Source organism: Lupinus angustifolius, chromosome LG20 (assembly GCF_001865875.1).
Source record: "Lupinus angustifolius cultivar Tanjil chromosome LG20, LupAngTanjil_v1.0, whole genome shotgun sequence".
Classification (NCBI taxonomy): domain Eukaryota; kingdom Viridiplantae; phylum Streptophyta; class Magnoliopsida; order Fabales; family Fabaceae; genus Lupinus; species Lupinus angustifolius.
Genome location: NC_032028.1, coordinates 12,578,290 through 12,650,378, shown reverse-complemented (window position 1 = coordinate 12,650,378; position 72,089 = coordinate 12,578,290). Strand labels below are relative to the sequence as shown.

General features: G+C 34.5%; 1 protein-coding gene across 2 annotated transcripts; it reads right to left on the bottom strand.

Annotated features, from left to right (window-relative positions):
- LOC109335052 (F-box protein At3g58530) lies at positions 31,023-47,684 on the bottom strand. Of its 2 annotated transcripts, none has more exons than XM_019571092.1 (12): positions 47,433-47,684; positions 47,096-47,155; positions 46,850-46,933; positions 46,047-46,177; positions 45,860-45,935; positions 33,683-33,753; positions 33,322-33,408; positions 33,167-33,239; positions 33,017-33,084; positions 32,867-32,935; positions 31,375-31,480; positions 31,023-31,281 (listed from the first exon to the last, which is right to left on the bottom strand). In XM_019571092.1, exons 1-12 carry the CDS (start codon positions 47,607-47,609, stop codon positions 31,216-31,218), a joined length of 1,068 nt encoding a protein of 355 aa, XP_019426637.1. In that variant the 5' UTR covers positions 47,610-47,684; the 3' UTR covers positions 31,023-31,215. The 2 variants fall into 2 exon arrangements, with proteins under 2 accessions (XP_019426637.1, XP_019426638.1); XM_019571093.1 differs by having other exon boundaries at positions 47,096-47,124; positions 47,433-47,590.

Here is a 72,089-nt window from a genome sequence, read left to right as displayed (position 1 = left end):
TTTCATACGAAACATTTCGTATTCTTGGGAAAGAATGTTGAGTCTCGACCTTTTTACTTCCCCAGTTCCTTCATGTGTAGTCTTTATAGTATCCCACATTTCTGTGGAAGATTTGTAGTTTGATACTATAAAGAACTCGTCAATGCCAAGTGCTGAAGTGAGGATGTTCTTTGCTTTGAGATCATATTGCACCTTCTTTTTATCTTCATCATTCCATGAAGATTTGGGCTTTACTTCCCTTACACTTTTGACTACAGTGAAGGGTTCATATGACCCTTCTTCAATTGCATTCCATATGTCCAAGTCTTGAGATTCTATAAAGATTCTCATTCTGATTTTCCAAAAGTCATAGCACTCTCCAACAAAGCTTGGAGGGCGGTTGATGTTGGAACTTTCTCCTAGGAATGATCTTGAGGCCATCTTCGATATAGGATCATATTTGAGAATAACTTACTAAAAAATAGCTTTGGTGCCAATTGTAAGACTAAGATTGCAACTAAGAGAGGGGTGGGAAGTGAATTAGTTGACTTAAAAGTATGGCCACTTTTTCTGCAAAATCAAGAGTTAAGTGCATCGGAAAAATTATGCAGAAAATTAACAAGTAAAAATCAAGAGATAAAGGAGAAGAGAGTACACCGAGATTTTATACTGGTTCACCTTCTTGTCCACCGAAAGCTACGTCTAGTACTCTTGCAACACAAGAGATTTCTTCACTAAATATTATGAGTTGTAATTACAATATTTCACCCTAAGACCTCTATGTGCCTTACTCACTCACTAATACTTATGTCACTCTTGGAAAACACTCTTTCCAAGTGACTCTATCCCCTTTCTTATCATACCCTTATCACAACCTTGTGAAAGAAAGAATTCTGCAATGTCAATGAAACACTTTGTACACTAAGTAATAATGTTTGTAACACTTTGTATCACCCTTTCCGATAACTCTTTGTATACTAAGTAATAATGCTCTTATAATTTTGTAAACTTTGAAACACTTTACTTAAAGCAACTTATAAAATTGACTTTGAAAGTTTAAGAACAAGTTGCAAAAAGTGCATAAAATATTTAGAGAATTTTTAGAATTATGCTTGAAAGTTTGTGAGAACATTGTGTAAGATTTATAATTTGATTCTAAATTTCAATGCCTTTAAATAGGCTTTCCAACTAGCCATAACACCTCTTTGAAAGGGCAGGAATTGATTGGAATGAAATCATTTCGTTTGGGATGAAAACCATTCATTTTGAAATCTGAAAACTGATGCAACAACTCTCAGTAATCGATTACAACCTTGAGTAATCGATTAACCAAACTCTCTGTCCAACTGGACATTTAAAATTTAATTAGAGTAATCGATTACAGCCTTGAGTAATCGATTACTCTACTTTGCTAAAACTGAGTAATATGTTACTCACATACATTAATCTATTACCCTGCACAATTTGTGTTGGATAACTGGTTTTCTCACTTATGTAACCTGTTACTTAGATACAGTAACCTATTACACACTATTTTTGAAAATTGTTTTGTTGATACTTGAAGTGTTTCAATTTTCTTTAAAAATAGTTTGAGCATTACTACTATTGTATATTCGAGAATATAGGATAGAAGTACTTATTTAGACTTAGACTAATTTGTCTTGAACCTTTGTCTTCTTTGTCTTGATAAGTATTATTCCTTTTCTTCTTTTTGGTGATGTTGGTGTCTTCATCAAAATCGTGTCAAGGTCATGAGCAAATATCTTCTTCACAAAAGGTACCGAAATATGATGATGTTGCTAGACCTAGACGTCAGAATCTTCTTAACAAAACATTTTCTGACCCAGACACTGAAATGTTATGACATTGCTAGACTCAGACGCTAAAATTTTCTTTAAAAAAACATTGTTGGTCTTAGATGCCAATATGTTATAACGTTGTTGGACTCAGAAGCTAGAACTTTCTTTCAAAAAACATAGTTTTAAATTTTGTTGTCCTGAGTTCCGGTAGTATCACTGCGTTCTCGCTTTTAAATTTGTTGTCATGAGTTCCGAAAGTATCCATGCGTTCTTATTTTAAATTTTTTTGTCACGAGTTCTGACATTGTCCCTACGTTCTCGTCTTACATTTTTTGTCACAAATTATGATACTCTACTTGTATTATCCTTTAAATTTTGTCGTTGCAAGTTCTGGAAGTATCCTTGCGTTCTCGTTTTAAATTTTGTTGTTGCCAGTTCCATTTGTATCTATGCATTCTTATTATAAATTTTGTTGTTTTGAGTTCTGGCAGTATCTATGCTTGCTCGTCCTAAATTTTGTTGTAGCATGTTTTGGCATTATCCTTGCTTCATCGTTTTAAATTTTATTGTCGTGAGTAACGCTAATATATGTAGGTTCTCATTTTAAATATTTTTATCATAAGTTCTAGCAGTATCCCTCGGTTCTTGTTTAAAATATTATTGTCACGAGTTCCGAGAGTATCTTTGTTTTATGTTCTTCACTTTTGTTGTCACGAGTTTCAAGAGTATCCATGCATTCTCGGCTTAAATTTTTTTATGCGAGTTTCGATCGCATCCTTGCATTCTCGTTTTAAATTTTCTTGACATGAGATCTGATAATTTCCCTACATCCTTGTTTTAGATTTTCTTGTTGTGAGGTTTGGTACTATCCTTATATTCTCGTCTTAAATTTGTTGTTAAGAGTTTCTGTAGTATCCTTGCTTTCTTCTTCTAAATTTTGTTGTCACGAGTTCCAAAAATATTCATGTGTTCTCGTTTTAAATTTTGTTATCGCAAGTTTTGAGTTTACCCATGTGTTCCCGTCTTAGCTTTTGTTGTCACGAGTTCTGGTTGTATCCCTATGTTCTCATCTTAGCTTTTGTTGTCGCGAGTTTCGACAGTATCCATGTGTTCTCATTTTAAATTTTATTGTTGTGTGTTTCGGAACTATCCATGTTTTCATTTTAAATTTTATTGTCACGAGTTCGTGTAGTATCCTTGCATTCTTGTAATAAATTTTGTTGTCGATAGTCCCAACAATATCCCTATGTTCTCATTTTAAATTTTCTTGTTGTCAGTTCCAGGAGTATCCATGCATATGCATTTTAAATTTTTTTGTCGCGAATTTTGATAGTAACCATGCATTCCCATTTTAAATTATCTTGTCACGAGATCTGACTGTATCTTCGAGTTCTATTTTTACATTTTTGAATTGTGACCATTGTCATTGTTTACTTTTAAGAAAATTGACATTCATTTCTTTACTAGTTACTTACCACAATCATACTCAAACTTCGGTTTGCTTGCTATCTAGTAAACAACATGTAAAGAGGGCAAGCTGTGAATACCCAATTTTTTCCGACCTACTATCAAATTACAAAAAATAATAATATTGAAAAGAACATTTTTTAGATGTCCCAAGACCATTTTTATCACCTTTTAACTATTGTTTGCTATCCAATAAGCAACATGTAAAAAGAGACAGTTATGAACCCCCAAATTTTTCCAACCTACTATCAAATTACAAGAAATAATAAAATTGAAACGAACATTTTTAGATGTCCCAAAACAATTTTTAGCACGTTTTGACTGTTTGGTTCTTAACCAGTATATTTAAACAACCTTTCAATTATGAGCCGCTTTATTTTATAATGATTTGTTAAGTAACTCTAAATAAAAAAAATTGTCTTCTTTACTTAAGTTATAACGAGTAACAATTAAAATTGTTAGTAGAGGCAACAGTTACAAAATGACATTGAAAGCAATTTGGGAGGAGAAGAGACATTTGGTTGTTAAATAAAATAGAATGGGGTAACATGTTAAAAAAAGCAAACAGAGGGGATGAAATTACTTCAAAATTGACTAATTGATTGCAATATCGACCAAACCAATTGTAAAAATAGATTGTAAACAATTCATACATAATTCAATTGATGATGAATATAACCGTTGAAATTAAAGAGCATAGAGTTATACCGTTCATGCCTAGAGTTATGCTATGTCCAATCTTTTGATTCATTTGAGGATTTTCACTAATTGGAGTTATCATCTGATACAAAAACAAAATTTCTCGTCTTTCTTCACAAGTTTGACCCTGAATGATTCCCCATAACCTCCTAGCTTATATTGCATCCTACAATGATCACAACCTCCTAGATTTGAGGATTCATCACCTCTAATAAAACTCGTTCCTTTCCTTTGTAAATTTCAACAGGTCTTGTTATTTTGATAAATGCATTCTTTCACAAATAACAAGGAAAATCTAGATCAAAGAATACTTTATTATTTTCTTTAATCTATTGATAAAACTTAGATTAAATAGAATACGAAGACTATAGAAGATGAGATGAAGAATGAATATAATTGAGCATTTCTTTTCTCCAAGACTCAAAGTAGTTCATTATGGATTTAAGAGATGTAGCACTCGATCTGAATCTCTTTTCTGAAAACTAAACTTTCTGAATTTTGCATCTTGAGAGATCACACAAGCCTTTTATAATTCTGTTTCTCGGCACCATATAATCGAATATAGACTTAGTCATAATCCTTTATTGGTTTTTTAAAACATCTTAATCAATTATGAAAATAGGATAATCGATTAACTACATCTCAAATTAGTATCATAAAAAATGACCTTGTTGGATGGCAAGGAAGTGTGTTCTATTGAATGATATTACAAGTTTGGAGAAGCTACACTACAAGTTTGGAGAGTTGTAGGTTTGATAACATTGTTATGATTAATTGAAAATGCTTATCCTGAATGGGGAGTAGAATTTCATGGAGAGGAATTCCCTTGGTAGAGATGGTAAAGAGAGTTAGGCCTTTAGCAAGGGGGAGCGATATGTTCGCTAAGGTATAAATTGTTCAGTAGATTCCCAAAAGAGAGAGATATTCTCTGAGGTGAACATTGTTGCATAGATTCCGTGTAGAACGAGATATTTCAGTCAAGTCCCATATTACCTAAGATAGAAGTGGGTAAGAGAGACCAAAACTATATATTAAGATCAAGTTTCTTGTTATATATTGCGCTAGACTCTAGTTAGAAACACCTCATCAGCTTTGGACCTATTTTAATGGGTCAACATAGTAGGTTATATATTGTGTAAATCCTAATTTGGTGTACCATAGCTTATAATCTCAATCTCTAATAATGTATTGCTAGTCACTCAATGCTTCCTTGATATAGATACAATTGGTCAAACCAAGTTAACAAATTTTATTGTTTTCTTCTCTTCCATTAATTATTTGCCCTTTATTTTATTGTTTATAATTAACACTGTACAATGATCACATTCATTACATTAACAATTTTATTCATGGACTTTGCGAGGAAGAAATAACTGACTCTAATTAGTATAGGGTTCCGTTAAATAGGAGGAAATGTTTATTACAATAAGATTTATGATATGAAATCACACACTATTTTTATTTCAATAAGACTTGATATTTAATTTTTTTTTAAATTTGACTCCCATGGAAAATAATTAAGTAATTAAATATTTAAATTCAAAATATGAATCAAATCACAATCATTATAGTTATAATATCTTTAACTCAAATTTCAAATCTAAATCTAATTATGAAATTATAGTTATGATATCTCTTATTCAAATTCCAAATTTATTTTTGAATAACATCCAATACTCCCTTAATTATGTAAACCATTCACACACATGTAAGGACGACCAAGATTCAAATCTTAAAACTTAATTTTACACCCCAGATGTTAAGACTTCATGTTCTTCCTAACAAAATCAATAGTATTTGGTTATTGCAAATAAAGTTGACATATCTTAAGGGCTTGTTTGGGAGTTGGATTTTGGAGGGGAAAGAAGGGAAAGGGAAGGCTTGAGAGTCATCTCACAAGTGTATTTCATGGCTCCCAAGCCTTCCCATTCCCTTCCTTCCCATCCAAAATTCAACTCCCAAACAAAGCCTAAGGAAATTGTTATTGAAGTCTATAGCAAATGATGGGAAGAAATAAGGTTGAGCATGTTCTTTATATAATTGCTTTTTGCTTTTACAATGACTTTCTTCCTCCCTTAATATCGTGGCTTCTATTGTTGCATTGTTCATTTCTCTATTACGTAGTCTTCGTTAACTAATATTATATATTACAAAATGCTCTAAACTAAATTGTATGTCGTTCATTATAAATTTTAACTTCAGTTTTTATTGCTTATGTAAATTTTGAATTTATAACTTCAATTTCTAATTCAATAGAAGCTAAGTAAGAATAGAGTAGCATATTCGTTAACATTGGACGATGAGAGATCACCATAAGATCCATAACCAAATGGTCCAAGACAGGCGACATATAATGACCATAACCTATCACCATTTCAATTGGTAGAAAACATATATCATAATAGATATTACTATTATTTCTTTATTCTCCATTCTATATTTTTTTATGGTTAACACGGATAAATTTACAAATAATTAATGAATACATAATTTAACTAAAACTTCCCAGTTTATTTCCTAAGAGAAAATAAAAAATATAATTAATCACTAGAAATGAGAATATAATTATTGAGTGAAGATAGAATTGAAAAATAGTTTGACTAAACCTGTGTAAAATAATAATAGTTTTAAAGAACAAAAGCGTAAAATAACAAAAATATATTGAAGGGTTATTAGTACTTATAGGGATTTTATCCGGTTGCGTAAATTTTTTAACGTTTTGTGTTTCACATAATTTAATCCACATAAATTAAATACATTTTGGACAAGGTATTAAGACATAATTTAAGTATTTTAAGTCGTCGACTTTTATTCTTTTTAAAGCTGTTTTAGAATTTAGCTAGCATTAAATTTTATTTCAAGTTAATATGACATACACATACATGAATGCTGCAAATCAAGATTAAAATAAATTTGGAATGCATAAATAATAAGGACTTTACTATCCATTAATGTTTAAGGAATCTAAAAATTAGGGACTGCAATATGGGCTTGGCCCGACGGGCTGGCTCATTCAGATAGGTTTAGTAGGCCGGGTTGGGGATTTTAGTTCAAAAACCCATATTCAGCCTGGTTTAGAAGCCAATTTTTTAGACGGACCACGGAGGGCCCGGCAGGCCAACACTAAAAAAGAAAAAAGTTTAAATATTATTTGTTACATATCATAATACATAAATATAATATTTAATCCAATAATTTGTTACAAATACTTCTATGCCAATCATCATACACATTTTATTTCAATATATTTTACCCACATATAGTACTTATTTTACTACAATAATAAATTTCTAAACAAGTAGTCTGCAGTACATATACAAATATCATTCACCTCATATGAATAACTTAATTACATTCAGTGCCTCTTTTTGTTTAGAAAAAGTGACCAACCTCCCTTTTCTAGCTTTGCATTCATATTATAATTGTTGCATCTGAATCTACATTTACCATTGGTTCAATGTTCTTAACAAATATAGAACTCGACTTTTATCCAAATATGTGGAAGCTTTGTTTGTGCTCGGAATTGGTTGAATGGTTTTATTTGTGAAGGAAATTTATTTTTTCAATGTAATTATTATTTATTTGTTAGTTAATAATTTTTATAAGCATATATTAATTTAATCATATACATAATGAAAATGAAGATTTGAAAGACGTCGATGGTAGTAATAATAGAAAAGTGGAGGCATTTTCTTCCAACAGAACATTTAATATTTAAAACTTAGGAATTAGAAGTTTTAGTGTGAATTAAAAGTCTAAAAGTTTAAGATTATGTTGGCTTGTTGTTTAGAATTTACAAATTTTAAACTAAAACTTTATGATATTGTAGACTTTTGTTTGTGATGTTTTATTTTAAAATATATTTATGAGACCTAATGATTATTTATTTTTGTCTAAAAACTTTAATGTGTGTTTTAAACATAAAAAAAACGGGTCTGCACGTCGGCCTGCCAGCCCTGCCAAATATAGGTCGGGCTGACATTTTGAGCCCTTTTAGCAATAAGGGTCGGACCAGGCCAGCCCATATTTTGGCGAACCAAAGACAGGCTGGACCGGGCCATATTGCCACCCCTACTAAAAATACAAAGTTGACAGTCATAAAATGATACATTTACTCATTTATCTCAATATTTTGGTAAAAATCAAGAAAAATAATAGTCAATATAGTGTATCATTAACCCAAATAAATACTACACATATTTTTATATCATTGCAAGTAATACATACATTTTTCCATTAAAAAATGACATACATTCCTTTCAAACACTACACAGTTTTGATATTAATGAATCAACCATTATATCTTCCATAATTACTCATGAATTTTCAAGCATTCATGATTTTCAAGAAATTTAAATTATTATTCTTACTCTGACTTTGCACAAAACAAGTTGCATTTTTTAACAAGGATATTTTTGTTACATTAGTAGATTTTCGAATATTATATTTTTCAGCATTAATTAATAGCATTTTTAAAGTGTATTTTATTTTTTATATACAAAGTGCCATCATTTTATAAAAATTAATTGCATTAATATAATTTTCACCATTGGAATCACGGAATAAGTTGAGGAAAGTGATGAATGTAAGTTAAAGGCTCTTTATTTGTAATATGGAATTCAATGACAATGAAAACAATATCTAACCTTAGTATGTAAATTACTGCTAGCAGTGATTAGGCATTGAATAATAATTCTGCATTGGCAAACTTACTTAGCCACTCCCCTTAAACTGACCCTTAAGCTTTTGAATTTGCTCATGATCAAAGAAGGTAGTTTTTTCCACTATGGCAGAATCCAAGTTATTGCCAAACAATGCGACATCAAAAAGTTAAACACTAACTTTTATGCTTCTGAAAATAACATTAGCCAAGGCCTTTCCCTTACCAGCATTTAATGCAAAATGCAGCAACCCTTTTGGTAAAACCATAATGTTTCCCTCTAAGAGGGTCTTCATAAAAACAGTATTACTATCTTAACTCTTAAGATATAAAACCAGGAGAAAGATTACCTTGCAACATTATTATTACCTCATTGGCATCATCATGAGTGTGCATTGTGACTATGCCTCATTCCTCTATGTCTAATCGTGACATTGATAAGCCGAGCCCATTAATGGCTGGAAATTATCAACAACTACAGCGATGAATGAGAAATTGAAAATACTATTTTCTCCTGGTACGAAGTTAGAAAACACAAAGTCATCCACTGTTATTGTTGCAGGTAACTTGCAGAGATAGCATTAATATTTTTAATTGAATGACATTTAAAATTTGTAAAGATTTGAATTTGGCTAAGTGAAAAGAGAGTTCAGAAATAATTAACAAGTCTTTCCTTATAATAACCTTCCGAATATGAATAAAATCACAATCATTATTGTTATAATATTTCTTATTGAGTTTGTAAATCTGAATCAAATCACAACTATTATGTTATGAAATCTCTAATTCATATTCAAAATCAGAATCCAAATTGAGACCATTATAGTTATGATTCAAAATCAAGTTGTGAACACCAATTATGTCTGAGTCATATAAAAAAAATAAAAAAGTAAGAAAATAAATAAACTGAAAAGAGTGAAATTGGGTTATCTATTAATTTTTATTTTGTGTTGAACATAAGATAGGACAGTATGAACATTTGATACTCGTTAGGCTAGATATGTTATCATTTATTAGTTGTATCACGTTTTAAAATAAGAAATAAAAAAATTATTTTCGTTTCATTTAAATTCAAATCAAAATGATGAGGGATGTAAAATAAATATGTTACTATTCTGCAATTGCATTAGGAAATTAATGCTCAATAAAATAAATTCTGATAGGTCAAAACAAATAGTGAAATATGAAGTGTTTTTAAGGCTGTATACATTTTCATTTTAAAATAAAAGAAAACACCTTATTAACCATTACATCTATTTCTTAAAACAATTAAAACACACTCAAATAATCAAACAATTTTCTACCGAGAATTACGTATTTCTTGATTTTCCTTATTGCATAAAAGAATTCATAGGAGCAAGATAAATAATTAAGTAAACAATTGAAATAAGCTTCCGTCGTCCATAATGGGCAACTAAGCTTATAACTCTAGTTTAATGACCAATACATTCTAGTGATCAATCTACACTAGAGAATAAGAGTTGATTTGTCATCAATATATATGTCCTCGGTTCTCACACTTGTGCATGGATTTCCCATCATGGCTCTATTGACCATTATGTCAACCTCATGGTCCATTGTTTAATTCTTCTTCTTTAACTTATTTATAATTTATTATCTGACTGCACAATTTGTTTTTAGTAACTAATTATAATAAAAATGGAGAAAGAGGGAGGAAGGATCATGACTTCACTTCTTTCCACTCATCATCTTGGAATGGTTGTGACATGTCACCTCTACTCATTAAAATTTAATTTTCAATAAACTAAAAGTAAACATTAATAGAAATCTTTTAATAAATAGTTAATTGAAATGATAACAATAAAGACAACATTAAAGATTTTTCTTTAATAACAAACAGTGAATGTTAATTAAACTTGAATTTTTAATTAATTAATTTTAAATATTTAAAAATAATACTCATAGTAAGGATGGAGGCAGAGTTGTTATTATTCACAACTTTTCCTTAACTCATTATTTTAACAGTCGCGCTACAATGCTTGATTTGCTTAGAATAAATAAAAGTCATTTAACCAATCAACCAACAATTTCTATACCAAGAAGTAGGTAAGTCTTGATTCTCTATTGCATATATGGACACGTAGGAGCAATATAAACTTTCACACATAACAATAAAAAAATATTTTTGTCCTTAATAAGTGAGTAAATAATTAATTAAACAAGTTTTGGATATAAATGATCAATTCATTAAGTGTGGGTACTTTCTAGTACATATGAATAAGGTGCTAATACCTTTCACGATCTCTAATCGACTACTAATGAGCAACAAAAACTTTTTGATTTCTACAGAATGCATTGTGTTTACTATCCTGCAATGATTAGAGTATTTTACTGCAATCTTCATTTTAGGAAGAATAATATATTTTCATATGTAAAAGGCAAAGATATTGCGTAGACTACAATACCTTGAGTTCTATTTAAAGTAACTTACCCTTTACAAGGATGATAGTAGAGTCGGGATTACAAAGTGACTTAGAAGGGTATGAGAAACATGAATTCTATCAATCTATGTGTAGATTTTCCAAAATGAAATTACAATTGCATAACCAAAAGGCTATTGGTGACCCAGTCAAAAACCAAAATATTCTTGTTGTGAGTAATTTAAACCTAGAGGATCGTTTGATTCATTATTTTCTAAGTTATGTTATAATTCCAAAATTTTCAAATTATTCGCAAATTAGCAATATGGAGTTACAACTAATGTATGCTATTAAGCATAATATTCCAATTAACTGGACTCAAATAAAATGAGGCAAATGTGGACCTTTAGAGATGATTTTCGACCATTGTTTTATGCAATTATCATTACTACCATATTAGAGCAATTTGGTGTATCTTTTGTTGGAGACTCCAAATTCCCACTCGATGCTCGAGAGAATATAATTGATGTGGATGTTGACCACAAAATTGGTTTCTTTCGAGACACCTCTGACATAATTTTCTAGCATCGTGGAGAGACTCAGGGCACTCCTTCTTAAAATCCTTCTTCTGACCCCCCTACTCGAACCGAATCATCGTTAGGGTCTTTTCCTTCAAACCAAATGATCATGGACAAACTCTCTTCTCTTTAGGGCTAAATCTCTACCAGGATGGATGCTCTTGATGCTTCGAACATACAAGTCCAAGAAGAGCTTCATAGACTTTCTAAAGCGCATGGATTACAAGAATTTGGAAGTTGAGCAGCCTGCACTGGATTTGTAGACTTTCTGGTTGTTTCCTTCTGAACATGGTTTTGCATATTGATGTTGAACATGTGTTTGTATGCTGATTTTTATGATTAATGCTATGGTATTATCAATGTCTTATCCATCTTATATAGCATTATCAATTATTATGCATGATCAATCAAATTCTGACCTTGGCTTTTTTAAAAAGCCATACCTATATCTTGTTACCCTTTATATTAATATATGTATATATATTGTACTGGAAACTTCACTTTTCCTTCTTTTTGGTGAAGTCAAAAGGAGGAGAAAAGTTGGGTTGTGTATTTTTCTGTTATATCTATTTCAAGCTCATTCATAAAAACAATGGGAGAATCTATAAGATAGGGGGAACAAACTCAAGATCTTCAAAGTCATATCTTATGAAGTATGCTACATTATAAAAATCAACTTTCAAATGATATTGGTTTGTCATCATAAAAAAAATGGGGAGATTGTGAAGAAGATCTTGCTCCTGACCTTAGCACAATTTTGATGAAGACACCAAGATCATAAAAAGAAGAAAAAGGAAGAAGACTATGAAGCTTCAAGGAATATTCGTAGACTAAGTCTTCTTAGGTACTTCTATCCTTATAACTCAAAGTATAGTTAGTAATAATGCTCACAGAAAGTTAAAAGTATTTTTGAAAATAATTGAAAACACTTAGAAAATATTTTCATGGCATGTAATGGGTTACTTGATCAGAGTAACATGTTACTACTATCGTGTGCCAATTGGTATCAGGTTATTGAGATTACGTAACATGTTACCTGATAAGAAAAATAGTTTTAAAAAATAACTATAAAGTGTAACCGATTACCCAAATGTGGTAACCAATTATTTTAAAAGACAAAAGCTTTTGGTAATCGATTACATCAATGATGTGACCGATTACATTGTATTGTTAAACCAGATTTTCAAATATGAAATTAAATGCTTTCATTCAAACTCAGTGGGTTTCACTCCAAATGTGTCTCAACTTTTGGAAGGGTGTCATGGCTGATTGGAAGCATATTTAAATGCCTTGAAACACTCATTTGAAGACACATTCTAGACACACAATATATAAGAAATTACGTAACTTTTGTAAACAATTCTTTGCACATGCATTGACATTTTTGTTCTAAATTTCAGAAGTTTTCTGTAGTTGTTAAAGTGCAAGTTCGTAAAGTTTTATTAAACACTTTTCAAGAGCATTTATTTACTAATTATATTAACAATCAAAGGATTTTATATCATTGTCAAAACTTGTAAGGGCAATCTAGCCATTATTATCATTCTTCATCTCATTGTAAACTTGTCATCACAAGGGTGTGATGGTAAGGGGAAGAGTTGACTTGGAAAGGTTGATTTCCAAAGGTGAGATATTTATGAGTGTGTAAGATACAAGTGTCTCGGGGATAGAAATTGTAATTGCAACTCAAAGTATCTAGTTGAAAAATCTCTTGAGCGACTGGATGTAACATTTCGTGGACAAGAAGGTGAACAAATATAAAAATATTTGTGTACTCTTCTTCTACCCTCTTCTTGTATTTGCAATTTAAGTTTAACTTGGTTAATTTATGGAACAATTTTCTGCTTCTCTTACAATATGATACATCGTAGAAAAATTGAATATTTCTCCCATCAACTAATTGAATTATAGGTAGTGTGACTATTCTAGTCACCATTAGTAATGTGTCTATAGGCAAAGCGCTCGTTGATCTGGAAGCCAATGTTAGCCTTATGTCTTTGTCCATGATGAGGAGAATTTGAGGTTTACAACTCAAACCAACATGGATGTCTAGCTAACAGATCAATCAAATATCCATAAGGGGTTGTAGAAGATGTCTTGGTAAAAGTAGAAAGATTTCTAATTCGTGTGGATTTTGTTGTTATTGACATTTCAGAAGGTATGGAAATTCCTCTCATTATGGGATGATCATTCATAAGAATAACAAAGATGGGGATAGACATGGAAAATGGCAAGTTGATGGTACAAGTTGAAGATGATGAAGTTCAGTTTGACATTTTCGAGGCTATGCATCATCCGAAAGATAAAAGGGCAAGGTTTTCAAATCAATATCATTGATGAAATTTGTTCAAAGCAACCTCAACCTGATAATTCATTGGAGATGCAAGAATTCAAAGTGGAGGAACAATAAATAAAAGAGTTGATCAAGACTCTTGATCCAACCGAAGATTTACTTCCTCCACAAGAAAAGCCATAACATATTCAAGGTGGAGACAACTTGCAAAATCAAAAAATGGAGCTGAAGGTGTTGCCCTCACATTTGAAATATATATTTTTGGAGGGAAACGCCAACAACCCAATTAATATCAGTAATTCACTCTCAACCTTGGAGGAATAAAAACTAGTTCAGGTATTGGAACGATTTCAATAGGCAATTGGTTGGACTCTTACATATCTCAAAGGAATCATTCTTTCACAATGCATGCACCGAATTATGATGGAAGTTGATTATGGATGGGTCCAACAAGGCTATGTAACTCACCTAAATGAGGTGAATAGGTGATACAGTACACATTTATCATTGCTCAATTAACAAAGAAATATTACAAATTCCTTTACTATTTAATCGATTAACAACATATATAATTGTTTAACTCGTTCTGCAGATAATCGATTAGCTAAAGAACCTAATCGATTATTCAGTTCTTGTTCTTTGAATAACAATTTTCTTTGATCTCCAAGATTACCAAGATATAACTAAACTTATATGCACTTTTACATATGATTAAGGACAGTAAACGCACATAATAGAATATGCAAATAACTCAGAATAATATAGTTGAAACACTTTTTAGAGGTCGATGTTATTATTGAGTGATTAGTCAAGTTTCTGTTTGGTTTACTTGTCAACACTTTAAGAAGAAGCATTTTTTTATCTTTAAATCAAGTTTTAGGTGATCAAGCTAAAACGACATTAAGAACTTCATAAAGAATCAAAACTTAACCAAAAAGTAATAACTTGAATGTATTGATTTGAAAAGATAATATAAAAGAAGAGAAGAAATAACATTACACCATAATCCAAATTAATGTTTAGGAGCTTGAGCCACCTATCCAAGGATGAGATGCTTTTGGAACCAAATGGGATTACAAAATCATATTTTTGTATCACATTTTCCATCTCCTTTCTCCTCTTGAATTCTAAGTAAATTTACAAGAAATTACCTAAAACAAGCTTTAGAACCGGGGCTACAAAATCTAGAGAGGAGAAGTATGAAGAATGAAGTGATTTTCAAGTGTAAGTGCCCTTTTTAAATGGATGGAATGGGGTCTTATTTATAGGCAAACCAAGGCACCGCCTGGCTCACTTTCTTGCCCACGCCAGGCGCACTAAACCTTCAGCATGGGTTTGGTCCATGACCAAACAACTTAGTCAGCTACTTGGTGTTAACTCACCAAAGCTAGTTGTGAGCTACTTGACCAAGTTATTGTGGGCTACTCTGAAAAGTGCTCAAGGGGCCTTGTCAAGTGAGGTCATGATGTCAAGGTTGCTTGGTGGCTAAGTCAAGTTGACCCCTTGCTAGGTCTAGCCTGCTTGGCTGCTTATGTGGCCACACTGAGCTGCTTGCTTGAGCAGCTTGCCCTACTCTAGCTGGGTGTGTGGTTCCAGCTGGGCGGTCCCAAGGTGCATGCTGAGCTGCCTGCTTCAACAGGTTGGCTTGTGCCAGGCTTGAGTTTGACCGTGTAAAGCTTGTGCCTGACCAAGCCAAGTTGGTGCTAGGTCAGCTAGGCAGTGTAATAGGTCCACGTCAGGCTGCTTAGTGAGCAGCTTCATGTGTGCATCAAAATGGTGTATGTGGACACCTCCTTGCATGACTATATATATATTTTTTGATTATTTTTGTTCTTCTTCATTTTTCCTAGAAACTTTGCACAAAGATTTGGAAATAAGGTGATAAAAAAATATAAGATCGAAATGTGATAATTTATTTAAAATGTATGGAATTAAGTTGGTTTTGCATGATTTGCATAGGACAAGTGCCATGAAAAGTGTATGAAAATTAGGTATTTTTGGCACATATCAAACCCCTCCAACTTAAGGCTTTGTTTGTCCTCAAACAATGCTAAAGCACATTCGAATTACATTGGCTAATGTTTATGATTAGATTGACATGATTTCAAAATTTTGCTTAACATGCTCAAAATTTTTAATGAGATTTTTCAAGATTTGTGAAATTCACACATAATGCTTCAAACATTAAATTTTCATGCTTATGTTCATAAAAAAATGTGTAACAAAATTAAAGCAAATAATTTTCAATCCAAAAAAGTGTTTTGTTGTGCACACAAGTTCAAAGATAGAACTTTTGAAGGGAAGTAAGTGTTTCACTCAATATTCAAACGTTTGCATGTAGTAATTTGAAATTGGTTTTCGTCTTACCTATTCTCTTAAATTGCATATTCAATCAAGGATCACTGAGGACTTCTTTTTGGTTGTAATGGGGCTTGGCTTGAAAAAAATCATGGTTTTTCTTAGATAAGCAAATTTATTTCAAGAGAGCAAAAATTTTAATTTCTTTTTTTCTATGAAGCACTTTTACTCCCCTTTTTTCGTAATTTCCTTTTCCAACCTCTTAGCTTTTGAACCTTGGTTCTTTTTGGCTTTTCTTTACTTGTATTTTTCAATCTCTTTTTGTTTTTCTATTTTTAGAAACTTTGGTTGCTTTTGTAAAGAGATTGAAAATTTTCTTTTTCATTTTTTCTTATTTCAAGTTGAGTGTTTAGCCTTAACCATGACTCAACACACTTGGTCTTGGTTGGAATCCTGGAGTCAACATGAAGTTGCTGAAGCATGCAACTTAGCATGGACACAGGCACGCCCAACAGGAGATGGCAAGCTGCTTGGCATAAGCATGACATAAGTCCATATGGTCAAAACACAAGCAAAGTGCATATTGAGCAATTTAGCGTGGCACCTAGACCGCCCAGCGCAACATCAAGCACATGGCCAGGTCAGGCAAACATCAAGCCAACTCAGCACCAAGCTGACTGAGACAACCTGCTCAAGTAGGCAGCTCAGTGGGTCCATGTAGGCGCCTGTCGCCTGATGAGTCAGCAAGTGGCTCAAGTTGCCTTAGCACTCAAGAAATGCTTAGATCATGCATGATATCACTTGAAGTAACCCTCCATATATTGTCTAGGATAGCCCACCATAGTTAGACCAAAATACCCCATAATAGCTTGGAGGAGTCAGCCACAAGCAGGTGACTAAGTTGCTTGGTCAAGTGACCAAACCCAAGCTGAAGGGTTTGGCCAAGAGCTTGGCGCATGGAAGGAGGGGCTAGGCGGTTTCACAGAAAGCCTATAAATACCATCCACTTCTCCACTTCAAAAAAATTCATTCCTTAGTCAATTCATCTACTCATTCTCACCTCTTCTTCTTCTCTCATTCTGAAGTTCTTGGAGCACTTTGGTTCCAAGACTAGTTTAGGCAAAAAACAAATTCTCCTAGAATTCAAGAGGAGAATGAAGTTGGAAAATAGGATGCAAAAACATGATTTTTTTAATCTCATTTGGAACCAAAAGCATCTAATCCTTGGATAGATGGCTAATACTCCTAAATCGGTTTGAATTATGGTGTAACATTATTTCTTAACTTTCTTTGTAACATCTTTTGAATTCATTTTATACAAGTTATTACTTTGGATATTTTTGATTATTTGAGAAGTTCTTAATGCAGTTTTAGATTGATCACTTAAAACTTGATTTCAAGATCTAAAATGCTTCTTCTTAAATTCTGGACAAGTGAAATAAATAGGAGAACATACACCTTAGTTAACATACCATGTCAAACATCTTTTCTAAGCAACTTGTATTCAAGGCTAAGCAATGTTAACAGAGCCTAAAGTAGGGTGCGACAACCTACTCCGACGAGTGGTAGTTAACTGTTGTTTAGTATATTATATAAGGTTTGAAAATCAACTTTTCCAGGTCGGACACTAGGGTTGTGTATGTAGTTAGCCAAGGTATAACACATAACTTGCATAAAGTTTTCAAAACAACTTTGTTAAGAAATTCTTCCATCATTCAAATCACTTTTCTCCTCAAGAATTTTTAAATATTAATTTATTTTTTCATTTACATTTATGCAAACAACAAAATTATAAAAACATCCAAAAAGTTGCTAATTATTATTTTTGATATAATATGTTTATATAATTCTCTTCTATTAGGAAATTCCATGTGATTCGACATAAGCCTATACTATACTACAACTGAATTTTGAAAGAGATGCGAGTATAAAATATAGAAGTTCAAACCAATAACCGGTTTGCAACTTTGTGAATAGGAGCAACATATAAAAGGTGCAATTCAATCAATGGAATGTTACTTTTTAATTATAAGTGATGAATAAATAATCTAACATCTAACTTTGACATTTCTGTCATTTACTTTATGCAACTAAGTCTTTCTTTTCTTTATTTACATTCAGTCATTTAAATTTCGTGACTAACTACTACCTCTTTTATTTTTATTTATTTACTTTCTGTCATTTACTTTTCTACACATACTATTAACATTCTAACAATTTATTTATTGCTTTATTATATTATTATTTATACCAACATTTTGCAAGAAATTGTACAATTTATTATGAGACCAACCTTTCGCAAGAAATTGTAGGGTTAACTTTGATACCAACCTTTCATAAGAAATTGTATGATTAACTTAATAAAAAGCGATCAACCATTTATGGTATGATTAATTCAAACTGAAAGGAAATAAATAACTAAAGTCATCTCTCATCACTCAAACTAACTCTAAACATGCTAATCCTAACTGGAAATCTCCTTTCAACAATACCCTGCCATAAAGTTGGGACGCGATTAGAATGAAACCATTGAGTTTGGATTAGGGATGGCAATGGACACGGGCGGGCTCGGGTAGTAGCTACCCGCTACTCGTTTCAAAATAGAAGAGTAATACCCATACCCGCCCCTACCCGTACGGATATTCGCGGGTGTTTTTGGGTACCCGTGGGTACAATGGATACCCGTGGGTTTCCTCTATTATAAATAAATTTTTAAAATTTTACTTCTATTGTGTTTCAAATAAGATGAAACTTAATTACTTTTGTACATTTTGATTGAATATTTGGCAAAAATGCTAAATTTATTGGTATTTCCTATTTGTGTAATTTTTTGTTCTCATTTCTTTAACAAAAAGTATATATTTTCTTTGTAAAACATATGTGTTTCTACACATGTAATAATATTTGTAGGGTGTTTCACTACCAAACTCAATAAAATATGTAAACAAAGTAAAAGGAAAAAATGTACATAATGTAATAAATGTTAGAATAATGTATTTTTATTTTAATTAAATATAATATATTAATCATATAAATAACAGGTACCCACGGATACGGGTACCATAATACCCGTACCCGGCCATATGTACTACGGGCATTTTTAAAAACCCGTTTATAGTACCCGCGGGTGCCCGTTTGTGACCCGTGCCCGTACGGGTTTTACCCGTGGGTACCCATGGGTACGGGTTTTTTTGTCATCCCTAGTTTGGATGAAAGTTGTTCAGTTTGGATTTGAAAATATGGTTATAACAGCTTTGCGTAATCGGTTACACCATGATGTAATCGATTACCCAAACTCTCTGCCTAAGAAATAATTGGTTACGGCTTTGTAGTAATCGATTACACTGTGTTAAAATTGTTGGGTAAATTTTTACTCAATTAGGTAACCTATTGCAGAGTTTCAGTAACCTGTTACTCACTGTTACACAGTCCAAGTAACCTGTTACCTAGGTCTAGTAACCTGTTACTCAAGTCAAGTAACCCGTTACTTAGTATTTTGAAAATTGCTTACTTTGTCTAAGAGATTTTAAATTTTATTTCAAAATAGTTTTCGACTTTCATTTTAGCATTGTTTACTAATCATATTAGAGTGTAAAGGATAAAAGTACCCATTGACGATTTAGACTTTACTTGAAGCTTGATCTTCTTTTGTCTTCAACATCTTCTTCCTTTTTCATTCTTTTTTGTGATCTTTGTGTCTTCATCAAAATCGTGCCAAGTTAGGGAGCAATATCTTCTTCACACTCTTGTCTTTGTGATGTTGTAGCCTTGAGAGATATTCTCTTTTTCTTCTTGTCTAATTCCTCGTGCAAGATCAAGAGTCCTAATTCTATATCGTGTTCTTGGAGCTTGGCAAAGAGAGTTGCTAGTGACATCGAATCCAAATGCTTGGTCTCAATGATAGCCATCACCTTAGGTTCCTATGCCCTGTCAAGACACCTCAAAACCTTATTAGTCAATTCACCTTTAGCAAAAATATTGTCTACAACAACTAGATGATTTACAATGTAAATGAATCATTTCTGCATGTCACTTATCGACTCGTTAAGAAACATGTGAAATAATTCATACTCATGCGTTAATGTGTTCATTTTGGCTAGCTTGACCTCAGTAGTGCCCTAATGAGTTACCTGCAAAGTGTCCCACATTTCCTTATTGCATTGTGAAACTAAAAAAACTCATCATAAGAGAGTGTGGGCGATATGATGTTTTTCGCTTTCAAATTATACTGTACTTTTTGTTTCTCATCATTCGTCCACAAACTCTTTGGGTTTTCTTTGGTTTCACCTTCCACTAGGTGTAGTGGAATGTGAGGGCCATTTTGTACGACATTCCAAATATCCATATCAATATCCTCAATAAATATTCTCATTCTATCTTTCCAATAGGTGTATCCCTCGCCACAGAAAACTAGAGGGCAATTGATGGATGAGCCATCACTGCCGAAAGGACTAGTAGATCCCATGGTGAAAAAATGCCTAGAGGGGGGTGTATGTCTTGATTCCCTATTGCATATATGGACACATAGAAGCAAGATAAAATTTTCACGCATAACAATAAAAATATATTTTTGTCCTTAATAAGTGAGTAAATAATTAATCAAACAAGTTTATGATATAAAGGATCAATTCAATAAGCGTGGGTATTGTCTAGTACATGCGGATAGGGTGCTAATATCTTTCACGATCTGTAATCGACTTCCAAGCTTAGAACTCATGTATAATTACCAGCATTTTCTAAAATTGGACATAAATAAGTGCCTTTAACTTGGTAACGACTCCAACCCATTAGGAGGATGGTGTTTTTCCACATTCCTCCTCTTAATTTGTGTAAATGGCGTTCAACCAAAAATGGGAGTGCGACAACTAGCAACTCCACTTGAAATATTTTTACGAGAGTCAAGCCTATAATTGCTAACCGCATGGATAATAATACCCTTTTACTCTGGTTGGATTCTTATTTAATTAAGTTAATCATGAAATATTTGTATATACTAACTAAAATATTATTTACTTACCCTTATCTGTTTTTCATCTTTTGTGGGGTTGGCTTTATTTTAGTCAAGCTTACATGCTTCCCAACCTCATTACATGGTACACTCGTGTTTTGCATACACAAATACCCTATATCAGGGTATTAGAGATATTTTAGGATAAGAAGGCCACTCGCCTTGTCGGCCATGACTTTCTGTCATCTCTGATATTGGTACAATGTACCACTTAGATTGTTACCAGTCTTGTAAATTAGGACCCACAACTAGTCTCTCATTTCTAACCCATTATATTTGGGTTTTGCTTCTTTTGAGGGATATAATCTAAGGACCTTGTAGAAGTATAGATTGTTTTAAGGACTACACAATTAGTCTACCCTCAAACTCTATCCTATGATGATGACTTTTAGTTCTCCCAAAAAGAACCTTATAGTGTGTATCCCATGTAAGACACAAGAAGCATGTCATCGTTTTTCTTGATAATTGATCCATAGTCAATTATCCATCAATTATCATACCCATAATTGATTTTTCACTATGTAATCAATTATCAATCAATTAGATAGAAAATAATAACTACATAATTGATTATCTGAAAAAGAAACACAGTGTTTGCAAATTGAAGCACTAAGTAACCTCACACCAATTAACCTATCTTTAGATGTCTGTAGAGCCCTGGTATATGTAATAATGACCACTTCAATTTCACCAATAGTTAGTATCAGAGCCAATTAGTAAATGACTATTATGTTAGGAAGTGAGAGTTTAATATGAATGAGAGATTTAATAAATGGATTATGTTAAAACTCATATAAGTGAACTTGACATCACGTCTTAACTAAAACATAAGGCGTTGGATCTATGAGTTTGGTTGAATTAGACATAAAAAGTGTGTTAAAACAAGTTATATATTAATATCAAATGATATATAATTTGAAAACTAGATTAAATATGATAAAATTTAAATAAATATTTTTTAACATTATACGTGACGTCCCACCATAACATGCAACCCATCATAATATGCAATCCGCTTAGGGCATATTTGAACTACAATTTGATATATATAAATTACTCCCAAAATTTTAGCCCGATCTAGTCTATACTGAAGCCTATGCGGGCTAACCCAAAGACATCTAGGTAGCCCGTTTTGACAGTTCTAGGAGCATGTATTTGTTGCAGATGAAGCCCTATACCATGCGTGTTGGACACACCGTGAGTGATAGAAGCGTGTAAGCCATACGAAGACCCTATGGTTGTCTTCACATCCCTTCCACGAATCACCACTCGCTATGAGCAAGCTTTCCTAGTGTTGTTGATAGCTTACAAAAGATAGCAACTGGAGAGTTAGTACATATGGGCCTAGGAATCCATGTGATCATCTAGATGGCAGGAGACTGTGATAGGTGGAATGGAAAAGATGGTGGAAAAAGAAGATGGGATCTTGGACTAATAGCTCTCTCCTCCTTTTTTTCTCTTTCTCTCTTGGTATTTCTTTTGTATCAGAATTAGGTTATGGGACCAACAAAGCGTTGGTCTAGTGATGTAAGGCCTCATTGGATCTCTAGGTAGACCAAAAGTTCAAAGTTTCGAATCATGTGAGCAACACTTGTTGAGAGAAGCAGCCACACACCCCGAAAGGAATTAGTTTCGTACAAAGAATACCATTGTTTATACCCAAAAAAAAGAATTAGGTTATGGGGGCTATTTATAGCTCCCAAAATTAGGTTTAAAGTTAAATAATTACCTCTTAATCTCTAACTTTTTATATTATTCCTTATTTTCTATTCTTCTTTTTCTATAATTTTTTCTCAAGGGAATATTTTTTTAAAACAAAGTTAGACATTCTAGCCTCACCAACCAATCTTGGTTGGAGGGTGCATGGATGTCATAAAGAACAAGCGGTGGTGCTCTTGGGTCTATTATGAGTGGAGTTCATCTAGCTTGGGAAAGTGAAGAAAGAAAATAAGGTAAAGAGAAGTTATAGAGATGATGAATGTTTCTTGTGCAAATAACATACTCTACTTATTGAGTAGGATAGATTAGTCCTTTTGTTTAGTTAGTCTAACATGTCTATATCTTAGCCTATGGCAGTCCTAATATACTCAATAGGAATGTCTTACCTTATAAGTTATCTTGTATATCGGATCTTCAATCTTATTCGACCTGTATGGGTCGGTTTAGATCTTAAGTCATTCTTGGGCCTTATGGATTTTGGTTTTCACATATTGGATGACATGCTCATAGCAGTTCTAATAATTTGGACCTATAGGTAGGAACAACAATATTTGTCAAACACAAGTATAAAGATTTTTCCATATAATTATACATATTTTATTTGAATAATAGAAATAACAAAAAAAGAATTGTACATATTCTATATGATCTATAATGTGAGAAGGTTGAGATTAGAATTTTGATGGAGTAATATATTTGCATATAAGACATAATGGGTTGGGCATGCAAGAGTGTGACACAACATGTATGGGTTACCTTTATAGCATAGGTAATTTATTATATCGGAAAAAGTTGTTACAAATGATAAGATAATTATTATTTAAATAATAAAAAACAAGATAAACATAAACTATAGATAAACTCAAATAAAAAAAATTAACTAAATTCTATATAGGATAATGCTCTGTCAATTCAAATATATCTAACACGCCCCTTCAAGCTAAAGCTTAGTAACCTTTAAGCTTATTACAAATAATTCCTTTTAAAATAAAAATAATGTTGGATAACAAGGGCTTGCAGACACCTAGGGAGGGTGAATAGGTGTAGCGGATCACAATTCCCGCTTTTCCGGTTCATGAGAAGTTCTAAAAACTCTCACTGCTTAATCAATTAACAATAGTCTTAATCGATTAATATCAGCTGCACTTAATCGATTAACACCATGTTTAATTGATTAACATGTTTCTTGGTTTTCATGAAAATAGTTTTCTTCACACAAAAAATTACAATGATCTACCCAACCTTAGATGCAAACTACCCAATGAATTTAGGCGGATATGATTACAGATTCAGAGCATGCACCAAATTCAGTAAGAAATATAATGGAAGTATGGTAATCATAGATAAACCAAAATGTAAAGAGATAAGGGATAGAGAAAATGAAGACGGTTAATTTTATCCTAGTTCGATTGCCAATCACTATAATCTACGTCCAGGCCTGCCTTCTGATCTTGGCAGATTTCTTCACTATAGGAACAAATGTGTACAAACACTTCCAATCATAAGGCTCCCTTCTTGGCCCTAGAGCTTCTAATGGTTTGACCATCTCAACCGCTTCTAATGGATACTCAACACCACTTCTAACGGTTTGGCTTCAACCACTTCTAATTCACAACCATGACTCTTGCTTAAGTAAATACTCACACTACCTAACCACAACTAGGATTTCCCAAATCCTATCCTATCTTACAAGGTGATACCAACACACCTAAGAGAACACAAAACAATCATCTAGACAAGTGTGTACAAGTTATATGCACCTAATTATGCTAATACTACACTTATGAACAGAAGTTAAACCCTGCCCAAAAATCTCACAATACCCAAAAGAATGATTGTATGATTATGCACAGTTTTCAAGAATGATTTTACTATGAAGCACAATGAGTTAACTTCTATGAAGTTGTGCTCTCTCTTTTCTAGGAATGGTCGTGTCTTCTAATGCACCTGGAACATCATCATAAATATCCCTTCTCTTCTCTTTTGCAGAAGATTCATCAAAATGTACAAAAATAAATTCTTCTACATGCATAGTATGTTAATTATAAACTCTATATGTTTTACTATGTGCAGATTAACCAAGATACATACTATCATCAGCTTTTGAGTCAAACTTTCCTAATTGATCATTTCTATTATTAAGTATGAAACATTTACAACCAAAAGCATGAAGATGTGAAATATTTGGTTTACGGCCTTTTAATAATTCATATGGTGTTTTAAAAAGTGAGGGCATAAGTAGTACTCTATTAATCACATAGTACGCAGTATGCACTGCATCGGCCCAAAAATATTTTGGAACCTTTCTCTCATTTAACATGGTCCTAGTCAACTCCTCTAAGACTCGATTCTTCCTCTCAACAACTCCATTTTGTTGAGGGGTTCGAGAAGTAGAATATTCGTGTTGGATACCATGTTTCTCGCAAAACTTATCGAACAAGTGGATTTCGAGTTCACCACCACGATCACTACAAATAAACATATAATTAAATTGGTTTTGGACTTGTTTGGCGAGAATCTTGAAAGATTTGAAGGTATCACTTTTCAAGGCAAGAAACAATGTCCATGTAAATCTAGAAAAGTCATCGGCTATTACAAGCGTATAGTAGCTGCCACCAAAACTCATAATTTGTAAGTGTCCAAGCAATTCCATGTGAAGTAATTCCAATGGTCTAGTTGTGGATATCACAACTTTTGATGAAAACGAGTTTTTAACTTGCTTGCAATTCTGACAAGTGTCGCAAACGTAATTTGTTTTAAAATTCAGTTTTGGTAGCCCAACTACTAAATCTTTATATGACACTTTTCTAGGTGTTCTAACTGTAATACTCGCTGATGCCAAACCCAAATATCACTTTCTTCCGAAATAAAGCATTTTGAAAACAAAGTAGTGATATTTTCCAAGTCAATTATATAAATGTTGTTAATTCTATGACCTATGAATTTAATCTTATTATCTATGTCATCTCGAATAATACAACACTTAGAATTGCAAGATACTTTATAACCTCGATCGCACATCTGGCTTATGCTTAGTAAGTTATGCTCCAAACCTTCTACGTAAAGAACGTTGTCGATAATAGCTTACGAAGCATTACCTATCTTTCCGACTCCAAGTATTTTTACTTGATTGTTATCGTCGTATGTGACCTAGCCTTTTTCTTTGAATGATAGGTCAAGGAATTTTGACCTATCACCTGCTATATGTCTCGAACAATCGCTATCAAGATGCCAATTTTGTCTGTGCGTTTGGAGGCATACCTACAAAACAAAATCACTTGATACTTTTAGGTACCCAATTTATGTTGGTTCCCTTTTAGTTAGTAACCAAGGTAGCTAGTCCTTTTTATATCCATACAAATTTATGACTAGGCACTCCATGCCTTCTTATGTGACAAGAGATGGATCTATGACCATATAATTCCACAATAAAAATAAGTAGGCAAGTTATTTTTATGCGTGTTATGAATATGAGCTACTTGCTTTCTATAATATCTCCTACTCTTAGCTTGATTATATCCTAAACCAGCTCGGTTACCTACATTTATTGAAGTAGCAAGTAGTTTGTCAAGGTTTTGACTACTATATGTGAAACTTGCAATTTTCTACATTAAAATAGAATTTTCAGCTTCCAAAGTATTTGCAATTTTCACATATAGGTGTCTGAATTAATTTAGAAGAACAATCACATAAAGCACAAAAATATATAAGATCAAGAGTATCATTTTCTAACTTTAATTCATTCAATTCATGTTGCATTTCAGCTAGTTTCTTTTCATGCAAAAGAATGCCTTTTTTCTTTCTACGTTAATTCTTGTTTGTTTCTTTAATTCTTTATGTAGTTCAACAAAGGCATTATGTAGTTCATCATATGTAGATGAATTTTTAGAATTATCCGAATATGAACTTGTTTCAAAGGATTGTACCTCACTAGATTCTCCATGGTCATTCGATTTGCAAGAATCTTGAGTGTTGGCCTTGAGGCACAACTTTGTCGTTTCTTCCTACTCTGAGGTGCTCGATGTTGACTCTTCTTTGGGATCATTCCATATAATGTAAGCCTCATTAGATTTGAAGTACCGAGTATTGTTATTGTCTTTCTCAGCCTTTTTAAGATAGCTTGAGCATTGATATCTCATATGCCCCTCTTTTTCACATTTGTGGCAAGTGAGGTGTTCCTTGGGAGCCATGCTTTTTATGGTTGAGTTTTTGCCTCTTTTAGTTGAAACCTTTTCAACCCACCTTTCCTGTTGAGGAACTTGCTGTATTTTCGTACTATAAGCATCAAGGTTTCATCATTGAAATCTGAATTGGAATCATCAAGTCTCTCTTCTTGGCTATGTGATGTAGAGACTTTTAGAGAGATGCTCTTCTTCATTTTATTTAATTCCTCATGCAATGTCAAGTGACCCAACTCTTTTTCATGTTCTTGGAGTTTTCCAAATAGTGTAGCAAGTGTCATAGAATCCAAGTCCTTTGACTCCATGATGGTTGTCACCTTGGGTTGCCAATTCCTGTCAGGATATCTCAACACTTCATTTGTTAGTTCACCTTTATAAAAAGATTTATCCAATGCAACTAAATTATTAACTATATGAGTAAATATTTTCTACATATCACTAATAGACTCACTAGAAAACATTCTAAACAACTCATACTCATGTGTTAAAGCTTTTAGTCGCACACGCTTGACTTTGCTAGTGCCTTTGTAGGTTACTTGCAAGGTATTTCACATTTCCTTAGCACTACTACACTATGAGACTCTAAAGAACTCGTCATATGAAAGCACAAGCATGATGATGTTCTTTGCTTTTAAATTGTGTTAGATTTTTTGTTTTTCATCATCCGTCCATAGGATTTTAGGTTATTCTTTAGTCTCCCTAGGTGTAGTGGAATGTAGGAACCATTCACTACGGCCTCCTAAATATCTGTGTCAATAGCTTCAACAAATATTCTCATGTGAACCTTCTAGTAAGCATACCCCTCGCCATTGAAAATCGGAGGGTGGTTGATTGATGTGCCATCGCTGCCAAAAGGATTAGTAGAGCCCATAGTGATATTTTTCCTAGGATCAACAATCTAAGTGGTTAAGCTAGCACAATCATACTAGTTCTGATGCCACTTCTTGGGTAAACCTAGAGTAAAACACACCTAGAGGTGGTGAATATGTGTAGTGGTTCACTAAAGCCACTTTTCCTGTTAATCACGAATATTACAAACATAGTCTAGAATAATCAATTATCACATAGAGTAATCGATTATTTACACAGTAATCGATTATTAGTAGACAATAATCAATTATTCTGGTTCTTGAAATCTTGAATGATATGGTTTCTTGCAAAACAAGTTTATACCAAAAACAATCTTTACATATTCAAATTTCTTAATTGGAATATATCCAATTATAAATCAACAATTTTCATATCAAGAGTCAATTAAGCAACATAAAGAATCAATAACAAAACATGTGAAAATTGAATTGTAAAGAGATAGAGGATAGAAGAGTGCACCAAAGAATTTTATCCTAGTTCGTTTGCGGGTCCACTTTCAATCTACATCTAGGCCTCCCCTTCTGATCTCAGGAGATTTTCTTTACTATGAAATCAAATGTATACTACAAAAACACTTCTGATAACTCTACAAATGCTCCTTTCTTGGTCATAGAGTCTCTCACGCTAGTTTGACCTCTAACCCGTCTCTTTCGGATACTCAACACCTACTCACGGTATAGCCCTAACCACTGATCACTCCCAACCAAGACATTTGTAAAGTGTGAAGATACAAAACCTAACCTCACCAAGATTCTAAATCTAATTCTCAACAACATTGAGAATATCAATTCACTTGGCTAAAGAAAAATAAATCCGAGTAATTTGCAACATGAATGTGCTAATACAACACTAAACTCAGAACTAAACCTAAGGACATAAATCTCACAAGGACAATAGATTCTAGTGAAGATTAATGCAAGGTTTTGTGAATATGCACACTAATGAAAAAGAATATGAAAATTCAATATCTTTTCTCTCTTGAAATTCAAAGAAACACTAACTCTAATCATTAGAAGATTTCACTCAAAGGATTCTAAGAAAATTTGAAAATTTGAAAACTAACATACTAAACCAACAAGAAGAAAAAAGGTTTTGATACAAAAAAGTTTTCTCTTTCATCGAATCGATTATCTAAATTGGTAATCGATTATTGACTACCTAAAACAAGATATCTGATGGACATAATCGATTATTACTATGGTAATCGATTATTGATACCAAGAGATCAAAATCTTTAGCTACTGAGACTTTGAATAATCGATTATTGCAATACCTAATCGATTATCAGATTCCATGATTAGATAATTCATTATCACTTCATGCTAATCGATTAACAAAGTTGAAAAGTAGTTTCTTTGATGTAAAATGAACCTCCTACATGATGTATGTGTAAGAAATGCATGATTTCAAAATACGTAGCATTTTATGCAATAAAATCATGTATGATCAATGCAATGCATGAACACTATCTAATCATGTATGGATGAATGAAATGTCTCATTTTAAGTAAGTCATTTTTAGGCCTTGTGAGACTTTCATCCTAGGTTCACCTAACCTAAACTCAATCTAAGCAATTATCTTAAGACTTCTATAAAACATAAAAGTTTTTCCTAAGTCTATGATGACCTTGAGTCTTGGGATGTTGCTTGTAAAGTTGTCTTCATCGTTAAGCTTTCATATAGTCTTTGGCTTCTTATTCAGCAAGAGTACTAGAGGTAACCTTCGATGGACAAGAATATGAACCAGTATAAAAATCTTTGAGTACCCTCTTCTCCCTTATGTCTTTAAATTTGTTTGATATTTTTCTGCATAACCTTTTCCGCTGCTACTAACTCTGATAATTGCAGAAAAATCTTTCTAAGTTTTAAGACAACTAATTCACCCTCCATATTAGTTGTTATCTTACTCTTACAATTTATTGGTCTCCCACACTATTTTGTACATGTTTTTCTTGTATTAAATTCATTAAAATTCTAAAATCTCTTATTCAAACATAAGCCATAATTGCACATTTCAACTTTGAGTTAATATAAAAACATTTACATAACAATAATGTGAGTGTTCTTAACTTATTGTTACGTAAATGTTTCCCAATAGTCTAGCACTGATGAATTGGTTCTATGCTCCATACATTTGGAAGGCATGTATTAGAGTTCAAATAAGTACCTTCCTCGTAGAAATAAGGGGTGAAAGACGTTGCATAAGTGGTGTTAAATGTAAACCAAAATTTATAAGGTTAGTATACAATAAGGTTTATCTAATTGATAATTATTCAGCTCATTTTCTACAAGAATATGAATTCAAATCTTACCATTGATATGTAAGCTATGTTCGGTACATCTATATTGTAAAACGCTATATTATATCGTGTAGTTTAATAAAATTATACAAATCATCACTCTTTTTTTAAACTTACTCAACTTACTCTTAATTATATATATATATATATATATATATATATTAAACTAACTATCCATATAAGAGAGATAATTATAAATTTTTAAACAAAAAAAATTGTGATGAATATAATTAATTCAAACAAAATTTGGTATATTGTGACAATTTCAAATAATATAATAGTCAATATCTATTATTACTTTTGAATCGTTACAAATTGTATCAATAATTCTAACAAAGTATTTAAATCATTCTTATATTATATTATAACTAATCAAAATAAAGAATAAACATCGACTCTTGTACTATTTGGATTTGTCATCATAGTATACCATATTTTTTTAATTTAATTACACTCGTTACTATTTTTGTTTAAAAAATTACACTTATCTCTCATACAAAAATAATCACTGATATATATATATATATATAATGAGAGGTAGTTTGTGTAAGTTTAAAAGTGAGGGATGGTGTATAATTTCACTAAAACTAAAACTCGAATAATGTCATTGTAATTTACTCTTATCTATAAGTATCTTTCTATACACTCTGGTGAGACCAAGGACACAACTCAATGAAACTTTTTTTCATTAAAATAAACTTGGTGTAGAAATCTTGTTTATGAATAATCTAAGTGCCTCTATACGCACTCTTTGGGCTGCAAGACTTGACAACTCACCTTAACTTTGTTCATAACAAAAACTTGATCAGTTTTATTGTTGGTGCTCAAAAGACTAATTCAACTCACAATTACTGAAACTATATAATCTTCAGTCAAGTGAATCACTAGGATAAAATGTTTCTCCTTGCCCAAAACATGCATTAGTTTTACCACTTGATAAAAGAATAACAACAAAAAATTACAGAACATGCAGAAAGGCACAATTTAACTATGAACTTTGAAGCATTCCAAATGTGGAAACAATTGAAGAAGTTCTTCTCGGCTTCTTCTCTGAAAAAGAGAAAATAAAGTATTAGAAAAATAGGTCCAGCTAATACTTATAATTTGTCACGCATATAGAACCACTTTCAAGTAGGAATTTACCTTGATGCCGATACATCCGTTCACATCAAGAGTCGTAATTTTGGTTGAACATGACTTTGAGAGTGCCTCTAGACATTTATCAGTCACACCAGTTATTCCAAACAAGCTGCAAATATGTCCTTTCAGCACATTATTAGAAAAAAGAAGTAATGATTTAAGGATAACAATTAATACAGACAAGTTGTATAGGTATGTGCGTGCGCGTTTACGTATCTATAAATGGATGAGGTGCAAGTGTCTATGTATGACAGTGCATTACTTCACCAATCGCCATCTCATGATTTAAAATCAACACAGTAAGGTCTTTGCAGGAGCCCTCCTATCCTGGAGTTTCAACTTGGCTAAATTACATGAAACAATCTTGAGCCGAATCTAGTCCACCTGCAACTCCCTATCAATTCAGTGTGTAGACGAATGTATTTGATACGAATCTCAAGAGAACCATAACAGAGAAGCTAGCTGTTATGGTTAGAAAGTCCAGATATATAATCCTCACACCGCAATCCCATACTTCCAATGTGGGAGTCAAGTCCCATACCTTGGAATTGGATCTTAACAATCTTGTGAGCAGATGAGTTGAAAGATAGATACTCCATCATAGGTTGTGAAACCAGCTAATAGATTATTATTATACAAAAGAGAAATGATACTTCATCCTAAAACTTTAGCCATAAAGATCATCCTAATACTAAGTAAAGTAAGTATTGCATGCTTTGTATATTCCCAAGAGAATAAATGCATCTTCTCTTTCATCGAATACTTAATTTATTTAGTATTGGGAGGATCTGTAGGTTTAAATTTTAAGAGGATCAAGCATTGCTCTATAGAAAATGGAGTACTCTGGTAAATGAAAGCCACGCACTCGCATTGCATGCAAGCTTGAAAGAGGCGTAAGAGACATTCAGTTATTCAAATGCTCCTTACCCAAATAACGAAGTGCAACATGTATCTGTGATGAGGCCAATACGGTAATTTCTGAAGTCAAAAGTGCACCACCCATTACTATGTATCCATGCCAGTTCTACAAACTTGTCAAACTATGCCTATGTTGCTGCTAATGTGAAGAAATTTGTACCAACCAACTCGTGATGCTCCTTGCTGGGTTCGCTATAGGAGGTGCTTTCAGCAAAGGGGAGGGTAAGGAATTCAATGAATCTGAAGCAACTGACCACTGTCCGTTTGCAAGTTGATTTTCAGATAGAAGGGAAGGGAAAGGCTTGAGAGTCATCTTACAAGTATATTTCATGGCTCCCAAGCCTTTCTCTTTCCTCCCCCCCTACCCTCCAAAAACTAACTCACAAACAGACCCTAGGGGGGCGTCAAGCATTCATCCACTAAATATATTTTTACAACATAACTACATAACCAATGGGATTTCCATCAAGACGATGTCTATATGCTAACCTTTTCTCAATGACACGTATAAATTTGTAAAGTAAAGACTACTGACTGCTCAAGCCACAGAAGCTGTAGGACTGGAAAGAGGATATACCTTAGAAATTCAAGAGAGGTGCAGCCCTTGGCAATGGATATGATCCCCTCATCAGTTACACGTACACACCTATCATGTAAAATAAGATGCAGCCACTTTACTCTCATAAGAAGGGAAAGATGTAGATATTCAGGTTAGTGCTTCATTTACCATGTCAGATTGAGGGATACAAGGTATTTGCATTTAGAAATGCTGAAGAGTCCATCATCTGAAAGGTTCTGCAATACAAAATTTTACCTATTAGTAGTCAGCGATAGACAAGGTCTGTGAAGAGAAATCTTCAAAAACACAAGATTTTACCTGGGCACCACAAAGATCCAAAAACCTGAGATGTGCCAGAAGGCTTATTTTCTTGTAGCTTTCATCTGTGAAACTGAACATGGGTATCACTGAGAATTACTCCAGTTCCAGGACAAGACAACTCAAACTTAGAATATATAACTTTCAATGCTAACCTGGACAGTGCATAGAGATTCAAACTCTGAAGAGATAGACACTTGTGCAATAATTGCTTCAAACCATTATCTGTTAGCTTTATGCACCTAAACACCAATTTTTGGGATAAGTAGCAGAAGATTGGTTAATTCACCTCAATGTTCATTACAAAACCTTAACCTACTAGAAACAAAACTTTTGGTACCCACACTTATAATTGTCATCAGATGTCACATGCCAATTAAACAATTTCACATTGCTAATGGGAGAAGAGTAAAAATTGTTAACAAGTCCTGTATGATTCAAATTTCAGAATAACTTTATAATCCCATAATGCGCTAGATCTCCCATAATGTGTGTTATATAAATCATTGCAGATACCTCGTCAAGTTCAATGACTCTAGTTCGGGATAATTCTCAGCAACAAATTGTAAACCACCGTCTGAAATATTCTGCAATGATCAAACTACTTTGTTCAGAAACAAATGTTTAAAACATAAGTACCAAATCTCAAAGCTGAACTTTAATTTAACATACAACTGCAATACAAAATTGCCTTAAGATGATAACTACCGAAATATCACTTTGTATCCAGCCTCATATTTTTCTAATATTGGAAATTAAAGTATTCCAAACATTGAGTGTTGTACACACAACAAGGAGTAGAGCTGCAAAATTCTAGGTGTAGAAATCTGTCCAGATTCATTAGTACCAATTTAGGAGGAATAAATCTCAATCAAATCAGTTCAGATATGATTAGGAAGTTTATCTTTATTATTATTTTTCTTTCTCTTATTTCTCTACTGATTTATAGGAGTTTTGTTCCCCATTTATTTCCTTATTTGTAACAGAATTGGTTCTCCAATTCTTAATAAATACCCAATGTACTGTCGGATTATGGATATTTAGAAATAAAATATTCTTTCCCAAAACCTAGATGGTATTAGAGCTTCTGCTCTGACCTCTTTCAACTATGGTGAAGAAGGTGATGACCGGTGCTTCCACAAACACATCTACCACCTCGACAGAGGCTGCTCAACCAGGATCCTCCTCTATCCCATATGATAGTTTCCCACACAACCCAAGTCTACAACTAACTGTACATCGACTCAATGGAAAAAACTACATTGAGTGGACTCAGCCTGTCAAGTTAGCTATTGATGAGAAAGGAAAATTGGGGTACCTTGCTGGAGAGATCAAACAGCCCTCCAAAGATGATCCTTCCTTTACTAGGTGGAAAGCAGAAAATTCTCTCATCATTGCCTGGTTAATCAACTCCATGGAACCAGCAATAGGAAAGCCATATTTATTTTTACCTACATCCAAAGATATTTGGGATGCAGTTCGTGATTGTAACTCAGATTTGGAGAATTCTGATCAGATTTTTTATTTAAAGACACAACTTTGGCAACTCAAACAGGGTGATCGAGATGTCACATCATATTACAACTTTATGATGACTCTTTGGGAAGAGTTAGACCAATGTTATAAAGATGAATACGAAAATCCCAAAGATGAATGGGAAAATCCAAAGATGCTGCTCGATTTAAGAAGAGAGAGGAGAATAATTGTGTGTACATGTTCCTTGCTGGACTTAATCAAAGTCTTGATTAAGTAAGAGGGAGAATCTTTGGCAGAAAGCCCTTATCTTCTATTAGGGAGGTCTTTTCTGAAGTTCGACGGGAAGAATCAAGAAGGAGGATAATGTTGAACATCATGAAGCATCCCCAACTCAAGAACATGAAAGTTCTGCACTTGCGGTTAGAGGAATTCCTTCAGAAGATAATAAAGGCAAGAAACCTTGGTGTGATCATTGCAAAAAACCATGGCATACTAGGGAGACTTGTTGGCTGATTCATGGAAAACCACCTAATTGGAAGAAGAAATCCAACAGAGGTGGGCGTGCCTTCTCCGGGTCATTTGATAGACAGATAGACACTGGTACCTTAGAGATAGAAAAGTAGAAGAAATTTAAAGGAAATGCCCCTAACTCAGAATCAAATTGATTCTGCTAGGGTTCTAGGAAATTTTATTGAATTTGAGAGAAAAATGAGAGAAAGAATTACAAGATTTCAAGAAGAATGAAGGATCCCTCAATCCTACTCCACTGATTCCTCAATCAGTTGGTTAACAACTGAAAACTGATTTTCCCCCCTAAAACTAAGTTTGTTATTCTAACCAAACTTTTCTCTTTCCCCTTTTATATACATTGGTAACCCTTGGCCTGGTATCAGCCTTATCAATACCCCCCCCCCTAAAAGTTTTAACTTGTCCTCCTCATGTTGAAAGTTGTTGCTGATGATCTAGTAGGCCTTACCACTCCATTAGAACTTCTAGGTTACCTTTATCATTTTCCCTTCTATCTATGATGGCTTTTGGTAGCACTTCTAGTTCTAGTTCCTCATTCCTCATTCAGCATAGGAGCGAGAGATTGAGGTTGTTGATGTGGCTTTAATGCCTTCTTCAACAGAGACACATGAAAAACTGAATGGATCTTGGAATGTTCAGGCAATTCCAGATGATAGCTACAGGCCCCACCCTTTTAACCACTTGATAAGGCCCATAATATCTGGGAGCCAACTTAGCATAGGTCCTAGAAGCTAGGGATCTCATCTTGTAAGGTTGTAGTTTAAGATAAACTCAATCACCAACCTCAAACTCTATTGACCTCCTATGCTTATCAGCATACTGTTTCATCAGATTTTGGGCTTTAGCCAAATTACCCTTGAGTTTTTCTAGAATGTCATCCCTTTGAGTGTATAACCTATTTACTTCTACTCTTGAAGGAATAGTCCCAACCTTTATCAATAGAGGGGCCTCTCTACCATACAATGCCTTGAAAGGAGTCATGCCTGCTAAGCCATTGTAATTGGAGTTGAACCAAAATTCTGCCCAATGCAACCAACCTAGCCATTGTTTAGGTTTAGGCCCTGCAAAACATCTGAGATAAGTTTCTAAACATCTATTTGCCACCTCAATTTGGCCATCTGTTTGGGGATGGTATGAGGTACTCAGTTTCAGCTGAGTCCTAGCCATCCTAAACAGTTCCTTCCAGAATTAGCTCAAGAAAATAGGATCTCTGTCTGATACAATGGTAGTAGGGAATCCATGCAACTTAACCACTTCTTTTATGAACAAAGCATCCACATTTTTTGCTGCGAAAGGATGCCCCAAAGCAAAGAAATGTACATACTTTGTAAGTCTGTCCACTACCACATAAATGGTGTCCTTCCCCTCACCCTAGGTAGCCCCCCTATGAAATCCATAGAGATGTCCATCCAAACCTGTTGAGGGGTAGGCAGAGGTTGTAGCAGCCTTGCAGGGGTTAAAGTAAAGTATTTATTCCTCTAGCAAGTGTCACAATTCTCCACAAAGGCCTTAATATCAGCCTTCATTCCCTCCCATAATAAGAAGCTAGAAACCTTCTTGTAAGTCATGAAGTACCCTGAATGCCCACCTATAGGAGTCTCATGACATTCTGAGAGAATGAGAGGAATTCTGTTGGAACTCCTTGATAACACCAATCTATCCTTGTAATACAGAACTCCCTTCCTTAGTTCAAAACCAGGATGAGCCTTAGGAGAAATAATCAATGTCTGCATCACCATTTTCCACTTAAGATCCAGCTATAGCTCTTGGATCCAATTACCCACCTCCTCATTGTTCAATATAGAAATAGCTGAATACATCATTTTCCTAGACAAAGCGTCTGCTGTAGAACTCTCCTTGCCTGGTTTGTATTGGATCTCAAAATCCAAGCCTACCAACTTGACTGCCCACTTGAATTGTTCATCTGAAAACAACCTCCGGTCAGTTAGGAAATTTCAGCTTTTTTGATCTGTTTTGATGATGAAGTGTCTCCCCATAAGATAGTGTCTCCACTTCTGAATGGCTTGAACAAGGACCATTAACTCCCTTTTATAAACTGACTTTTGTTGGGCCTTCAAAGACAATCCTTTGCTCCAAAAGGCCAGGGGCCTACCCTCCTGCATCAAAACAACCCCCAATCCTTTACTAGAAGCATTAGTTTCTACCATAAATTGTTTGTTGAAATTAGGAGCAGACAACGTAGGCAATTCCAACATGTGAAAGAGTCTTTTTTGAGGAGATCAGTCAAGGGTTTGGCTAACCTCCCATAATTCTGTACAAACATCTTATAATACCCTGTTAACCCAAGGAATCCTCTCAGGCTCTTAATATTGATGGGCTGAGGCCAAGTCTTCATAGCTTCTACCTTAGATTTGTCAACAGCCACCCCATCTTCTGAAATAACATGTCCCAAATATTCAATATTAGCTTGGCCAAAACTACACTTCTTCCTATTAGCTTGTAGAGAGTTATGTTCCAACAGGGTCAAGACATCCCCTAAGTGTTTGATGTGTGAATCTAAATCAAAACTGTACACCAATATATCATCAAAGAAGACCAGAGTGAATTTCCTCAAAAAAGGCTTCAGAATCTCATTCATAAAATATTGGAAGGTGAATGGGCCATTAGTCAGCCCAAAGGGCATGACTAAGAACTCATAGTGACCCTCATGAGTCCTGAAAGCAGTTTTTCCCACATCCTCTGGCCTCATTCTTATCTGATGGTCGCCTGACTTCAAGTCTAGCTTGGAAAACACCCTTGCACCCCCTAGCTCATCCAGTAACTCCTCAATCAAGGGAATAGGAAACTGATTAGGAATAGTGATTCTGTTGAGTGCCATGTAATCCACACAAAACCTCCACCCCCCATTCTTCTTTCTTACTAATATGATAAGACTAGAGTAGGGGCTTATACTAGGTATAATCACCCCAGCTTCCAGCATTTCAACCACCAACCTTTCTATCTCAAACTTTTGATAGTATGGACATCTATAAGGCCTGAGATTGGGTATTTCAACCCCATCCTTTAGGTGTATGGCATGATCGTGGCTCCTAGATGGAGGTAACCCTTTGATGTCTTGGAACACCTCTGTATGCTGCTGCAAAACTTCTTCTGTCCTTGGAGGAACCACTCCTTCTGGACTTACTACATCAGGTGACTCCCACTGGAGCAACAGTCCTTCTCCCTCATTCAGCAACACTTCATGAAAGCTCCTAGAGATAATTTTGTTCTAGTCAAAGCAGGATCCCCCTTGAGGGTAACCACTGCATCCCCTTTCCTTATGGTCAGTGTCATCCTACCAAAATCAGTCTGTACTTTACCAAGGCTTGCTAGCCATTCCAATCCCAAAACCAAATATACTCCTCTTAAAGCAAATAAGTAAAAATCTTGGGTTACCTCTAAGTGTTGCATCCTCAGACTGAGTTGTGGACACCTCCCTCTGCAAGTAATGTGGTGTCCATCCCCTACCTCCACCACATAGGCTTTGGTATCTCCATAGGTAACTGTAACTGCTCTACTAGATCCCTTGATATGAAGTTATGTGATGCTCCACAATCAATTAATATCACCACAAGGTGCCCTCCCAGTATACCTCCAATTTTCCAAGACTTGGTGGATGTAAATCCCTTCATAGAATACAAAGAAAGCTGTAATGAGTTGAAGATTTCAACCTCAAGCTCCACTTCTCCTTCACCTTCAGCTTCTTCCTCATCAGCCATAAGAAGCATCTACAACTGCTTATTTCTGCACCTATGATCTCTGGAAAAGGGCGCATCACACCTAAAGCAAGGCCCCTTCTCCCTCTTCTCCTTCATCTCAACACTAGTCAATCTTCTATAGTCACCACCAGTCTTAGAACTACCCATTTCTTGATTGTTCTTGAGGGGTGCAGCCACACTTCCTATCGAGGAACCTTCCTTCCTATAGCTATTAGCAGTAGAGGGCTCTAATGTGACCACCTTGCTATAGGAATTAGTTTTGGTTGAGCCAAAAGACCCTAAATACCCATATTTGAGTCCTTCTGTTCACCACCATGTTCCTCTACTCAATCAAAATGGCTTTCTGAATCAACTCTGGTAGAGTCTTTAACTCATACAACCTTACTTCCACCTATATCTCTTCCTTGAGCCCATTCAAGAATACCCCCCTAACAAAGTCCTAATTGATTCCCCTTAAGGCCCCTCCAAAATTTTCAAACTCCTACATACGCTTCAACTCCCCCTTCTTCCTTTAGAGATAGGAGTAATTCAAAGGGGTTTTGAGCCATGGTTGGCTAGAACCTTCTTACTACAGCCAATTTGAAGCTCTCCCAAGTAGGGTAGGGATTACAACCTTCCCACCATTGATACCAACTAAGGGCTTTCCCCTCCAAAGCCACCATAGTAGCTCTCATTTTTTAGTTTCAAAAATAGAACGTAGAGAGAAATACCTTTCCAGCTTCTGCACCCAACCATAAGCATCCTCTATGAAGATAGGTATCTTCAATTTTCTCCACCTATCATGGCCAAGACCTCGATTGTGGCTATCCACCTCTTCTTCGTTTTCACTGCCTTCCCCCAACGAATGCTCCTCTGGAGTAACTCCCAGTTTCGTTGCTATGGCAGTCATCAAATCTTCAAGTTTCTTGGTGCGTGCCTCATTTAGTTTCATCCTCATGCTTATTTCTTCTCTTTCTTTGCACAGTTCCTCCTTTTCTTGTGTTCCACTATCATTCTCCTTGGCCATACTTCGAGTAGAAGCCATACGGTGAAACCCTAAACGCAGCGATGGTGGTTACGATCCACAGGCACCAGAATGGTGCTTTGATACCAGTGATAGACACTGGTATCATAGAGATAGAAAAGTAGAAGAAATTTAAAGGGAAATGCCCCTAACTCAGAATCAAATTGATTCTGCTAGGGTTCTAGGAAATTTTATTGAATTTGAGAGAAGAATGAGAGAAAGAATTACAAGATTTCAAGAAGAATGAAGGATCTCTCGATCCTACTCCACTTATTCCCATGGTAGTTAAAATCGCGATCCCGCTCGTGGGATCGCACGATTTTACGATTTACAAGAGCTAACCCGTGCTCGATCTCAGCTCGTGCTCTACCACTGTGGAATCGAGAGAAATCGCCGTGTTGGAGCGTAAGATCGACGGAAACGACGAGCCTGCCGTGCTCTTTTATCTTCTGTAATCCCATTTCTCTATTTTTGATCCATTTCCCGTTTCTCTCTCTTCACTTTCCATTTCTCTTTTCTGTATTCTGATGCAAATGGGAGAAAGAAGGAGACGGCTAAGCTACTATTAGGGTTTGAACAAAGTGTAAAGGAATGGACTGGGTCAGGCCCATTTGTGCCTATCTGTGTAAGGAGGCCTGTTAGCAATAGGTCTCTAATCCTTTCTTCTTTCTTTTATAAACTACTTTTTTTAAATATAAAAACATCTCATCTCTAAATCAGTTATATATATATATATATATATATATATATGAATTTTTGTGTATATATATTGTTAAGTGGGCTCTTACGAGTCGTGCTACGATCCTATATTTACGATCTTTGACTCCTCTCCCGATCCTAAGTAAAATCTCGATTTTAACTACCTTGCTTATTCCTCAATCAGTTGGTTAACAACTCAAAACTGATTTTCCCCCCTAAAACTATTTTATTTATAGCAATGCCTTTATAACTGACTTAATTACCCAAGGGTAGAAAAGGAAAGTTTGTTATTCTAACCAAACTTTCCACTTTCCCCTTTTATATATATTGGTAACCCTTGGCCTGGTATAAGCCTTATCATCATTACTGAGAAAAATCATGAGTCTCCACCTACTTTAGAGACAACCCCATTCACAGCAAAACGAAATAATGTTATAGCACTGTAGGTTAGGTCATCCTAGTTTCTATTATTTACCGCACTTGTTCCCTGATTTTTTAGAAATAAAAATCCATCTTTCTTTAATTGTGAAACTTATCAATTGACTACACATTACCGCACTAATTATCCTGTCCAAGCATACAAACCATTTAATCCTTTCACAATCATTCATAGTGATGTTTGGGGGCCGAGTCATGTAACTACCCCTACAGGCAAATGATGGTTTGTAAGCTTTATTGATGACCACAATATGTTACCATGGGTGTATTTTAATGAAAGAAAAATTTGAAGTTGAAGAAATTTTTAAGAACTTTTTCAGTATGGTTCAAACCCAATTCCAACAAACAATTCAGATTTTTCGAAGCGATAATGGAAGAGAATACTTCAACAAGTATCTTAAACATTTTTTTGCAGAAAAGGGCATTGTACATCAAAGTTCATGTGTAAATACCCCCACAACAGAATGGCGTAGCTAAAAGGAATAATAAAAATTTGTTAGAGGTAACTAGAGCCTTGTTGTTACAGACTACGATTCCAACATATCTTTGGGGGAAAGCTATCTTAACAGCAACCTAATTGATTAATAAAAGATGCCTAGTAAAGTCTTCAAATTTAATACTCCCGGAGAAAAGTTTTTGAACCATTGTCCAACAAGAAGATTGTTCTCTAACTTACCTCTAAAAATAATTGGATGCACAACATTCATACATGTTAATTCATCTAATCTAAGTAAACTTGACCATCTGGCAAGGTAGCGTGTTTGTTGGGTATACTCCTTCTCAAAATGGGTACAAATGTTTTGATCCAATCACTAAGAAGTTTTTTGTAACTATTGATGTCACATTTTTTAGTCAAAGCCATTTTTCAGTCTCCTCTTCAGGAGGGGCAAAAATTTGAAGACTCGACAAAATACCTCACTATTGATCCAGACATGCCAATTGATGAGTCAAACATATTAAATAATGGAACAAGTCTTGTGAATGCCAATACTGGAGAATCTAACAGTCATGACTTGGTATTTGGCTGTAAAAATTCTAATGTTTCTTCTCAGTCAGAAAACACTGAATCTGAACTCAGAAAAGGAATTAAACTAAGCAAAAACACAAGGGTTTGGAATCTTATGAGCATTTCTATATAAGGAAGAAACATACTCAAAGAGTAGAGAATCATGATCCTTCGCACCACCATGAATCAGAGGACCCACCAAGTAATCCTTATCCTGAATTTACTCAACTAATTGAATATGATTTTGTTTCACATTCTAAACCTCTTGAGTTAATTGATAGTGACCTTCCTATAGCCATTCGGAAAGGTGTTAGATCATGTACCCAACACCCATCCAACTTTGTGTCTTATGAAAATCTGTCACCAAATTTTCGTGCTTTTACCCCTTCCAATTGTCATGTATGGAGATCCCAAAAAATGTACAGGATGCTTTAGAAATTCCAGAGTGGAAGGAAGTTATCCTCGAAGAGATGAAGGCTCTTGAAAAAAATTAGACATGGAAAATTGTGGAGCTGCCCAATTGGAAAAATATAGTGGGACGCGCATGGATATTCACTATAAAGTACAGATCTGATGGCTCTACCGAAAGGTACAAAGCTAGGCTGGTTTCTAAAGGCTTTACTCAGACTTATGGAATTGATTATTCTGATACCTTTGCTCCAGTAGCAAAATTGAACATAGTGAGAGTCCTTTTATCCCTCGCAACTAATCTAGATTGGCCATTGCAATAACTAGATGTAAAAATGCATTTCTAAATGGGGATTTGGAGGAGGATGTATATATGGATGCACCCCCATGTTTTGAAGAGAAATTTAATTCAAAAGTTTGCAAGCTAGAGAAGTCTCTATACGGACTAAAGCAATCACCTCGAGCATGGTTTGATAGATTTACACAGTTTGTAAAGGGACAAAAGTATATTCAAAATCAAGCTGGTCATACTATGTTTGTAAGGAAGTCAGTAAATGGGAGCATTGCTATTTTAATTGTATATGTGATGACATAATTGCCACAGGAGATGACTTGGCAGAAATAAATAGGTTAAAATGGGCACTTGCATCAGAATTTGAAATTAAGGATCTTGGATCTTTAAAATGTTTCTTGGGAATGGAAATAGCTCGCTCAAAAGGGGAACTATCCTCTCACAAAGAAAGTACATCCTTTACCTTCTTAAAGAAACGGGTATGAGTGGATGTAGACCAGTAGATACTCCAATTGATCCAAATCAGAAACTAGGGGACAGCAAAGAGGGAACACCAGTTGACACTTCCCGGTATCAAAGGTTAGTGGGGAAATTGATCTATCTATCACATACACGACCAGACATAGCTTTTGCAGTTAGTCTTGTACGCCAATTCATGCATTCACCCTATGAGGAACATCTTCAAGCTGTCTACCGCATCCTAAGATATTTGAAGAGTGATCCTGGTAAAGATATATTCTTTAATAAGACTGTTCAACAGACTATAGAGGCTTATACTGATGCTGATTTTGCTGGATCAATCACAGATAGAAGATCTACATCAAGATATTGCACATTTGTTTGGGGTAACTTAGTTACATGGCATAGCAAAAAACAAAATGCTGTGGCCAGAAGTAGTACTGAAGCTGAATATAGAGCCATGGCTCAAGGAGTTTGTGAAATGTTATGATGGAAGAGAATTCTTGAAGAATTGGGAACACCTATTAGTCTACAATTGAAACTATATTGTGACAATAAGGCAGCTATAAACTTAGCACAAAACCCGGTACAACATGACCATACAAAGCATGTAAAAATTGATAGACACTTCATTAAAGAAAAGATTGATGACAAAGTTATTTATTCCCACTGCACAACAGGTGGCTGATATTCTCACTAAAGGAATCTCTCGACCCAAGCATGAACTTTTGCGAGCAAGTTGGGCATGACAGATATCTATGCACCAACTTAAGGGGGTGTAGAAATCTGTCCAGATTCATTGGTACCAATTTAGGAGGAATAAATCTGAATCAAATCAATTCAGATATGATTAGAAAGTTTATCTTTATTATTATTTTTCTTTCTCTGATTTATAGGAGATTTATTCCCCATCTATTTCCTTATTTATAACAATTGGTTCTCCAATTCTAAATAAATACCCTATGTAATGTCCAATTATGGATAAAGAGAAATAAAATATTCTTTCCCAAAACCTAGACTAGGCATATTAAGGAAACATGGAGGAATTAGTTTCACAAGTTATTTAAAGAAGGTCCCAAGAATTTATTGAACACTGATAGGGTCCCAAAATTTTAATGGAGGACCAAAAGTATAACTCTTATCCTACAATTTGAGAGTATGAGGTGAAAGAAGCATTGAAGAGGATGGATAATGGAAAAACAGTTGGGCTGGATTTTATACCTTTTGATGTTTGGTAAGGTCTACGAGAGGAAGACATTAGTTGACTCACAGTAGTTTAGCGAGATCATGAGGTTTAAGAAAATATCAGACTAGTGGAGAAAAGACACTGTAATCTACATTGACAAGAACAAGGGGGATGCATAGAATTGTGTAGATTACAAGGAGTGAACCTCATTACCAAACTATAACGCCACGGAAGAGGGTGATTGCGCAGAGATTAATAGAAGAGATATGTATTACTGAAAATCAATTCACTTTCATGCCAGGCCGCCAGGGAAGTTTACTGTAGAAGCAATATACTTGCAACAATGATTGATGGAGTGACATCGGATGAATCAATAGGGTAGCTGTTGTCAGTCACATGGGAAATCTCCACATGATTAGATTTTATAAGGTTCAATGTTGATTTATTGTGTGTTGATATGTTTTTTACTGGGTTTGAACAGATTTCATAATCCAAATATCTGCTTTCCTGTTTTGTTTTATTTCTTTCATTGGTATGTTGTTCTGTTTTATTTTTCTGATACTGAAAGGGGTTTGAGTGGCCAACACCCAGTGTGGCCAAGATCCTTAAATACTAGTTTATTCATGGAATAACAAGCAGAAAATATACACAAACAGGGAATGGATGTTCGAAATCAGACCTGAAACCCCTGGAATTACACATCCAGTCCAAATCTCAGAAATTATACAAACCTCATCATAAATCAGATCTGAAACCACTACAAAGACATAAGCCAGACCTGAAACCTCTGTTGTTATACCTCCACTCAGCAAAAACTTATCTATGAACAGCAAACACTTATACCTTAAATACCAAAGAACCTACACTCCTGACCTACCTAATGACCCACAGCAGAAAGAGTTGAGAGCTTATACAAGACAGAAGGTGATGGGCCAAGTGTAATTAGATAAATTAAATCCTCTAGGTGCTGGGCAAAGGTTTGAGCCCGAGTAGTCAAGGTAGGGAGCTCACCTCCTTAACCACTAGTCCAACTTCTTGTGGTTTGGAGTGATAAAACTAAACACGACTGAAGATTTTAATGGCAAAAAAACTAAGTTCGGGTTTGCAATGTTTGAACATATTTTTAAATAAATGTTGAATATGTATCAAAGGAAATTGAACATTTAATTTTATAAATAAGTCTACACCAAGAAACAATTGACATTAATTTACATAAGTAAAGTGCTCCTCCTGAATCAATTTATTGGCCTCGCATATGCTGAATGCTTTCAGTGCTTTTCACTTAAATTTAAGTGCAGGAATTTTCAATTTTCAGCAATGAATTACATTTTCAAACAGGTCCATAGACTTAGAATGAAGGGATGCATCAACTAAATATACACATATTGTATGTAATGTTTTCACTTTCAGTTTTTCTACACATAACAAACCTTTAAAAATCAGCATTCAATAAAAAAACAAATACAAGCCATCATGTACCTTACAGCCACTTATGTTCAAATCAACTATGTGTTTGCAATTCCTCACTGTATGTATTAGTCCTGTATCTGTAACCCTGGAGTATGATTCACATTGCCGTATTGTTACTAAGGATCGAATTTTGAATCTGAAGTAAGACTTTGGGGAGATAACTTAAACATCACATATCAAAAAAGAATTTAAGCACCTCACATTCCAGTAGATAGAAAATGTTTTCAGCTGAGGGCAACAACTGGTTATTGCTTCAATTCCTGTATCTGAGATTTTTCGGCAGCCATTCAGATTTAAAGACTCCAATCTTCCAAGAGAATCAAAACACTAGAAATTCTTAAAAATCTTTGGTTAGAATCACAGTCAATATAAATTCTACATCATAAAGTATTAATACAAAACATTTTTCACCGAGTTGCCTTCTTTTCATGTAATTACATAGACATAAACATTCAGTTAGCAAGATAAAATATTCCAACCACAGTGAAAGACTTTATGATAGAGACGCATCAAATAGGATAGGACTTCTACAATTTAACTCCATGTAGGTCAATTAAGCCCAGTAATCGCAACCAGCTATTACGTGCCTATCCATAATCTGTGGTATACGTATCTTTATCTTTCTTTTTTATCTATGATCAGCATTCCCTACTACTGGAATATTTTGAGCTGAAATTTTACCGAATCTTTGTTCCATCATTAGTCAATTTACAGGGGCAGACAAAATTGCAATGATACAAGTGGAGTTTGAGTCATGCAGCAATAATCCCACATGATATGATAAGCATTTGTCCAACAAGTATTAATCCATTTTTACTACTAAAACCACAAATTCAACAAAAAAAATGAAAAACTATATTATAGAAACAGTTAAACACATAAAGCACATTAGTTTCATGCATGAATTGTTTACCAGTGTCAGGTTCATGTATCAAAACAACATATCAATTTTCTGCATCCCAACATATTAGTGATTGATTGATTGATAAAATATGTTACCTTGTCCTTAATAAGGATGAGATGTGTATCATCAACATCAGGTGCAAATTCAAGGTTAATCTGCTTTACATAGTGATATCTAGGCTGCAACAAAAAGCAATCAAATCCGACCCAAAAATATCATTAACAAAAAAATGCTCATCCCGAATAGAAAACTAACAGTTCTACTTTTAACTTTTACAGTAGTAACTAACTTTCACTTTCATAGGTAAGTGAATAAAAACATGTAGTAGATGAAAGACTAACCAGAGAAAGGGCAGCTATAAGGCGATTTCCTGCATTATTTGACTCTCGAAAATTAAGTAACTGACAAAATCCAAAACAAAAAGTATTAATAAAAAGTTTTCGAGTTTTTTGGTACTACCAAGAGTATCCTCATCTTATGGGCAATGAATTAATTCATTCCGAGATGGACGACTAAACCTCCCAACAAGTGTCTAAGACAGGGACTGAACCCTTGAAGTTTTGCTCTTTCTAGAGATCTAGTGGGTCTTACACCACAGGACCAACGCCTTATTTGTAAAATTTGTTGGAGTATGATGTAAAATAAAAAGGTTGGAGGAAAAGAGAAAGAGGGGCATACCTGCCAAAGGGGTTGGCAGGAAGCAAGGGTGCGATGAAGCCATGGACTGACGAAGAGGAGAGAGACAAGGTCTTTGTGACTGAAAGGTAATGTTGAACAAACCAGTTTGAAAACCTTTGGCACTGTTTCTCTACACCAAATCACGTATTTTGCCTCTGTTGTAGTTATTACCTCCATTGTTATCAGAATTGTGGTTCCTGGTTTTCGATCTCCAAATACGGGTAAAGGTTTAAGGGTTTGAAGTCCACTTTTTAATGGATGAAATAGAAAAATATAATTTCAAAAATATTTAAGTGGGTATTTTCCTTCCCTCTAAATTAAATTAACAAATTAGTCCCTACATTTATTCTTTGATTCACCTAGTCCTCTGTCCGATTCTACTCTCATCCAATTTGGTCTGATCATGATCGGGTTCAAATATAGTTGAATTTATGATCGATTCAAAAATTAGGTTCATACATTATTTAGGGCTAGATATGAGACAAACATAATCCGACTCGACTTATTCCATGATTAATCATTTATCATGTTTGTATATATCACTATTCAATTGTGTATAGAATAATGACATATCTTTGGTCGAAAGTATCATTGATTTTCTATGTTTTTATCATGTACATATGATTAACAATATATATATACATATATAATTTTATATGTCAAATTACATATATACAATAATAATAACAAGTAAAACGTTGAGAAGACTTTCTTTAAAAGTGATATGCATTATATTTAATCAGGTCTAGCTGGTGTTTGAATTTAAAGGTTGTCTCAGTCAATATTTTGGGTCGGATTTGCTTCAGGTCTAAGGTTGGGTTCAGGTTCAAAAAAATGACCTACTAATATTTATGGTTGGGTAAGGAACAAACTTGACCCGATCTATGTCCACCCCTAGTCTCTTTAAGGTGTAGGTCATAGGCTTTTATCAATAGTTAGAGTATCTTCCATTATTATTCTAGTACTATTTTTTGTTGAAATACAAATATTCTTTCATGTGAGTTATTCTTAATTTTTAATAATATTTCTTCCACAAAAACAATTGTTAGATATAAGTGGCTATAACACACCTAGAAGGGGGTTGAATATGTGTCACGGTTATCAATTACCGTTTTTCGCACCGATGCCCTATTCTGAAGAAAAAAAACTCACTTAATCGATTAACACTCTATCTTAAGCGATTAACTCACAGAAAACAGCAAGTTGCAGAATAGCTTATTGTCACTCACCGATATTCAAAAACAGATAAAGTAGATATATTTGAATAGAATTAAACTCGATATAGCAAATTTATAGTATCCACAATATCAGCTAAAAATAGGCAATAATACAACTTGAAACGTAAAAAGATTAGGGATAGAAAAAGCCTGCAACAAATAATTTTATCCTAGTTCATTTGCGGGTCCACTTGCAAACTACATCCAGGTCTCCCCTTCTGATCTCGGGAGATTTTCTTCACTAATATTGAAATGAATGTATTGTTGCATGCAAACTTTCAATACAAACACTTAGACGCTCCCTTCTTGAATCTCAGAACCCACTTTCTTGGTTTGACTATCCTAATCGCCTAAGAAAATCTTTCTTACAATCTAGCCCCAGCCAAGAAAACGTTCTAAACTCAAGACCTCTAAGTCTTGGTGAATACTCACTGAATCTCTTAGGTGGTAAGACACCAAGAGACGACTTCCCTTATTATAATACAAAACAGAATATTATAAAGCATAATGTAGCTCAAAATATTATAATTGAAACTTAGCTACAAACCCTATACAAAGCTCACAAGTTAACATGAATATGTTTGAGTTCATTAATATGCAGAAATATAGAATTTCTACCGTAATTTTTTTCTAAAAAAATGCAAAAATCATGTAAGAAAAGATAGCAATGTTTAACACATTTACCATAGGCATTTAGATAACAATTAAACCCTAAGCATGATACTTTCTCTCACTATCTCACAATGTATTTCACTCTGCATATATGACACAATTAAGCACGAAAAATATGCAACTAGCAATTCTAAAAATGAATGATATAATGTATGGTGCATGACCTAAAAACACAGTTTATATAGAAAACTTTTCTGAGACTCAGTTAATCGATTAAGTGCTCTTTTAATCGATTAACGGGCTATTGAGAATAATTGTTTTCAGGTTTTCAGTTATCTGTTAAAACCGAATTCACGTTAATCGATTAACACCTTCCTTAATCGATTAACTGACATATTTTTCATATAGATGATTAAATGGTAAACTACCTATATGTTATGTTTATCAACTTTACATGTTTTACCAATATATTATGCCTAAGATGCACAAGTAATATGTATGATTAATGCATGAACATATAATAATCTAGATGACATGACTCATGTATGTGAATTGATTATTTTTAAGGCTTGTGAGAATTGCATCTAGGTTTACCTAGACTCAATATCTAAGGCACACATCTAAGACTCTAAAAATGACTCTTTTAAGGAACCTAGTCTAGATATGAAACCCTTGCGGCATGTTGATTTGTTGAGTCATCTTCAAGCTTTCACTTAATCTTTGTCTTTATCAAAATATAGGCAATCTAATAGTGCTATACTTGACACTTCGCACTTTCAACAATCTTCTACTTATTCTTATAAAAAAACATGGACATCTTAGGAAAAAGTGAGAAGCGAGAAATTGGGTGATATATTGTGAGACTCAAGTAAGAATAAGAATGACTTTTAATATTGTGAGAAAAAATAAATATTATTCTTAATTTTTGAGGGATGTGTATTAAATTATAAAAGAGAATACGATGTATGCACTGCAAGTATAAATAATTATCAGTACATCATCTATCGTTCATATCTGATTATCAATTACAGTAATTATATATCAATTTTTATATTGACGGTGTATAAATATTAATCTCATTATAAAATATTGTCCTAAATATGAATGAAGTTCTCATGAATAAGCCCTTATATCTCCATTTTTTACTCCGTATTAATCATCATTGCATTCGTCATCTTATGTCTTCTTTTTTCTGAAGCTTACAAAAAGAAACATTGAAGATTGAACTGTTCTCCTTCATGGTGTCACCGCCACCATTCATCTTCATCGATACCCACTTAAATCTTATCTTATAAATTTTTTACCAGCACGGTTCTAAATCATTGGATGTATTTAATTTCATCTTCAATAATCTCAATTTCAAAATCCTCTTTTGAAACCCTAAATCCTAAAATTCTCAATATTGGAGATCTTGAAAAACTTAAGGAACCAACCTCAAGAGTACCAAGATACACTTAAAAGCTTTCTAGCAGAATATAGTGCACTTGAAAGCTATCTAGCTTTGATAATTGCAGCACCACATTGTTGGATAGTGGTTATGAATTCTGAAATCAACCTTCATAATGCAAAATTATATCAATCAGCAAAACGTCCACCAACAAGCTTTTCCCTAATTGGAGTTGTAATAGTTGCATGGTTGATATTTCGATACCGAGTTTATGAACGGTTATCACATATTATAACATTTTTAATGAATTTTCATTAATTTGACCCATTGCATATTAGGTTCCATTCTAGTCAAACAACAAATATTTTTCTTAATAGATTAAGCAAATTCATTCAAGATCAATGCATTGTTGTTTTGATGGACTTAGTGATTCATTATGGATTGTTTCATGTGATGTGACCATAATATTGTAATTGTGGTAATATTTGAAACTACATCACACCGCAATTGCAGTGTGACACTGAATCATAATGATATGGTCGTATCGAGGCACAAAATTAAACCGCATCACACCATATTTGGGTTGCCTCAAATTCAAAATTATTTTTTAATCACAAAATAATTCGCACCGCAATGGCGGTAATCCACATCACGGCGGTTGCAATGACCGCAATCAAAGTTGTTCTTTAGTATGGTGAGATTTGGGTTGGACAGATGATTGGTCGTGCAAAGTTTCTTCTGGATGTTGTCTGAAATCGATCTGAGAGAGCTTAGAGAGGTATCTGAAAAGTTTCTCCAATGCTCAAGTCCGTATATGAAAGATGTATTAGAGTAGTGAGAATAATATGCAAGAGTAAATGGGAGAGTTAAGATTTTTTCCTTATGGGGGAGTTCCCTATTTATAGTGAAGAGGTGCACGAAAATTCTCTAATAGATGTTGTTAGGAACATCATGTCCTATTGAGCCAATTCCACACAAGCAGAGATCGCTTTATCCATGTTGGATGACTCTAACAGGTTTGTACTTTGTGGAAAGTTGACTTGTAGCCTATTGTAGGCTTAGTAGCCATATTATAGGCATGACTATGTCGTCTGGAAGAAAGTGGGTACATGGTGCATGTGGCATGTGGATTGTGGTTGAGGTCTATGTTGTTCTAGTGGCGTGGCAGTCTTGTACATGAATGTGTAAAGTGTCAAGGATTGCACTAACAATATTTTGCCAATGTTTTGATGAAGACAAGGAGTTAGTAAAAGCTTGAAGATGACTCAACAATCAACATGCCTAGAACTCAATGGTCATATCTAGACTAGGTTATATCAATAAAGTTATATTTCTAAGTAGTCTGGGATGTGTGCCTTAGTTAGTGAGTCTGAGTTAGGTAAACGTAAACCTAGATGCAAGTCTCACAAGCCATTAATATTGACATATCATATTCATGAGGCATATCATCTAGTTTATTATGTGTTCATGCATTAATCATACATGTTATATGTGCATATTAGGCATAACATAATTGCTAAAACATGTATAGGAGTCAAGCATAATGTATAAGTAGTTTACCATTTAATCACGTATTGAAATATGTTGGTTAATCGATTAACGTGGAGTCTTAATCGATTAATGTGTCTGTTTTTTGTTTTAACTGTTTTCTGTTTTAACTGCGTAACTGAAAAACGGTTTGTGGAGCCAAATCTGTTTTGTATAAATTGTGTTAACTTGCAGAAACGTGTAGCATTGCATATCATTTTGTTGAATTCATGATTTACTGTATTGTATAGGCAGAAGAGAGATGCATGTGTGAGAAAGAGAGATTAATATGCTTAGTTGATATTGTTCATGATGTATTGCATGTAGTTTTCATGTGCTTAATCTCATTCATTCTTTCTTGCATGTTTGTGCATTCTGTTTAGAGATTTTAAGAGAAAGATTCTGCATTATCTATTTTGTATTAACTCACATACATTCATGATGGCTTGTGTTATTTGAGTGAGGGTTAATCTTTGAGTTTTCATTGTTGTATTTTGAGCATATTAGTGCTTAGTAAAACTCTGCTTTTGTATACTATTTTGTACTTTGGGTTCTATCTCTTGGTGTCCTACCACCATTGAGATTTAGTGAATCTTCACCAAGGCTTGGAGGTCTGCAATTTAGAGCGAGAATCTTGGCTGGGGCTGGATCGTGAGAAATGTTTTTGTTGGGCTATAAAGATAGTCAAACCAAGGTTAGAGGTTCTTGAAATTCAAGAAAGAAACATCTAGAGTCTTGTAATTGAATTAGTGTATGTAACAATACAAAGTTTTTAATATAGTGAAGAGAAATCTCCCAAGATCAGAAGGGTACGCCTGGATGTAGTTTGCAAGTGGACCCGTAAACGAACCAGGATAAAAATCCTATTGTACAAGTTGTTTTCTCTCAGTCTCTTTTATATTTCAAGCTGTTTTAATTCGTGTATTAAGCTGATATTTTGCATACTGCTACTTTGCCATATCCTTGTTAATTCTGCATAAAAATATATGTTGTATGTCTGCTTGTTTGTTGGTAAATAACTGTGCAAGAAGCCAATCTGCCATTCTGTTTCTGATACGTGGTAATCGATTAAGCCCACTGGTTAATCGATTACCTGGGTTGTTTTCCAGAACCGGGTTTTTGGTGCGAATAGCAGTAATTGATAACCGCTACACCTATTCAACCTCCCTTCTAGGCGTGTCTAGACCACTGATACCTAACAAGTGGTATCAGAGCTAGTACGACGTGCTAGCTCAACCGCATACGCGCGATCCTAAGGGAATTAAATGCGTTCCACCAACCCCTTTGGCGGTGATGGCACATCCATTAACCGCCCTCCCATATTCAGTGGCGAGGGATACGCCTACTGGAAAGTCCGGATGAAAATTTGTATTGAGGCCATTGATTCGGATATTTGGGAATCCGTAATCAACGGACCCTTTGTCCCACTACACTTAGTGGATGATGAACTAAAAGAAAAACCTAAAAGTTTGTGGATCGATAAGGAGCGCAAAAAGGTTCAGTACAACCTACGTGCTAAGAACATAATCACATCAGCCCTATCATATGACGAATTCTTTCGGGTATCTTAGTGTCAAAGTGCCAAGGAGATGTGGGACACTTTACAAGTGACTCACAAGGACACTAGCGAGGTCAATCGCGCCAGGCTAAATGCACTGACACATGAATACGAATTATTTCATATGTTACCAAGTGAATCTATTAGCGATATAAAAAATGATTCACTCATATTGTAAATCATCTTGTTGCACTTGATAAATTTTTTACCAAAGGAGAACTTACTAACAAAGTTTTACGCTGTCTTGATAGGAGATGGAAACCTAAAGTAACGGCTATCATGGAATCTAAGAACCTTGATTCCATGCCTTTGGTGACATTATTCGGAAAGCTTCAAGAGCATGAGATGGAGCTTGGACGCTTGACCATGCATAAAGAGTCAGACCGCAAAAAGAAAGGCATATCTCTCAAAGAAACAACATCACAACCTACTGAAGAGATAGATAATGTTGATTCTAACTCTGACATTTGAGAAGAAACATTAAACCTTCTCGTACGAAAGTTTGGGAAATTCTTGAAGAAGAAAGGAGGTTTCAAACATTTCCAAAAGAAATAGGCGTGCCAATCAACAAGAAAAGGCAAGAATAAATAGCGCTTCACTTGCCATGAATGTGGTAAGCCGGGACACATGAAATTTCAATGTCCCACTTACGTAAAGAAGGTTGATTCAGAAAAGAGCACTCCCTGGGACTTCAAAACAAAGAAAGCTTATATTGTCTGGGATTTACCGGAGGAAGAGACGATATCAAGCACCTCAGATGAAGAGGAGACCGCAAAGCTATTCCTAGTGACTAGAACTGATGAGGCTTGCAGATAAGGTAGTACAAAGGATGCTGATAATGAGGTATATTCTAACACATCATCCTCTTCTGATAATTCTTCTTCGTATGAAATTTTATATGATGCGTATGTCGAAATGCATGAAGAACTAAAGAAATTAGCTAGGATCAGTACCGATAGAAAACGGATAATCCTACTATATGATCAAAATATATTAACTCTACAAAACGAATTAGATGAGCTGAAATTAGAAATTGAAACTTTAGATCTAATTTTTTCTTGTAATTCATGCGATTGCTCTAACGATAAATTATGTCAAACAACTGTTTGTGAGTCTTGCGAGGACTTGAGAAATGAGAATTTAAAACTAAATGAAAAACTCGCAAAACTTATAGAGAGTCAAAACCAATTAGATACCTTGCTAAGTAAAACAAGAAATGTTGGTGACCATACTGGATTAGGGTATATCCCCCCATTATGTAGAAATAGACCATATAGGAAACTTGTAACTCGTACTAATAAAAAGTCTTATAATAAAAATAGAGTTCCTACATGTTTCTATTGTGGCACACATGGCCACACCTCTTACTCCTGTCACATCAGGAAATATGGCATACCGAGTGGTGTTTACGTTTGGGTGAAAAATGGAGATAACTCCCTAGTTACTAACAGAAAAGGACCCAATATAATTTGGGTACCTGAAACCAACAAGTGATCTATTTTGTAGGTATGTCTACGAACACATGGACAACATTGGTATTTGACAGTGGGTGTTCGAGGCATATGACAGGAGATAGGTCAAAATTCCTAGACCTATCATTGAAGGAAAAAGGTTTCGTCACATACGGAGACAACAACAAAGGGAAGATCCTAGGCACCAGAACAATTGGCAACTCAACTCATGCTGTAATCAAGAATGTTCTATACGTTGAAGGTCTAGAACATAATCTTCTGAGTATTAGCCAACTCTGCGACAAAGGTAATCGTGTGTCACTTGATTCTGAATGTTGTATAATCCGTGATGTTTTATCTAATAATGTAAAGTTTGTCGGCTATCGTGTTAATAACATATATATGGTTGACCTGGAGGATGTCACTTCTCTTTTCTCAAAATGTTTTATTTCAACAGAAGATGACATATGGCTTTGGCATAGGCGGGTCGCTCACATTCATGTGAAGCATCTAGAAAAATTATCTAAAAATAATTTGGTTGTTGGTCTGCCAAAACTAGAGATGGCAAAACGAGCCGCCCGACCCGTTTAGACCGCACCCGCAAATGCCCGCAAAAATTTAAGCGGGCGTGGGCATGCCCACATTGGTTAACGGACAAAATTCAATGCCCTGCCCGTTTTAAAACGGGCAAACGGGCTTGCGGGCGGCCCGCGGACATTTTTGAATAATTAAAAAAATAAAAAAATCATATAATAAATGAAATGAAATTAAATAAAGTAGTTGAAGATAAAAAAGTAACAAATGTTTTGATATTTTTTATGAAGTTTAACAAATTACATTAGATTACAATTTTTTTAGGGATTAAAAACCACATTACATCATACCTAATATAAAATTTTCTTACTTTTTTCCTTAAATTATGTTTATGGGCCGCCCCCGCATGCCCAACAGAAATGCCCGCAAACTTGGTGGGCAAAACGGGCCGGGCGAAACGGAGGTATGTCTACTTGTTTGTTGGTAAATAACTGTGCAAGAAGCCAATCTGCCATTTTGTTTCTGATACGTGTTAATCGATTAAGCCCACTGGTTAATCGATTACCTGGGTTGTTTTCCAGAACCGGGTTTTTGGTGTGAATAGCGGTAATTGATAACCGCTACACCCATTCAACCCCCCCCCCTCTTCTAGGTGTGTCTAGACCACTGATACCTAACAATACAAGCGACATGAGATACAAATAGTAGAGGTAGTGGTCCCCTGTACTACCTTTTGGATCTTGTATTGTCAACGACATACTTCTCTGAATTATTCCATTGACCGGAGCAAATCCTAAGGAATCCGGAGAGGACCCATCTTGCCTATTTAGCTGATGGCTAACGGTTTAGTCTGGTCGTGACGTGGCTTTTGGAATGGGATGGATCAATTGCCCTTAGTCTATTGGTATGGACGGAAGTTGGGCGTGCTAGTAGACTTGTCTACTTGGTTGTGATTTTTTTGGGGTAAGCGGACATGCACTATAGTCGATTACGCAGTGTTGAAGGGTGAAGCATATTTGGTAATCTAGACAATTATTTACATTCCAACGTGGTTATTGCTTTGAGGGTTGTTCGTAGGGCCATCATGAGGTTAGATGGATCTATGACACGTGGTTGGTTAGTGGCACATGGGAAGTTGTATCGTCTGCATGATGCAGGCGATTGATGACGTGTGGCTTGTCCCCAAGTCCTTTTAGTGATGCATTAATCCTCTACCTTGATTTCTACAACAGTGTTGGATCATGCTCGAGTATATTTTGGAAGGTCGAGATGTGTTATTGCCTGGCTTCTTTGTGTCATGTCGCAAAAATTTTTGTGCCAATCGTAAGGATGTCTAGAGGATGGTGCAGGTAGTGACCTAGAATTTTGGCATCATGGAGGGGCTATACAACCTGTAGATCACTCCTGTCAGGAACCGTTAGTGTAGAGGATCTCCTACTCCTTTTTCATCCACCTTGGGGGGTGACCATGGTGGAACTAGTCAGGCTCCATCATCCAAGATACTGCCTCCTCCTCCTACTACTACTATCGAAGTCCCTCCTCCTCCAACTTCTATTGTTGAAGTTCCTCCTCCTCCTCCTCCTTCCCAAACAACCGATGGTTGGTCGAGGTTGGACAATGAGAACTCCACATGTTCCCAATCATCTTTCGATCGACCAGCTTAATTGATAGGCGAATTTCGAGTGCCACAAGGGATCAACCAGCGGTTGCTCTCCAATGGGGCTAAGGAATCCTTCGACAAGATTCGTGAGCCTTCCTTGCTCACTGATCGTTCATGTCTACCTCCATGATGGAGTATTTAGAAATAGAGGGAGTCTTGGAGGCTAGGTACAGGGAAGCGATGTAGAAGGCCTAATGGGACTATGCGGCTGAGCTGAAGCGCCTTCATGACACTCATGTTGTAGAGCTGAAGGATCTAGAGGGACAAGTGTTGGTTGTTGGGAGCAGCTATCAGCCATCACTGGTTAGTGTGAGGCCTCATAGAAGGAAGCTGTTGAGGTTGGCAGCAAGCTAAGTCAAACCCATTAGGCTCTGACGATGTCCGTTGAATAGGTGAAAGAGCTAGAGGAGGAGAATGTTTGGCTTGAAGATGAATTTGTTGGGGGTAGAAGCATGGGCTGAGAAGGTAGAGAAGAGTCTAGCTCTTAGCTAGGAGGAGCTCGCCAAGGTCAAAACAAACCTTGCAAAGGTTGGGGAAAAAGTGGAGACCCTATCTTAGGAGATGGGTATCCTATATAAATTCATCAAGGAAGCCATTATACATGTCTAGGAGTAAGCCAAGGAGTAAGCCAAGGAGCAGATCCAGTCGGTGCAACCCAATAAAGATTTGTCTTAGATGGTCATCAACGACTATATGGAGGATGGCGAGGTGGTGTTTGAGGAACTTGATGGAACCATCACCAAGTTGCTCTTCCCCAATTAGAATGTATAGGGGTAGTTTTTTTAAGATATGGGGTAACCGGCTGTAGTCCTTGTAATAGCTTGTAGGACTTATAATGACTTTCCTTTATTAATGAAATAACTTTTGACTTTATTGCTTCCCGTTTAAGATTTATTGTCTTGCTTTTTAGAATCTGATATGATCATTAATTATTCAGGGTGATTTAAGAGTAATTAGTCAACACACTCCCCTTAATAAAAACTTGGAATAATAAACCATAAGGAAACTCGAACAATCTGATAGGAAAAATGGGCGGGAATGTGATATGAGAGATCAGACATTCCAGAACACATATTAATAACTTGAAAGGAAAATTGGGTGATGATTTGATGTGAGTCATCGAGCATGCCTATCCACCCATGAATAACTTGAAATAATCTCTGAATGACTTGCAAGTAATATGGGCGGGGATGTGATCTGAATCACTAAGCATGCCCGACTGCCCGATAATAACTTGGGCCAATATTTGAATGTCTTGTGAGAAATTCGGGCAGGGTTATGATGTGAATCATCGAGCATGCCTGAATGCCAAGATGGACCATCGACGAAGGGGAGTCTTTCTCACGCCCTTGGGGGACTATTGATGATGAATCATCGACCAATGAGAGTCTTGCTTGCTCCATTTGGGGATTATTAATGATGAATCGCCGGCTAAAGGGAGTCCTTCTCACGTCCTTGAGAGATTATTGATGATGAATTATCGGCCAAGGGGAGTCTTGCTCGTGCCATTGGGGGATTGTGGATGATGAATCGTCGGCCAAGGATAGTCTTGCTCATGCCATTGGGGGATTATTTATGATGAATAATCGACCAAAGGTAGTCTTACTCGTGCCCTTGGGGGATTGTTGATGATGAATCGTCAGCCAATGGGAGTCTTGCCCGCACCATTGGGGATTTTTTATGATGAATCGCTAGCCAAGGGGAGTCTTTCTGGTGCCATTGGGGGATTATGCCTTGTTAAAAATGAGAAACACATAAAATAACTGGCATTGTGAGAAGGTTGGCATTTTACATTTAAGAATGGAAAATATGGAGGTTGGAGGCATTCCATGTCCGGGGGATTTCCCTCTAGTCCATGTCTTCTAATTTGTAAGCTCTTGTATCGGTTTTGCTCATTACTCGATAGGGTCCTTCCCAATTGGGTTCCAACCTCCCTCATGTCTTCCCAATGCCCCTCCTGGGTACTAGCTTGTCAGGCTCCAAGCTTCTTGGTGTGATCGAGGAATTATATTTTTCTATTGTCCTCCATTTTACGGCTGCTTGAAAGTGAAAATGTTGGATGGATTTGGATAAATTTAATTTTCTAGAATATTAAATGAAATTGAAAAATAAAGAACATCATTTTTAACGTATGTTTTTTGGATGGATTGGATATCTATCCAAATGGATATATCCATGGATATCCATTGAATATAATGGATGGATTCAAATCCATCCATTACTACAGATATTCATTGGATTTCATCCATTTAAATTCATTAGTCTAATGGATGGATTTAATTTTCTTGAATTTGAATGGATTATGAATTATGGATAATTTTGTCGCTTCTACTTACCTTTGATGACTAGGTGGATAACTAAAAGTGATTGCAAAATCCTAGTTTGATATGCATGTTAAGTGAAGAAATATTGAGTAGTTTAGATGGAAGATTTGATTAGTTATGTGAATTTGATGCCTGAGAGAAGTTGGTTTGATGTGTCAATGATTGCTTTGATATTAATTATTAGGTGATAAAAACTATAATTTTGTATTGATGTATTTTGATTAATGATATATTTAAATGTGTTGATTTTGGCATAATGGAGGAATATTTTATATTGAACTCCTCTGAGTATAGGTACAATAAAGAGATTATTCAACTCACAAAAAGTGAAGTGTGGTTTTATTTGGCTCAAATGGAGATTACTATTGATGCCTCTAGGTGGTCCTAAGGGCATTACTAGTGAGTAGTGTACAAGACTAGTGAATCAAGTAAACTAATCAATGAGGAGATAAATGAATAATATGCAATCAATTAGAAGAGAAATGAATAATTATGTGAGGATGATACAAATGGTTGTAAAACTAATTGTGGATCATTATAATACATCATTGAATTTGGAGGATGGTGTAAGCCTGGATAATAAAATAAGAGGGGTGAATTATTTTTCTAGTTTTTATATATTTAAAGTAGATTTTTGCTACTTTACAAAAGTATAAGAATTAGAGATGCAATGGAATATTAAATATGTAAAAGTAAAATACAGAAATGTAAAATATTAGGAAAAAGAGAGACACTGAGAGTATCATGGTTCACCTTTTTGTCCACTGAAAACTACATTCAGTCCTCTTGCAAACCACAAGAGATTTCACTATATGATGAATGTCAATCTTTATAAAACTCACTCTAAGACTTTGTCTCAGATTACACTCACCAAACTCACCAACTTAGAACCACACCACTACTAAATTCTCACTTTTCCATTCACCACACCGTTTGGTGAATTTATAGAAAATTTTAATGAATAACTTATGTCTATGGCTAAGGATTGATATAAAATTGCAATACTTAAAATCATAATCCTTGTATGTCAAGAACTCTAAGTAATACAATAAATTTCAATTGTTTTAAGTCAGAAAATTCAAGTTCAGAAACTTGGTAAGAAAAGCACTTCAACAAATTTTCAGAAAAATTAGAAAGTTTGATCAAGTTGTTTCAAAAGTGTATAGAAAGTTATAGTAATTGTTATGTGATAGATTGTTTTCGAATTTGAATGACAAGCATCTTTAAATAGGATTTCAACCATCTAACATACTCATTCCAAGAGGTAGAAGTCGATTGGAGTGACATCCATTTATTTTGGAAGAATTTGTTTCAATTCAAATATGAAAACTATTATAACAGCTATGAGTAATCGATTATATGAGTGGTATAATCGGTTACCAAAAGCTTCACTCCTATCGAATAATCGGTTACTCGATTGAGTAATCGATTACTTCACATTATTTTTGTTTGGTAACTTGTTACTATATTTTGATAATTGGTTACTCTATCACAGGAACACATTACTCAATTTGTGTAACCTGTTACTCATGTTTTTAAATATTTAAGTTCATCCTTTTGAAATTACTTTCAAACCAACTTGACATTTTTCAAAAACATTTCCTAAGAACATTTGATAATTACTTAAAGTAAAAAGACTTTAGGATAGAAGTATCTAACTTAAGAAGCTATATGTTTTGATCACATGTTGAGCATGTGTGTAAGTCTTCAAGGTCTTCAATCATTTTTATTCTTTTTATGATGTTAGTGTCTTTATCAAAATTTAGCCAAGGCCAGAAGCAAGATCTTCTTCACAGTCTCCCCCTTTTCGACGATGACAAGCCAATATCATGTTGACATTGAGTTTTCTTGATTTGCATATATGTATCATGATGTGTAAGCCTTTTGTTTTTGTATGCTCCCTTATCTGGATGCTCCCCTTTGTTTTAGAGTCATTATTGTGAAAGTTTAAATCAAGAAAGCACAACTCCAACTTTTCTCCCACTTTTGACTTCATCAAAAAGAAGGAAAATCCAAATTTCTCATAGGCAAAATACATAGAAATATAAAAAAGATGGAAAAATACATAGAAAACTAATAAAGATACAAGATACATATGCTTATGACATGTTCAGATCTAAAGAACAATAGGTATATATGCTAAACAATTGATATAAACCTGTAATCCAAATAACTTTAAACATTAAAACTACAAAGATGTTCTTACATACTTAGAAATTTTCATAAAACATACAACCTAATAAGACAAAAACAACAAACATAAAGATAACAAAGTTACTACCATACAACTTGAAGTCTAAGAAATGTTATGCTCATCACCATCGTCGATGTGCATTTAGTCCAATTGATTAGATAGTCGCTTTAGCTCGGCCTGAACTTGTTGGGTTTGAACATCAAATGCATCCATCATTGTAGATATGTACCCTTGAAGATTCACCAACTCGTCCATAACTATGAGATTGGTAGGCTCACTAGAAGATGAGGAGGGATCAAATTGAGATTGAGTAGGTTGAGAAGCAACAGGGTTATCTGAAGGTTGAGCAATGCGATCATGTTGATGCTTAAACTGCAGATCGATCGGGTCTTGAAAGAAGTCCATCTTATGGATCACATCCGGATCGATTTTGCTATCCCGAGTATATAAATACATCTTGGACAATCTAGCAATAGATATTTCAAACCTCTCAAGTATGGTAATAACTATGATATCATACAATAGTCGATCGTTTTTATCCCTAATATTGAGTATTTGTTGCAAAACTATGAATTTCCAATTAAGAGGATTATTATTCTTAAGGGAATACATAAGTTGTAGTTACATATTATTGATTTGACAATGATTGAAAAATTTGGGAACTACAACATAACTTAAAGAGTAGTGCAACAAGCAATCATCTAGGTTGCGATTCTCGACATATAGGATATCTTGGTTTTTAACATATCCAACCACTAACTTATGCTTTTTACTCACAATTTCCTCTTGAGGAAATCTAAAAAATAGTAGTAGAACCTCTTTCTATCAACCTCTCTCCCAAGGAAAATGAAGTCGAAAGTCGAGTTCAACGCCAATGTATGATATTTTCATGCAAACTGGACTAGAGGTTTTCAAGTTTGTGACTATCTCTTTTCCTTTAACATAAGAAAAGAGTTTGTATTTTTTAACTTTTAAATTACATTAAAATACCTTTACTAGTTCAAGGTAGTAGGCACTCTTTCCGAGACAAAAATCTCTAAGATTATGTTGTCTAAAGGGTTCAAGAAATTGAAATTCAGCAAATTCAAGAGTTTAGTATACTATACTAGGGATCGATGAGTTGTCGTCCTAAGAAGTATACTTGAATGACTTCACATTGATCATCAGTTGATAGTAGACTTAACAAATCTTGGGGATTGGTCTCGTTTGCAACTGGTTGACCTTGTTGAGAAGGCATAAAGCGAAGCTTTTTGGTTATGGAAAAAGAATCTATAATTTGAAGTTTTTGAGTTCTAGGGTTTCACAAGGATTTGAAAATGGGGATTTTCTATTTGAGGCACAAAAGGCCAAAATTCATGGTTGGAAAGTGTTTAATGGTGAAATTGTAATATCTTTAGCCACAAATTTTACTCAAATATGTCAAGAAATGAAGTTTTTAGGCTTTAGGGGTGAGAGAGTCGTGGGGTTGTTGAAAGAGTTTCTTGCTTGCTTATTGAGGCTTCTGATTGATTTATTTAATGATAGATCGATTCTTTGTTCGTCATCTCGGCTTTGTTGGAATAAATTCCAACGCTGGTATAATGGTTTCAAGAACGTTCCTTTAATTAAAAACTTATCTTTATTGAATTATTAACAATAATCATACCATCTAGGCTTTGTTGGATTCATTCCAACGCTAGTGTAATGGTATGAGTTTAGCAAATTAACACTAGTGATAATGAGTGATATTTATTTTCGTTTTCCTTTATTAACTGAACTACTTCCTCATGGAAGGTTGGTAAAGAATAAATAAATAAAACAATAAATAAATTTTAGTTGTAGAATTTAAATGAGAAAAAATAAATGTTAGCTACGGAAATGTAAATGACTAAAAATAAAAGTTATTAGTTAGATCACTCATTATAACTGTGTTGTTTTACTTTTCATAAAGATACAATTTATTAATTAAATTGCACATTGATTCCAGGTTTCTTTTTCGTATCAACAAGCAAAATTTATAAGTTAACACTTTACTATTTTACATTTGCATCTCTTTCAAGATTCAATTGTAGTATAGTATATGGTTATGTCGAACCACAAGGAATTGCCTAATAGAAATGTACTTATACTTTGTATCTTTTATCAAAAGTAATAAAGTAACAATTAAAGTTGTTTTTCTGATTTTATGAACTAAGAAACATGAAAAAGTAAAGAACTAACTATTTACAAATTCAATAAGGGAAAATTGATTTGAAAGATGGAATTATTTCTTGACTCAAATGATTTTGAAAACATTACAATTTATGTGTTATACTTTCGGTTAATTCCACACACCATTTCTAAATCCTTCATCTAGTGTCCTAGAATGATAAGATGATTTTCGAACCTTATGTAATACACTAAACAATAGTTAAGTGCCACTCGTCGGAGTAGGTTATCACACCCTACTCCAGGCTCCATTAACATCATTTAGCCTTGAACATAAGTTGCTTAAAATAGATGATGTGACAAGTGAACTAAGGTGTAGGTTATACTTTTTAGTTCACTTGTCAACACTTTAAGAAGAAGCATTTTTGGATCTTTTAGGTGATCAAGTTAAAATCGCATTAAGAACTTCTTAAAGAATCAAAACTTAACCAAAAAATAATAACTTGAATGTATTCAAATCAAAATAAGATACAAATAAAGAGAAGAAATAACCTTACACCATAATCCAAATCAATATGTAGGAGCATGAGCCATCTATCCACATATGAGATGCTTTTGATTCCAAATGAGGTTACAAAATCATGTTTTTGCATCTCATTTGCCAACTCCATTCCCTTTGAATTTCTATGAACTAAAAGCCTAAGAACATCCTTACAACAGTCCAAAAAGAGAGAGAACCGTAATGAGAAGAAGAAGGAATTTACAAAGTATTTACAATGTGTTAAAGTGAAGGAATGGGTATGCCTTTTATAGGCAAAGTACAGGCCGCTTAGCCCCCCTTTCTGACCGCTTAGCTCCTTGTCTAGCACACCCAACCTAGTGAGTCAGCAGCTTGTCCCATCTTGCCTAGCTAGCTTGGACGATCTATTATAGGCTAGGATACATGCATGGTGACACCTCCTACTTGCTTGTCTCATGCATGAGGTCATAAACTTGGTCCAGAAGTTAGCTTGGGCTGGTTGCTAGGCTTGTGACATCATTCATGACATAACCATTCTTCTAGGCCATGTAACCATTTTTCTGGTGGGCCAGACGCTTTGCTCACCTGGTCCCACGCTTAGCTTCCTGCTTGAGCAGCTTGGCTGACCTGGTCCCATGCTCAGCTACCTGCTTCAGCAGCTTAGCTGACTTGGTCTCACGCTCACCTGCCTGCTTGGGCAACCTGGTCTGATCTGGTGCATGCTCAGCTACCTGATTGAGCAGCTTGGCTGGCCTGGTCCACGCTTAGCTGCTTGCTTGAGCAGCCTGCCTAACCTAGCCTAGTTCTTTGCACTTTTAAATCATGTAATCATGCCACAATTTTTCATTTAGCCATTTTGAATTCGTTGTTATTTTAATTTTTTTGAGTTTTTAAGGATAATCAAATTACTTTTTAAATAACTATACAATTTTATATATACTATTAACTTTCTTTAAAAAAATTCATATGCACTAAACCATGTTCCCCCTCTTTAAATATTGGCTTGTGCTCGAGCCAATGAAAAAATTGGTTTAAAGGAAATGTTTGATGCATATGAAATTTTTCTAAAGAATAGAATAATATTTAAACATAGATTTAATTAAAAAAAACCTACTATAATATTAAAATATAGTAGCAAGTAGCAACTTAGAATATAGTAGCAATAGTACTAAATAAAAATGAAATAAGGGAAATGAACTTGAAAGTGCATGTAAGGAAAGAGCTTTCTCAATCTTCATCCTCCTCCTCACTTGGATCTTGTGACCTTCCCTTGGGCCACTTAGTTTTGGCCACAAACTCCTCTTAGGATCCTCCTTTGAAAGTGGATCTCTTTCCAAAGATGCTATGTAAGTTCTTGTAGATCCCTTTGATCCCTCGATAGCATGCCTTTTATTGTAGATTTTGCATGTGTTGCTCTTGTATGATGGCATCTATCTTGGAAGTCGTCCTCTCATGAATAGTTTGTTCTTGCCCTAAGTTGCCAATTTTTTTCTTAAGCTCGACCCGAGCTTGTGAGATGATTTTCTCCTTGCACTAAGTGCTTACATATGATGCATTGATTTTTGTCTTCAAAGTTGTGACCTCCTTGTAAGGTCCAGGTACAAGTTGATACTTGCAAAGGTTGGTGATCAGTAAAGGTAGAATCATTGTAATAACTCCCCTCGTGATGCAACATAAAGTGTACTTAATTACTAAACAAAATGTGAAAGTACACTAAAAATAAAAAAGTTTAAATGAGTAGTCCCCTTACTTAGTGAATATTTTCTTCATGGCAGGGAACTTGTTCGGATCGCCATGTTTCAGAGAATCTAAATAATATATTTGTTCTTCAATCCGATTGATGACAATCAAAATCTAATGTTACCTTACAAATTGTATGCATACGTTAGGAACAAACATACTAAAGACAATTAAATTATGCTTATAAAAAATGCTCACTCGCTATTAAAATATACAAGGAATACATATGCATCTTCTCTATATTTGATGAGCATATCAACTACATGTTGTGGTTCGCCCTCTGTTCTCTTTTCATTGGCGTTACTCATCATCAAAGAGGTCAATTATGGGGACAAGAACATAACAGTCTTCTTATCTTTCAAAATATGATTGTCATGCAAGTACCAAATGATAAGTGCCAAAAATGCCTAAATTGAGAAAACCAACTAAATTCAACACTTTTTGGATAAAATATCACAATCTTGTATATATGCTTTGTGTATTTCTTTTGTATTATATTTTGTAGGATTTAGGCGGAAAGAGAAGAATTAATCAAATGCAAGCAAAGTGCTCAAAATAGGCCAAAATGATCCGCACATGACATGCTTAAGCTTGACATGGAAAACTATGTGCTTAGCCTTAAGCATGACTCAACAAGACTTGGCCTATTGGAAAGTATGGGGTCAACATGAAGTTGCACACTAAGCAGCTTAGCTTGGACCAAACCCACACCTAGCTGACCTGGACACGATCAGAACATAAGCTTGACACAAGCCAACCTGCTCAAGCAGACAGCTTAGCGGAGCACCTATATCGTCCAGCTTGGAATCACACACCTGACCAGATCTGCAAGCATCAAGCCACATCACCATCAAAACGGTCAAAGCTGCTCAAGCAAGCAGCTTAGAGGTGCCACATAGGCGCTTGGCGGTGTGCATCCAACAACTTGGTCAAGTGACTTAGCCACGAAGCAACCATGACCTGATCTCACTCCAAGTAGAATCCATAGGCTTTTCAGAGGTAGCTCACAATAGTTGGGCCAGTAGCTCACAACTAACTTGGGTGACTCAACCCCAAGTAGGTGACCAAGCTGCTTGGCCAAGTGACCAAACCCATGCTGAAGAGTTTGGTCAGCACCTTGGCAGTCAAAGAGAGGAGCTTGGTGGTGGCAGAGAACTCCTATAAATATGAGGCACTTCAAGGCTTAATTAATTCATTCATACATTCCATCCCTCACATCCTCTCTAAGAAACCGAATTATTCTCTTCTACTACATTTCCTTCTTATAATTTCTTGGAGAATTTCTACTCCAAAGTAGTGTAGGTAAGTTTATTTTGTAGTTTCACCTTAATTCAAACGGAGAAAGGAGATGGAAAATGAGGTGCAAAAACATGATTTTGTAACCTCTTTTGGGCCCAAAAGCATCTCATCCTTGGATAAATGTCTCATGCTCCTACATATTGATTTGGATTATGGTGTAATTTCTTCTCTTTAATTGTATCATATTTTGAATTCAATTCATTCAAGTTATCACTTTTGGTTAAGTCTTGATTCTTTATGAAGTTCTTACTATGGTTTTAGCTTGATCACCTAAAACTTGATTTATAGATCCAAAAATGCTTCTTCTTAAAGTGTTGACAAGTGAACTAAAAAGTATAACCTACACCTTAGTTCACCTGACCCATCAAGCATCTATTTTAAGCAACTTATGTTCAAGGCTAAATAAAGTTAATGGAGCCTGAAGTAGGGTGTGACAACCTACTCCAACGAGTGACACTTAACTATTATTTAATGCATTACATAATGTTTGAAAATCATCTTATCATTCTAGGACAGTAGATGAAGGATTTAGAAATAATATGTGGAATCAACTAAAAATATAACACATAACTTGTAATGTTTTCAAAATCGATTGAGTGTAGAAATAATTCCATATTTCCAACAAATTTTCTCCTCAAGAATTTGTGCATAGTAGTTGTTTATGTTTATTTATTTACTTGTTAAAATTCCATAAACAAAATTAAATCAAAAATATGTTCAAACTTTATTAATGATATAACATGTTTGTAATAATGTTCTATTATGCAATTCTTTGTTGTTAGACATAACCCTATAGTATACTACAATTGAATCTTGAAAGAGATGCAAATGTAAAATAGTAAAGTGTTAACTTATAAATTTTATTTGTTGACAAAGAAAGAAACCTTGAAGCAAAGTGCAATTTAATTGATAAATTGTATCTTTGTGAAAAATAAAAATACACAGTTATAATGAGTGATCTAACTACCAACTTTTACTTTCTGTCATATATTTTCCGCAACTAACATTTATTTTCTGTAATTTAAATTCTGCAATTTAGTTAATGCTTTATATATTTATTCTTTACCAACCTTCCAGAAGGAAGTAGTTTGGTTTATAAAGGAAAACGAAAATAAATATCACTCATTATCACTTGTATTAAATTGATAAATTCGTACCATTATACCGCCGTTGGAATTAATGCAACAAAGCCAAGATGGTATGAAAAAGTTAAGAATTCAATAAAGCTAAGCTTTTTATTAAAGGAACATTCTTGAAACCATTATACCAGCAATGGAATTTATTCCAACAAAGTCGAGACGGCGAGCAAAGAGTCGACCTTCCATTAAATAAGTTAATCAGAAACTTGCCTCATTAACCAACAAAAGAAAAAAAAATATTTCAACAAATTGACGTCGTTGCCGGGGAATTGCTAAATAATAGAAATTGTTATTTTTATGCTTTATTATTAATAATCTTGTACAAAAATATTTTTCTTCACTTTTGTACAAATTAATTTGAGTTTGTAGAAACAATGTAAACTATAAATATTGTTTATTCTTAATCACTAACTTTCTTGTGAAAAAACACAAACATTTCCTTTGGTGCATGCATTGCAAGAAAAAATAGGTTGAATATTCTTTCGATCCGGAGCTTGAAAAAACACTACGAAAGAAAAAGAAAGCCCAAAGGAAAGCTAAAAAGAAAGCAGAGACAATGGCCAATAATTAGCACACCACGAAAGGATCAAGGGCATCTCATCCTTGGATAGATGGCTCATGCTCCTACATATTGATTTAGATTATGATGTAATTTCTTCTCTTTAATTGTATCATCTTTTGAATTCAATTCATTCAAGTTATTACTTTTGGTTAATTTTTTATTCTTTATGAAGTTCTTACTGCAGTTTTAGCTTGATCACCTAAAACTTGATTTAAAGAACCAAAAATGCTTCTTCTTAAAGTGTTGACAAGTGAACTAAAAAGTATAATATAACCTACACCTTAGTTCACTTGCCATATCAAGCATCTATTTTAAGCAACTTATGTTCAAGGCTAAATGATGTTAATGAAGCTTAAAGTAGGGTGTGACAACCTACTCCGACGAGTGACACTTAACTAATATTTAGTGCATTACATAAGGTTTGAAAATCTTCTATCATTCTAGGACACTAGATGAAGGATTTAGAAATGACGTGCAGAATCAACCGAAAGTATAATACATAACTTGTAATATTTTCAAAATCAATTGAGTATATAAATAATTCCATATTTCCAACAAAGTTTCTCCTCAAGAATTTGTGCATATTAGTTGTTTATGTTTATTTATTTTCTTGTTAAAATTTCATAAACAAAACCAAAACAAAAAGATGTTCAAACTTTATTAATGATATAACATGTTTGTAATAATGTTCTATTAGGAAATTCCTTGTGGTTCGACATAACTCTATACTATACTACAATTGAAATCTTGAAAGAGATGCAAATGTAAAATAGTAAAGTGTTAACTTATAAATTTTATTTGTTGACAAAGAAAGAAATCTTGAATCAAAGTGAAATTTAATTCATAATTTGTATCTTTGTGAAAAGGAAAAATACACAGTTATAATGAGTAATCTAACTACTAACTTTTACTTTCTATCATTTATTTTCCGCAACTAACATTTATTTTCTGTCTTTTAAATTCTGCAACTAAAATTTATTTATTGATTTATTTATTATTTATTCTTTAACAACCTTCCATAAGGAAGTAGTTTGGTTAATAAAGGAAAACGAAAACAAATATAACTCATTATCACTTGTATTAAATTGCTAAATTCATACCATTATACTGGAGTTGGAATTAATCCAACAAAGCTGAGATGGTATGGAATTCTTAAGAATTCAATCAAGATAAGTTTTTTATTAAAGGAACATTCTTGAAACCATTATACCGGTGTTGGAATTATTCCAACAAAGCCGAGATGGCGAGTAAAGAATCCACACGTCATTAAATAACTTTATGAGAAACTTGGCTTAATAACCAGCAAGAGAAAAAAATATTTCAACACCTAACATATAATTAACATCAATGTTAGTTAATTTATTACCTATGATTAAATGCAAAAGTGAGATGTTAAGAAAACAAAATTTACCTTATATATACACATATAACGGTGGAAACTATTCAATCGTGTTCATATACTTCCTTAAACTTGACCAATGCTAATGAATTCATTGGTAGTATACTCAGAGACTCCATCAAGAATTGATACAATAAGTATAGAACCATCATCTATGTTCTGTACATGCTTCATTGGTTGAATACAAAAATCGATCGTCTTGGAGCACACATCCCTCGATGATCCTTTAGACTTAGACGATATCTTACTACATTGTTTGGTAGGATTAGACTTCACTACTTTGGCCTTTTCTTGGTACATGAACATGTTATTCTATAGGAGGGGATGTCAATGAGCCATTTAACTCCTTTTATTTGGGTCCAGAATGTTCATGTACCAAAAAATTTCAATATAAAACATCAATTACAGATCAGTTAATACAAAATATAACAAGAATGAGTATAACTTAATGTTGAAAATCATACCTTAGGAAAATCTACTACCACAAGTGCCTATAGGTGCATTATGTAGCATAACATTTAGTAAGTTATAGCCCCTCCCATTGTAAAGGTATCCTCATCGAGAGGAATTGATAACAATGCATCAACATCCACTTCAACATCAATTTCGACCTTCACATGATTGGGGGAAATATGTGCATTACGCAACACAACATTTGGTAAGTTGTGCAGTTTACCAATACTCACTAATCACTTATATGGGATATCCATTTATAAATGGAAAGTATTGATACCCTAAATGTTAGTTAAAACCTATATGTTTACGGCTATAATTAAACTAAAGGGAAAGTAAATGAAAACAAGTCAATTAAATCAGCTCAGGAATTTTGTGAGTAGCTTCTGTGCAACTCTCATCAATGTTAGGACCATCGCCTTGTTGATGCCCCTTAAGTTCTTTCTTTTTCATTGAACTTTCAAATTTGTCGAACCGTTGCATGAGGGTATCCAACTGATTTTGAATCCGAGTCAATTCAGCTTTGGTTGCATGCTTTTGAGGGGGTAAATAGCATCGCTTACTTACCCTAAATCCTGCACCCCGGATGCGACCAGAGTACTCAAGCAATCTTAGTGCCTTATTAATACCTCATGACTATCTGGGTTCTGTAGCTCTCCTTCCATTTCTTTTAGGGCAACCTAACACATCATGAAAAACATAATGTAATTTAATAATCACAATGACAAATAAAGTATGGAAATCAAGTTTAAATTATGATATGCACTTACAACACGATTTACCACTTCTTGAACTTTTTCATTGATGATGACATCATCCTTGTTCTTACTAGCATCCATCCATAGAACATTGAGGTCCACTAATGATACATTTGAAGGTGTACCATTTTGTTCCACCTGCCAAAACATAACCAATAATGTAATAAGATATGGATACAAAACATAACCAATAATG

Bases quoted from the DNA above. Each gene is read 5' to 3' on its own strand.
- LOC109335052 (XM_019571092.1), bottom strand. From the start codon at position 47,609: ATGGAGGTAATAACTACAACAGAGGCAAAATACGTGATTTGGTGTAGA. The intron at 45,936-46,046 runs GTGCTTAAATTC...ATCATACTCCAG, and splicing joins TCTATCTACTGGAATGTGAG to GGTTACAGATACAGGACTAA. The intron at 31,481-32,866 runs GTATATCCTCTT...ACATATTTGCAG, and splicing joins ACCTCTCTTGAATTTCTAAG to CTTGTTTGGAATAACTGGTG.